This window comes from Akebia trifoliata, chromosome 15 (assembly GCF_017979445.1).
Source record: "Akebia trifoliata isolate Shusen 1 chromosome 15, ASM1797944v1, whole genome shotgun sequence".
Taxonomy (NCBI): Eukaryota; Viridiplantae; Streptophyta; class Magnoliopsida; order Ranunculales; family Lardizabalaceae; genus Akebia; species Akebia trifoliata.
The window spans coordinates 17,522,656-17,594,744 of record NC_141389.1 but is presented as its reverse complement, the minus strand read 5'-3'; the positions used below and the strand labels follow the sequence as shown (position 1 = coordinate 17,594,744).

The 72,089-nt window shown below is 34.6% G+C and overlaps 2 protein-coding genes across 29 annotated transcripts; one reads left to right on the top strand and one right to left on the bottom strand.

Moving 5' to 3' along the window:
• Positions 1 to 11,052: 11,052 nt before the first annotated feature.
• Positions 11,053 to 18,106, bottom strand: LOC147384458 (uncharacterized). 28 transcript variants are annotated; one of them, XR_015172521.1, is made up of 11 exons: positions 17,826 to 18,106; positions 16,008 to 16,250; positions 15,867 to 15,917; positions 15,456 to 15,646; positions 14,087 to 14,299; positions 13,661 to 13,963; positions 13,445 to 13,564; positions 12,574 to 12,719; positions 12,288 to 12,493; positions 12,036 to 12,160; positions 11,053 to 11,321 (listed from the first exon to the last, which is right to left on the bottom strand). XR_015172521.1 is itself a non-coding variant. In XM_086425293.1 (11 exons), exons 8-11 carry the CDS (start codon positions 12,682 to 12,684, stop codon positions 11,281 to 11,283), a joined length of 483 nt encoding a protein of 160 aa, XP_086281419.1. In that variant the 5' UTR covers positions 12,685 to 12,719; positions 13,445 to 13,564; positions 13,661 to 13,963; positions 14,087 to 14,271; positions 15,456 to 15,646; positions 15,867 to 15,917; positions 16,008 to 16,250; positions 17,826 to 18,106; the 3' UTR covers positions 11,053 to 11,280. The 28 variants fall into 28 exon arrangements, 14 of the variants coding, with proteins under 14 accessions (XP_086281419.1, XP_086281422.1, XP_086281426.1 ...); XR_015172523.1 differs by having other exon boundaries at positions 13,661 to 13,781; XR_015172533.1 differs by having other exon boundaries at positions 13,445 to 13,552; positions 13,661 to 13,781.
• A 12,361-nt stretch (positions 18,107 to 30,467) lies between these two features.
• LOC147384457 (prolycopene isomerase 1, chloroplastic-like) lies at positions 30,468 to 43,554 on the top strand. Its single transcript, XM_086425697.1, has 13 exons — positions 30,468 to 31,173; positions 32,429 to 32,635; positions 32,724 to 32,823; positions 33,381 to 33,463; positions 33,575 to 33,631; positions 33,716 to 33,868; positions 33,977 to 34,055; positions 34,151 to 34,299; positions 34,404 to 34,538; positions 34,978 to 35,091; positions 41,845 to 41,955; positions 42,083 to 42,191; positions 43,100 to 43,554. The coding sequence occupies exons 1-13, from the start codon at positions 30,736 to 30,738 to the stop codon at positions 43,171 to 43,173; spliced, it is 1,809 nt and encodes a 602-aa protein (XP_086281823.1). The 5' UTR covers positions 30,468 to 30,735; the 3' UTR covers positions 43,174 to 43,554.
• Positions 43,555 to 72,089: the final 28,535 nt, after the last annotated feature.

Genomic DNA, 72,089 nt, shown 5'->3' with positions numbered 1-72,089 from the left:
GACATTTTTACCAAACCGAGGCCCCTAAGACCTCTCAATGGTTTAGGAGGCCACCAAAAGGACTCGGCCTACCTTACGACTTCCCAACATTCACCGCTCCGCTTCCAAAATAAAAAACGTCAAATTTTCGATAAATTTCACCAACGGGCCTAAAAAGCCCGATTCGCCAACACGTGGCATTTTGATCAAATTAATGATTGTAAAAATCTAAAAAAAAATTAAAAATTAAAAAGGTGAGACTTGAGATGCCTACCCCTCCTCTACTATCACCGCTCCGCCTCCGTATCCGTAAAAACCATTTCTAAAACCCAAGTCCAACACTACAAAGCCCACAATCATTAACCATATCCAATTCATTATCCAACCCACAACCCTAACCCATAAACCACAACCCACATCAACCAATCACACTCTTTTATCATCAAAAGATGACACATGTCATCACCCTGGCGACTCTGCTGGGGACGCGGGATTTCGTCATTACGATGACCATGTCTACAATGGTTTGGAGTCGCCACCATTCATATTATAAGTAGGTGTGAATGGTCACCCGATGTGTATTTTTGAAAAAGTAACATTTTTGATGTTTTTAGCGACTCTCGATGGATAGGAACTAATCGAACATTTAGATTCGGGGTAAGCGACTCGGTTGGAGAAAAGGGAAGGTGTTAGGCACCCTTTTCTCCCCACTAGATAGTGGTAACCTCAACTCAACTCGATCATTTTGATTTTTTTAAAAAATATAAAAAAACGATGTGCCACGTGTTGTGCATTTGTACCCTAGATAGGGGTTCATTTTCGGCTTGATCATAGGGTCATTCCATTGATGGAAATGACCCTTATAGACCTTTAGCCTGGGGTCCATTCATCCTAAAAAATAAAATGAAGGGGAGAGGGTGATAGAAGAGGGAGGAGGAGAGGGTATAGAAGAGAGGGGGGGATTGCCTTAAACCCACCTTGTATCTTGTTTCTTCTTTTCTTCTTCTTGCTTGAGTCTTCTTGAGTCCTTAGTATTTTAAACAATACAACTCTTTTTTTGATTGAAGGAGTAGAGAAGAGATGATAAGGGAGATGAGTGTAGTATATGATTTTTTTTATGAGACTTGGGGAGGGTTAGTGTGAGGGAATTGATGAGATTTTTTCTTAGTGAGAGGGGTGATAGTTGTTAGTAGAGAGAGTGTTGGGGAGAAGTTTTGTAATGAGAAGTTGGGGGCCATTTTTGGAAAGAGGAGGAGGGTATTTATAGATGTTTCGGAGTTATTTTAGGGATATAATGGGGTGAAGTGAAGAAAAGGGTAGAATGGTTATGAGTTGAGAGAGAAGTGGGTGTAATTTAGAGGAGATTGGAGGGTATTTAGGTAAGGGGGGTTAAATGGTGAGTTTTGACCCAAATGGTTTAGATCCTACCCACCCATTTGGGTGGAGTGTTTGATGAGGAAGTTAAGATGGTGGTTGAGATTAACTGGTGTTTGGTTTAAGAGAATGAGGATTTAAAGAGGTGGTTGATGATATTTTGGGAGGATGAAGGAGATGATGCCATGTGTTAAAGTGGGTGGAAATGAAGGGTTGGGATAGGTTGATGGAGAGGTTGAGTGTTTGACTTGAGCGGATGGTGTAGGTTTAGGTTGTAGATGTAGGTTTTGTAGGGAATGATGAGTAGCTTAGGGGCGGTATAGGTTAGGGTGTGGGTAGATGTGTTTGATTTGAGAGAAAAGGTGATGGGTTGATGTGTGGGTAGATGGGATTTAAAGCAACTTAATGGGGTAGGTAGTTGGGTGAGGGAGGTGAGATGGGGTGATGACATGTGTCATCTTTTCCTGATAAAAGCGTGATTGGTTGATGTGGGTTGTGGTTTATGGGTTAGGGTTGTGGGTTGGCTAATGCCTTGGCTATGGTTAATGATTGTGGGCTTTGTCGTGTTGTACTTGGGTTTTAGAAATGATTTTCCGGATACGGCGGCGGCGCGGTGATAGTAGAGGAGGGGTAGGCATCTCAAGTCTCACATTTTTAATTTTTAATTTTTTTTAGATTTTTGCAATCATTAATTGATCAAAAATGCCACGTGTTGGCGAATCGAGCTTTTTAGGCCCGTTGGTGAAATTTATCGAAAATTTGACGTTTTTTATTTTGGAGCGGAGCGGTGAATGTTAGGAAGTCGTAAGGTAGGCCGAGTCCTTTTGGTGGCCTCCTAAACCATTGAGAGGTCTTAGGGGCCTCGGTTGGGTAAAAATGTCTCTTTTCAATGAGTTGGGCCCTTAAGGCCCGTTGGCCCATTATTTGGAAAATCGATATTTTGGCCCTTTCGAGAAGTGGCCCGTTCAAATTGAGATGTCTACACTTACCATGTAGCGGTTAGGTTGGCTCCTTTGGTCTTGGGATTTTGCTAGCTTGCTTTCTTGGTCTTCCAAATGGTAATGCAAAGTTGATTATTGATTTTGGTGAATATGATGATTTGATCCTTAACCTGCATAGTAAATGTGCGAGTAATCAGGGTTTTTCAACTAATGCATTAATTTAATGCAATTAAGCCTATTTAACATGATGGAACATATAAGATGATATTTTAAGGCTTAACATGATTATTTACTTAAATTAGTGAAATTGATACTTAAACTGGAATAAATGCTAGGGAAAAGTGCAGATAAATCATTGTTTTGAGACACTAATCATATCCCTAAATACTTTTTTGTAGTTCCTTATAAAATAAATTACTACTTTTGCAAGAAACTCGACTGCATTTAGTGAAAGTAGCAAATACTTAAACTATTAGGTTTCCCCCTAGTGGATGAGGTTGACTCATTAGGGTTTGTAGAGAATATGCTCACAAAATTAAAAGAAATTTTGAAGTAAAAATGATCAAAATTAAAACTTATATTGAAAAGCATAGGTCAATTATGATTTGTCAGTCATTTGGATGTAACACTAGTATAGAGTCCAAACTCTTATTTCTCTATGACAAAACTTAGACTTATATTAACTTTTAAGAAATGATTTTTTTTTTATCTTAAAAACTTTAGAAATTTGATTTCCTAAAGTGAGGTCTAACCTTCAATCTATCGAGAAATAGTTGGATTAACTTGGGGTCTAATTTTAAATTTAGCATCCTATCTAAGGTAAGGAGAAGTATAGATGTTTACTTTAATACCTCTAAGAGGCTTTATTTATTATATTCCAGTGTACACACGTTTTTATACTTAACGACTTTCACCTTACTAAAACTAAATTTTTAAACTTGAATCTTTTCATTCTTTTTTTTATTATCATTTTGAGGGATATTTTTACTTCTTACACTTTGCCTTTTTTATTTTTTTCTAACTCTTTTTTTACTCTTTCAAATAAAAGAAAGCAGTTATTTCAAAGTACCTGGTCTAATTCAATGGTTGTTGTTTAAGACATCTTTATCCTAGTTTTATTTTTCTTTTAATCAACCAACCAAATGAACAAGGAAGTCAAAGTTTATCAAATCCACTTTTTTCTAATAATCTAGGTGAAAATCTCACCCAATTACAATCTAGACTCTTAGTAACCTTATTATAAGTAACTCAAAACTTAAGATAAGTTTGCTTAATTTTTTCTTAAGGTTAAAAATATTTATTATGATTTTTAACCAATTGCTTAAAGATAGAAGCTAAGATCTTGAACAAAATACAATAAAACTGCCAAAATATTTTTCTTAAATTTTTTTCAAAACTTTATGATTTTTGAAATAAAAAAGAAAATAAAAGAAAATAGGTGAAAATTAGATTCTATACCACTAAACTTAAACATAGTATTGTCCTCAATATTTTTACAAGCAACATGCACATGCAAAAAAATTGAAATTCATAAAAGGAAATGAAGTGGGTTGGATAGCACTTGAAAAAGATCCTACTGTTATGTTTATATTAACATAATGTCTCCTAAAATGAAACAACACACTACTCACCATTGTCGCAGCGTTGACTGTATCTGTCGTATTAATCGTGATTATTAATCCTGAAATGAAATAACATACCACTCACCTTTCTGCTAAGTATTATACAACCCTAAACATATGAGAAAATTTATGATTTTTCTTTTAGAACCTATCACTTTGGTTTCGAACCGGTAACTATTCCTAATGAGATAAATGACCAAATTCTAGGCCTAACTAAAATGAATAACTATATTACTCATTTAGAATGAAGCTACAAAATTAAAAACAAAAACAAATATAATGAGTTGTCTCCTAGAAGCGCCGAGTTTAACATTTTCAACCTGACGAAAACTCAGTTAACCTTAATAGACAAGATCATCGAGGAGAAGAACTTCCTCTTGTGGTATACACTCTAGATAAGGTTTGAGGCACTGACCATTTAGGATTAAGGACTCCAACATCACCATGAGGGTAAAATATTTGGATAATATATGGACTAGTCCAACGAGACTTGAGTTTTCTTAGAAAAAGGTAGTCGATTATCATACAACAAAATACTTTATTTTAGGAATAAATTATTTCTAAGAATGTACCAATAGTGAAATAATTTATTGCATCCTTTGTATCGTTTGGTATGAGTATAAGAGTTTTTTTTTATCTCTTCTAACTTATCGAGTTGTAACTTACGATTCTCACCAATTTTATCAAAATCAAAGTTAAGATGTTTAATCGCACAATATGTACAATGTTCAAGTTCTACATAGAGATGGTAGGCCTTACCAAAGCTAACTAGTAGGGAGACATCTCTATAAGGTCTTCAATGCAATTCTGTAGACTCGGAGTTAATCGCTCAATCTCAAAAATCAATTTTTCTTTGAAGGATTGATTGTTTTTTCTAAAATAGTCTTGATTTTCTTGTTAGAAATCTCTACTCACTCGTGTGTAGATAGTAAGATGTGACAACCATATGAGTTACGAGGTATTTCCTTATCAAAGTTGCAATTATGTTATTGCAGAAATATGATCCATTATCACTTATTATAGTTCATGGAATGCAAAATCTTGAAAATATTATCTCTTTAGCAAAATTGATCATAACCTTGAGATCGTTCATTTTACACACTACAACTTCAACCCATTTTGACATGTAATATATGACAATGATAATATACTAATAACCCTGGGAGATAGGAAAAGGTCACATAAAATCTATGCCCTAAACATAAAAAATCTTGATGATAGGGATAGAATTCTAAAACATTTCATTTCTCTTGAAGATTTTTCCTAATCGTTGACATTGATTACAAGATTTTTTAAACTCGTGGGCATTATGAAAAATGCTAGGTCAAAAGAAATCATATTGTATGATTTTCGCAGCAGTTTTCTTACCTCTGAAGTGCCCTCTGTAGGCATGATTATTGCAAAACTCTAAGATATTGGCATTCTCACAGTTAAGAACACAACATCCAAGCTCGAGACTACTTAAATAAGTATGGCTCATCCAATAAATACCACTTGATTTTCAAAAGGAGACTGAATTTTTCTTGACTAGTCACTGAGACTGGCAATTGATCTGTAACTAGGTAGTTAACAATGTCATCATACCAAGAAACATTAGAATTTGATATTTGTATAAAATTGCTCATCGAAAAAGGATTCAGAAATAGGAGAAGATTCATTGGATGACTTACTAACTATCATAGATAAATGAACATTTACAACATTTTCTTCACCCTTATTGTCTCGGATTTCGACATCAAACTCTTGAAAAAGTAGAATCCAATGGATTAGTCTTGCTTTAGCTTCCTTCTTGATGAAAAGATACTTCAATGTAGTATGGTCTGTGTAGATTATGACTTTCGATCATATTAGGTAGGAGCAGAATTTTCAATGGCATAGACCATTATTAGCATTTCTTCTCTATTGTAGAGTTGTAAAGTTCATAATTGCTAAGAGTTTTATTAGTGTATTGGATAACATAAGGACGCTTATCGATTTGTTGACCTAAAATAGCTCCTATTGTTGACCCAAAATATCTCATATTGCATAATCCAATGTATCACATATAACCTCAAATGGAATGTTCCAATTTGGAGGTTGAATAATGAGTGCCGGGGTTAACTCAGATTTAAACTGATTAAAAACGGAGAGATATGACTCTGAGAAGTTGAAAAGAACATTGTTTTTTAGTAGCTAAGTTAAAGGTTTCAAGATTTTTCCAAAATCTTTAATGAATCTACAGTAAAAATTTACATGGCTTAAAAGTGACCTAATTTCTTTGATAATTCTAATTGGTGGTAACCTCTCAATTAAACCTATTTTTGCTCTATCTACCTCAATCCCTCTAGTAGAAACAATGTGTCCTAGTACAATCTCAGATGTTAATATAAAATAACATTTTTCTCAATTGAGGACTAGGTTGACTTTATTTACAATGTACGAGAACTAAAATCAAGTGGTGGTGACATTCTTCAAAATATGATTTGAAAACCTAAAATTATCCATGAACACTTCTAGATATCTTTTTAACATGTTGCAAAAATATATTCGTTATACATTATTGAAAATTAACGAGTACATTGCACAACCCAAAAGGCATGTGACGATATGTGAAAGTTCTAAAAGTATATGTAAAAGTTATTTTCTCTTGATTAGTGGGAGCAATGAGTATTTGGTTATACCCAAAGTTACCATCCAAGAAGCAATAGTAGGAACGCCCTGCTAGATGCTCTAATAGTTGGTCAATAAAAAATAGTGGGAAGTGATTTATGGGAGTCATCGAGTTGAATTTCCTATAATCGATACATTCTCCATCCGTTCTGGACTCAAGTGGGGATTAAGTCATTGTCTTGGTTCACTACCATACTGAAACAGATTTCTTAGGTACCACTTGAACGAAACTCACCCAACTTTTGAAAATTATTAAGGTCGATGTAAAATAAAAATAGAAATAGAAATTTTTAAAAAAAAATGAAAAGAATAACTTCAAATCAAAACTTGAAACTACTACACCTTTCCCCTACAACAATGCCAAAATTCTAATATGTATAGATTAAAACTTAAATTTATAAATAAACTTGTGGAAGGCAAGTGAGGGTCGAATAATAGGAAAGGGGGTAGAGTCAAGTAAAGATTATGAAATTAAATCAAACTAATATTAAAATTGTTTTTGTATTTCTTAAGTCATCAAAAGGAAATTAAATGTTGCTGGAAATTAAACTAATACAAATGAAATAAAGATAAGAAATAAAGAGAAATACCATTAAAGAGGGATCTCCCTAAAGTAACTTAATCCTACCTAATCTAGTTCTTATTTTCTTTTTAACTCAATCCTAAGGTTTGGTGTTAACTTCTTGGATTGAGAAATTTAGCCTGTAAACTCAAATTTAAAAGACCTAAGGTTTCTTCACTCACTCAAGTGTGAAGTTTCGACCACCAATTATTAAAACATGAATAAAACATCTTGATCTAATCTAAGCACGATTCATCATTTCTAGCATAAGAGGTGTAGGAGTTCACTTTAGCCTTAATCCATAGAAGTTGGACAAGCCTTGAAGTGACTCTTAATAATTAAATCAATAAAAAGAAATAAAAACTAAATTAAGACATAATTTAAACTTGCTCTAGGCTTCTCCACTCTTCAATAGAGTGGAGAGTTTGCCTAAGATCATAGCAAGGAAATAAGATAAAAGAAATAACAAAGCTCTTGTATTCATTGAAAAAATAATAAATGACACCATTCTCTCTACATATTTACAGAATTTTAATGAAAATTAATTAAAAATGAAAAACACAAGAGAAAATACCAAGGGCTTTATGTTAAAGGAAAAAGATGTGATGGAGCGAATCCCAAAAAATTAAGACGACATAAGTCACCTTCATCGCACCTCACCAAGAACTTACCGCATCATAATCAAGTTGGCTCCTTTGGTCTTAGGATTTTGTTGGTTTGCTTCCTTAGTCTTTCAGATGGTAATGTAAAGTCAATTATTGGTTTTAGTGCTCATCTTTAACGATTTAATCTTTAACTTGCATAGTGAATACAAGCGCAATTAGAATTTTTTGACAAATGCAATAATTTTATGAAATTAAATCTGTTTAATATGATGAAACATACAATGTGATATTTCGAGGCTTAACATTATTATTTCCTTAAACTAATAAAATAGGAATTTAAACTGTGATAAATGCCTGAAAAAAATGCAGGTAAATCACTATTTTGAGATACTAATCAATAAGGCCGAGAGCTATGGCTGAGGTTGATAACAGTAGAGTGTAGGGCTATGATCAAAGAAATAAGAAGAAGATGGTGGCGTGGGTGGTTGAAGGTGACGTGGGTGGTTGATGGAAATGGCATTGCAGTGAAGAAGACGAAGTGGGAGAAGGTGTCGTGATGAGAACGTAAGGAAGATGGGTGAGGAAAAAGTGTTGTGATGAGGGAATGAAAAAAATGGGTGACTTGGAGAAGGTTCCATGATGGGGGCGTAAAGAAAATGGGTGATATGGAGAAGAAGGTTAGTTTCTTCCTCTCTTCTTTTCTTTTTCTTTTTTTCTTTTGCTCTAGAATTCTTTTCATAGGATTTTTCTTCTCTCTAGCATTTTTTTTTTAACTTGGGGGGGGGGGGGGTCTTTTATAGAGTGAAGAGATGGAGTTCATCTCAAACTCCTCTCTTTTTTGTATTATATTCTCAAAATGGAGTATGACTCATTGTGGACGTCTACTTCCTAGAATTGTGGGCGTTTTCCCTTTGATCGAACCAAGCAAAGGAACTCTCGTCTTTGCACATTGCTATTAGTTGGTAGAAAATGTTGGTGATTCTCCCGTACATTTATATCATTTCCTATCTTGGTTTCATTAAATCTTTTTCCATTGATTGGGCAGCGTGATTGGTTGATTTAAATGGAGGTTTTTTATTTATATTTTTAAGGTTAAATCTTGTCCATTGATCCACTGATTGGTTAAATGATTTTATATTTTAATTCTTAGGGTTTGGTTCGGTTAGTCGATTATTGAAATAAATTGATTAAAATTTGTTCTTGATTGGTGATGGGTAAAAATCGATTGGTCGAAACTTCAACGGTTTTATTCGATTTATTTTGATGATCGGTTGGTATTATTTCGATGGGATTTAAATGTGTCAGGGTTTTTTATGTTTCAATATTTTGGATTCTAAGCTTTGAATTAGGATTAATTTTGAGATTTTAAATTTTTGATCTTGAATTAATGTTTCAACATTTTAATTTATTGTCAGATTGTAATTTCATGCGATCCAATTTGTGGTTCCATCTTCTTAGCGTTGTGAGGTTTCTAAATGCGATCATGAGCATATGTATTTGCTAAATCAAATGTAAAATGGTGACTATCCTAAGCGTGCCTAATTTCTAAGTCGGGTGTACCAAGAGAGAAAAGGGTTATAGAAAGTATCGGAGACGCTGAGGACTGTGAAGGAATTGGGAGAAATTAGGAAATGGTCTCTCAACACTTCACATATATTCTATGCTTATCATCGGGAATCCACAACTGTGTGATGGAGTTTGTCGGATCAGGTAGATGCAAAATGGGGTGTCTATAGGTAGTTTCGGTATAAAATTTAATTTTTTTTGCCAATGTGGCAATTTTGAAGGATAAATTGCCAATTTAGAAGAGTTGGAGCTCGAACTCAAGCTAGAAACACTAAAAACCCAACTTTTAGGGTTTTTTAAAGTTTTGGGCTCCTAATTTTCACAACTTAGGAGTTCAAGCCTTTTTTCTTTTAAATTATGATTTTGCCCTCAAAAGTTGCTACATCACCAAGATACCCTTTACTTTTGATCTGATGCTAAACCTACTACTATTGTCTTGTCATGCTTTGTAGGTGTAATTATTAAACTTTTTCAAAAGAAATATGTTTCTCTTACCTTACCACCATTTTCATTGAAGTTTTCATAAGAATAGTTGAATTTCAAACCAAAAAAACAACACAGGTTTCAAGATGCACCACAACCATTATCGCATCTCTAAGATTTGAACTTAAACTAGCATAACAAGATGTAAATTTGAAGAAAAAAAAGATTGAAAATGAGGAAGAATAAGATTTCAGATAAAGAAGAGGTTTTAGAATAAGATTGAAAAAACAAATACGAAGAAGAAGAAGATTTCAAACGGAGAAGAAGATGTAATTGAAAAATAGGAAAGTGCCTTTATAACAAAATGTATTACTTTTGTACCATATCGTAATTTATTTGTAACACAAAGCATTATCTAATAATGTCATATTTTATAAAGGTGTCTTGTAAGTTGCCATGCCATGCTGAGTCGTCACACATCTTTTCGAATGTAAAACATGTCCCTAATATGTCACATCAATTTGATTTTAATGACAAAATAGTGGAGTTGTTGTAACAAAAAAGAAGAAGATTTCAAATGGAGAAGAGATTTTAAAAGAAGATTGCAAACATAGATACAAAGAAGAAGAAGATTTCAAATGGAGAAGATGTAATTGAAAAATGAAAAAGCGTCTTTGTAACGAAGTGTATTACCTTTGTACTCTCACTACAAAATATGAGGTATTTAGAGGCGGTTTTAAACTGCCTCCAATTTCGACTAAACCGCCTCCAATATATTTAAGGGCGGTTTAGTAAAACCGCCTACTATAGTGGCGTCGCTGATTCCTTTTAGTGGCCGACTAAGGGCGGTTTTAAAACCGCCTCTAAATAATGATTTAAGGGCGTTTTTATATTTTAGAGGCTATTTTAAAACCGCCTCTAATAATAATAATTTAATGGCAATTTAAAAACCGCCTCTAAAGAATATGATTTAAGGGCGGTTCTTATGTTTTAGAGGCTATTTGAAAACCGCCTCTAATAAGAATAATTTAAGGGCAGTTTTAAAACCGCCTCTAAATATTGTTATTTAAGGGCAGTTTTTATATTTTAGAGGCAATTTGAAAACCGCCCCTAATAACAAATTAGTTTTTAAAAAAAAAACAACATTAGAGGCAGTTCAAAACCGCCTCTAATGTTGTAAAAAAAATTTAATAAAATATTCATTCCAAAATAAAACCTGCAATTGTATAAAGAAAAAGAACTATTATTGGCACCCCACATTTCACTTATCACATGTTTATAAAAAGATGTCACAACCTGGAAATGTGTTGTGTGGAGGTCTACGCTACATAAACTACAATGTACCAAACATACATCTACGAAATTCAAAGACAAAGTACGTATTCACGAATATTTTCACTATAAAATAAGAGACGACTCTATGAATTATAAACAAAATAAGTAACTCAAACATTGATCGATAGACAACACTACCTTTTTAATGGTGTGATTCTTATATAGAACTATACTAGTTCCCTTTGGAGCCAACCCATACTTATGTACATCAACCGATATCGATGTTACTCCTTCAATAGAAAAATTGAAGGGTGGAATTGGGTACCTAGAAAGGGGAAAATTGTGCAAAATAATAAATACCAACAAATAAAAGAATAATTGAATTATGTTGCTTCTTGAAGAGTAGGTGGTGAAAGGAGTTCAACCAACTTTTGGAAAAGCTTTATAATTAAAACGATAAACTAAACACACAACAATAATGGATCTTTGCATCTTAGAAAGATTACAGAAGACTACATTTATCCAAGTTTGAATGTTCACCTAGAAGTCTAAATTAATTAAAATAAGGTGGTTCTTAGTCAAGTAAAAATACTTTCCATTTTGATTCTAAGAGAATCACTTTTATAATCCAAAGCTAATATAGAGATCTTGAATCTAATTATGTGAAAAATTAAATTTTAGAATCCAAATCGGATTTTACTAAAAAAATAATGTCATTTCAATGTAATGTTTGGTGTCATACCCCAATTAAGCCCCATGACACTCTTATATTCATAGTTCTCTCCCTCTTCAATAGATCGGTCTTTGGAGTAGTTGGGTGGTTAACACTACCTAAGTCCTATATCTTCTATTAATCCAATTGTGTTGGTATCCACTAACTCAATTCACATCCTTGTTTGTCCCCCCGTTGCTTTTTTAGAACTTCTGATTTGCACGTTCTTATAGTTCAATGTGTGACACGTAAATTGAAAGAAAGTATATTAATTATGAATATTTAAATTCATAGTAAGCAAGATTCAACAAGGTCTCCAAATCTTACCCTCGTGAAGACCAGCTCTCCTGTATGCATATACCGCAATGTTATATGAAGCTCTATCCGGTTCACATCCCACATGCTGCATTAGAGAGAATATCTCTGCAGCTCCATGTGGAAAACCTGCACGACTGTTGGATTGAGAAAGTTAATATTACTAGCCTTAAACAAAACCAAGTTACTCCCCTATTACTAGAGACATGGTTTGAAACAATTATGCCATGATAAGAGACCATAACAAGATGAACGGACATTGACCTGTAAGCTTCCATGAGAGCATTATAAGCATACACATCAGGCTCATGCCCATCTTCTTGCAACTCCTCAAATATTTCTTTTGCTTTCTCACAAAGGCCTTCCCTTGCAAATGTATTGATTAGTGCAGTGTAGGTGCAGATATTAGGTGCACATTTTTGGCTTCTCATTTCATGAAACAACTTTAGAGCCATACAAAATTTATTGGCCTACAATATAAATAACACAATAAATTTTGTACTTCACAAGGGAGGAAACAAATTGGAAATAAAATAAAAATGGGACCCACCTTTCTGTATAAGTTGATCAACATTGTATATGTATTCGTAGATGGCTTGCAGCGATTTCTCTTCATCCCTTGAAAAATCTCCACTTCCTTTTCAATGTTTCTTCCCTTCATTAACCCATCAATATAACCATTGTATACAACCACACCTGAGTAAAATATCAAGGCTTGTTACTAGATAAATTCACAAGTAATCTTTGGTAACTAAGTAAAAGATGTAATATTCAATATTTACAAGCTAATGTGATTTGATCATAAAATGGGTAAGAATTCATTAAATACAAACGACAGCTCCCAACTTGTATGAGTCCATGTTGGGTTCAACATTTAAGAGATTGTAGAAGAAACATACTTGAAATTTGTCCACGTTTTCGCATCTTAGCAAAAATAGCCTCAGCCTTCTCTAGCAACCCAGATGCACAATAGGCACGCAAAAGAGGGGCATAAGTGTCGTCGGTAGATAATATATTTGGTTTTCTATGTTATCTTAGATTTTTCTTTCGTGATATCTTATACAAGATTTCAAATGTCATTTCAATGTAATGTTTCTGCTAGCAGGAAAAACAAGAAATTGTCTCGACCAGAACATTCCAAGAATTCCGAAACATACAATGTTTCGGGGTCAATGTTTCATTCCAATTTTGTCCAAAACCAGCATATTCCATTGAAACATTCTGAAATGAAACGAAACTTTGAACAATGTTCTTAAGTTTATTTTATTTCACCATTTTCCAGTATAACAAAAGTAAGACATTCTGTGAATAAAAACTATTTTGGTAGACACTACATGAGAGTGCCACAAATCAGTTGTGAATAAAGAAGATATCTTAGTTCAGGAGTAATTACATTACAAAACAAATTAACCGGGTCTAACCTTCTCAATGTTTTCCATCGTAACTCCCTTAACTTTCGAAACTTGAACCTTCACTTTTGCAAGCTTGCTGATTTCCTCAGGATGATCGACACAGTACTGCATATGCTCCTTCAGTTTTGGCTTAAAATGTAGATTAAACATATGTAATGCATCATTTAACAGAAAAAATGCATGTTCCATTGATGGTTAAGAGGCAATTCAGGGAAGGAGAATTACCCTTTGTTCAGGCTATTGGCAGCAGCAGTTGCAACTATGGCAGTAATGGACTCATTCATCCATCTATGAATATTTGCTTGGCATGAATCTAATAGTGTTGTTGATTGGCTCGTCCGAAAGGCAATACAAGATTAAAGTTAGATTAGAACTTGCAATGTTCATTGAAAAAATCAAATTGCTCAAAGTCGGGACAATGAAACACATATTCCAAGAGGAAAAATAGATGTGTTCCCTGCACTCAAAATAATGTGTGTTTTAACTTGCAATAATATCATCTACATTCTTCACGGATTAGGAGTCTCACTGCCAAAATCCATTAAGTTTGACTAAAAAATCAGAAGCTAACAACAGAGTAACACACATAGTGTGTGTGTGTGTGTGTATAAAATACAGATTGAGAGAGAGAGAGAGAAAAATGATACTAACTCAATATCTATATGCAAGAACTTCGGCCGAAACGTTTTGAAAAGGGCAAGAACCCAAACTAATCTGTTTTATAGCCTCAACGTACACCGCCTTGAGATCCTCTCTTGCACTCAATTCCAATGCTAATTGTATCTGATATTCCTTTTCCCCCTCAGGATCCCTTAAAGTGCTTGACCCTGAATCCACTATAGTCATAACAACAAACAAAAGAACCTGTTTAATAGAAAACAAGTGTCTTACTTGATTATCTCTCAAAAAATAAATAAAAATAATGGCAGAGTTGAGTGAAGTAATGGCCATATTTCAAAGTTCCCAGACGATGTTAGAACTTTGCAATATAGTAGCAGCCCATGTCCACTTCATAAAACCGAATTTTGAAGAATGCAAGTTGGCAGAGTTGTTACAGTTCATCTAAATTGGTGGAGGAGTTTTATGGGCTGATCTTTTGGAGGAGACATTGAAGCATGATTTAACTCCAAAATCTTGGACTGACTATTTATTTATAAGTGTGGGTGGGGCACTCTCAGTTGGTGGCATTAGTGGGCAAACATTCAAATATGGGCCTCAGATATGTAATGTTCTTGAAATGGATGTGATAACAAGTACTAGTTTGAGATCTATGGGGTGTAAATTGTACGATGCTTCCCCGATCCATCTGATTTACAGCTGTTAAATATAGTAAATTATATGGTCATTTTATGCTTGATTGTTCTTTGACCAAAAGCATTCAAACCGATGCAAAGTTTATGGTTTGGTGTGGTATTGTAGTTTTATTCAATTGATTGAGGGTATTATTTACGATATTATGATAATATACCTTTTGATATTAGTAGGTAAAGTTATAAAAGTTCGGCATTTGGATTTTTCAGGTATGTTTACAAATGATAACTATAGCTGTCCTCATTTAATAACTAACCAAACACACGTGCATTTGTTGGTTTTGTTTTATGTTTTTACACAATGACTTGTACACTCCATAGAAACAAGTGTTCAATCTAATATACATACCTATACACATTCCAATACCCCATAGGTTGGAGATGAAGTAGAAGGCTTATAAAATAATACTAGTCTAGATAACAAATAATTTAGCCACATCTTTGTAAACGATAACGACAAATGATATAGACAACGAATAAGCAAATCTAGGCAGTGAAACAATTTTTTTGCCCATAGACATTGCATTTGGAATCTTAACAAAAGGAATGAAGTCGAAGAAATAATCTGAAAAATTAGCTTTACTTTGAACGTTTGAGTGAATTAGATAGCCAAAGAAAATAAACGATGCAAAAGAGACAACAATGGGTAAAATATGATTTCGGAGATTCAGTCCAATAAAACTTTCCATGCTAATTAAAAAATGGATTACCTTTCCAACATCATTACGACCCAAATCAACTAGCATAATATGCTCAGCACATTGCTTTTCATCATTCAACAGCTGCTTCTCTAATATCTCATCTTCTTTGCTTGTCTTACCTCTTCTAACAGTCCCAACAAGCAATCGGCTAACAGCCTTATTCTGAGAACATAAAGAGGGTTGCACAACTCTAAACCCGACTGTTTTATACCAAAAGGAAGAACATTATTATGTTCAAGATTTAATATAAACTATGATGAATAAATTCCTTTCTATAGTATTATAATGCATATAATAAATAGTAAATCCATGAACAACTTGGTTATGTATAGTCTACCGAAGACCATTTCTTAGCTCGGTGAGAAAGTCAATTTAGAAGTCAAATTATCTCAGTCACCATAAATAGTTGTATCAGTTCACCTTCTTGACACGGGTTAGAATTTATGGACTTGAAGCCACTAAGATGCATCCCTAGGCCTCATTAAGAAAGAAAATATAATTAAAATCAATATTAACATGCTGAAATTATTAAACGCTGTAGAGAAAAGTAGACATACTTACAAATACCTCATATGCGGACTTAGGTTTACGACTATTAATGGTTTATAAACCTCAAACAGGTCTGCAAATGTTTGATGCTCAAAACGTTGGCTTAACACAACCTGGAATATTTCTTTGGCTAAGATATGTTCTTTAGCCTGCAGTACAACTTTCTTGTATTCCTCACTTGGCATTGATGACCTCTTTAACGAAGAACCAAAATGGCGAGTATATAAATTCACAGAACCAGAAGCTATCCTTGGGCTAACAATAGACAATCAATTCAAATATACTGTCAGTGAGTAGTCTTAGGAAACTAATGCAAAGAAGGGTAAATGATCTACTCGCACGGCTATATTTGTACTTTGGACACTAAAAGTTCTAATTAGTTCATTCCATCATCAAAGTAAATGAGACTTTAAAAACATAAAAAACCAAATTCAACACTTATATAAGGCATTAGAAACATCACATTTAGGTATAAGTCTAAATTTATTATGTTTTTTAATAAAACCAAAATTCAGATATCCTAAACTACAAAGCCATAAATTAGATGACTAAATCTCATAATTAAAAAAAAAAAAAAAAACTAACATTCCTATTGATTGCATTGGTTATATTTAGTTTAATCATCTTATTGCAACCCATTCAATAAAAGGACTACTACAAGTTCCTTAGATCAATCATTTCTAATCTCTACAAAAAAATGAGGAATGAACCATCTAGTATAGAACCTGTTAAATTTAATGTAAAGAAGATGAATAACACTCTTGTGTTAATTGCATGCAACAAATTAGCTCAAGTTCTATACAATAGATGTTAAGCTTGCAACAAGTAAATATTAGAGCAAATCTAGAAGCTAAAAAACAAGAATTTGTTATATTTCTGTACATGAACTGGTACAAGATGAGCAGGGCCACTCTTCTTGTTGTTTTGTTTCAAAGCAGTGATTTGTAACGAATCACTCCTTGTCTTCCTATCTAAAATAGCACCTACCATACTTTTCTGGGTTATTAAGTCCATGAAAAACCTTCATCTCCACTAGTCATTTTTATAACTATTTAAAAAAAAAGAAACCCAAAAGTTGGATTGATTTATCTAATAAGAAAACAACAATAGTTATTGCCACAAATTCTAAGCTACACTTCTATCTTCTTCACCTGAACAACCCCAATGTTGCAATGTAAACAACAGACCTACATATACATTTTTATTTTATAATGTTCCAGTCTCCACAAACACTACTTGACACACATAAATGGCAAGAAAAATAGAGTAAACTATGAATCACAAGCAGTAACTTCACGACCCCATTTTATTTCTTAATATGGATTGAATAGGGAAGGAACAAAAAGGGGGATATTCTCAAAATTTAAATACAGAAAAAATGGATAAAACAAATGAAATCATCACAGATGGTAAACACACCCCCACACACAAGCACACCAACAAAGGGTTATCAGGAGAGATAAATATTTTTTTTTTTCAAATAAAAACAATTTGGGGGGAAAATATCTAGGGCACGATGGCAAACTATCCAGCTTGAACAAAGGTAATTAATTCCCTTCACATAAAAAACAAAGCTTCCAAATAATCATCTATATAAGCTAGGCATGTCCAATGAACACTTCTGATATGAACTAAGATGATTAAACACTGGATTCCTTTTGAAAGAAATTTCAGCTCTCATTCCTCACCAAATCCATCAGTATTGAGCACAAAATATGGTAACTCAATCGATTACAGCTATATATATATATATATATATATAGAGAGAGAGAGAGAGAGAGAGAGAGAGAAAGAGAGAGAGAGAGAGAGAGAGAGAGAGAGAGAGCTCACCGGTAAAGTGGCAGCGGTGCCGATAAAGTCAGACTGAGATGCTCCAATTTTTAGGGCTTTCAGGTAAAGAGAGAGAGCTCCAATCCTTAGGGATTTTGGATAAAGAGAGAGAGAGAGAGAGAGAATCAGAGGATGAGATGAGAGGATCAAAGAGATAGATAGTGAGGGAATCGGGCCAAAGAGCAAATAAAATACTGCAAAAGATTTGACGGGAAGGAATTGCGCCAAAAATTTCAGAGTCGTCGTATTGATCTGGATTTAGCGGTAATTTTTCAATCGAAGGAAGATGTTATGATTCTAACAATAATATTAGAAAGATAGAACAATTGGTTACTTCGAGGGAACCAAATCCTCCACAAGTTCTGCTAACATTCAACTTACTTCTACATTCATCACAGGAGATTAAATACAACTTCAGAAATTAACCACCAGCCACTAACAAGTTACTGGACCACTACTACTAACAGCACATTATCCACTAACAACTTACTAACAGCAACATTATCTATGTCAGGAAATAACCACCAGCCACTAACAAGTTACTGGACCACTACTAACAACACATTATCCACTAACAACTTACTAACAGCAACATTATCTATGACAGGAAATAACCACCAGCCACTAACTACAGACTTAATTAAAGCATAACAGATAATAATACCCAACAAGTAATGGGCTGCCTAGATAAGGCCCTGTAGCCCAGGCCCGACACATGACAATGCCACCCCCTCAGAAGACCTTGTCCACAAGGTCTGGGAAGTCCTCACTCAGAACTTGATAGTCCACCCAGGTTGCTTCTTCTAGCCCCAACCCTTTCCACTTTACCAATAGTTCTGCTGCTGCTCGGTTTCCCTTTTTCACCATGCGTCGTTGTATGATTTCCTCAGGTTCAAGCTTAAAGGTTCCATCTGATGTTGTAGGCGGCAAGGATTCTGATTGCTGATTTCGAGCTCCTAACTTCTTCTTCAAGTTCGATACGTGGAACACCGGGTGGATTTGAGTCGTAGGAGGAAGCTTCAACTTATAGGCAACAGAGCCCAATTTTTCTAGCACTTCGAATGGTCCGTAGAACCGCGGAGAAAGCTTCGAGTTGCGACGTTGGACAACTGACTGTTGCTTGTATGGTTGGAGTCGAAGGTAAACATAATCGCCCACTTCAAAGCTTCTTTCTGTCCTCTTTAAATCAGCGAATCGCTTCATTCGTGCTTGTGCTTCTTGCAAATTGTGTTGAATGATACGGAGAATCTGATCTCTCGACTTTAAGGTATCTTCCACAGCTTGATTTTTTGTAGTTCCTGGAGAATAGGGCAATATTTTGGGGGTGGGTAACCATAGACTGATTCAAAGGGTGTTAGTTTGGTCGATGCATGAACATTGGTATTGTAACACCATTCAGCCAACGGAAGCCATTTGACCCACTCCCTTGGTTTGTCACCTGAAAAACACCGTAAGTATTGCTCCATAGCCTTGTTCACGATCTCGGTTTGTCCATCCGTCTGTGGGTGGTAAGCTGAGCTGAACTTCAAGTCAGTCCCCTGCAACTTGAATAGTTCATTCCAGAAATTGCTTGTAAAAGTTGGATCCCTGTCTGTTACAATAGAACTAGGCATGCCATGCAATTTAAAAATATTTGCAACAAATATTTGGGCTATTTTAGAGGCTGTATAGGGATGGGAAACTGGAACAAAATGGGCATATTTAGATAACCTGTCAACCACCACTAAAATCACTGAGTACCCTCCCGAAACAGGCAACCCTTCAACAAAATCAAGAGAAATGTCAGTCCAAATTTTAGTAGGAATTGGTAAGGGTTGAAGGAGTCCTGTTGGATGTATGTTTTCTGACTTATTTCTTTGACACACATCACATTCTCGGATTAAGTTTCGGATGTCACCCTTCATGCCTACCCAATAAAATTCAGAACGAATTCTGTGGATAGTTTTATGGTACCCTGCATGGCCACCCACTGGACTGCTATGTAAGGCCTGTAGAATCTGCAATTTCAGCTCCGGTGTGTTGCTAATATAGAGTCTATCTTTGTAGTAAAGCAACCCTTCCAATACTCTATATTTGTTAGGATCCAATATCCCTTGCTCCATTTTCTGCAACAGTTTCTGCAACTCAGAATCTTTTCCATAAGAAGCCTTGAGAATGTCCAACCAAGTAGTTGTTGGAACCGTGAGGGCTGCCAACTCTCCTTCTTTAGAATCTACCTTTCTAGATAGTGCATCAGCCACCCGGTTGTCTTTGCCTCGTTTGTACTCCACTGAGAAATCAAAACCTAACAACTTGGTGATCCATTTTTGTTGAAGAGGTGTTCCAACCTTCTGTTCCAGCAAATATTTTAGGCTTTGCTGATCTGTTTGCACCCTGAATTTCTGCCCCAATAAGTAAGATCTCCATTTCTTTACAGCAAGTACCAAGGCCATCAATTCTTTCTCATAAGTTGACATTTGTAAAGCCTTCCCACTAATTGCCTGGCTCATAAAAGCAAGTGGCCTTCCCTGTTGCAATAAAACAGCTCCAACACCATACCCACAAGCATCACATTGAATAGTAAAAGGATGAGTAAAATCTGGTAGTGCTAAGACCGGAGGGTTAGTAACAGCTTTTTTGAGTTTTTCAAAGGCTTCCTTGGCTGTTTCAGTCCAGGAGAAGGAATTCTTTTTTAAGAGAGAGGTTAAGGGTGCTGCAATGAGGCCATATCCTTTGATAAATTTCCTATAGTAGCCTGTGAGTCCTAAGAACCCTCTAAGAGACTTTAAACTGGTGGGAAAAGGCCAACTAAGCATAGCATCAATTTTAGCAGGGTCAGCCTTAACTCCTTTATGGGAAATTAAGTGGCCCAGGTAGCTAACCTCAGAACATCCAAAACTACATTTAGATTTTTTTGCAAATAATTGATGCTGTTTCAGAATGTCTAAAACAGTTTGTAAATGAACCAAATGTTCTGAAAAGGTTTTGCTATAGACAAGTATGTCATCAAAAAAGACCAAAATGAATTTACGTAGATGAGGCTTGAAAATGTCATTCATTAGGCCTTGGAAAGAAGCGGGTGCATTGGTAAGCCCGAATGGCATTACTAAAAACTCGTAATGACCCTCGTGAGTCCTAAAGGCAGTCTTTTGGATATCATTTGGGTGAACTCGGATTTGATGGTAGCCGGACCTAAGGTCTAATTTACTGAAAATGGTAGCACCATGTAGCTCATCTAATAATTCATCAACTATTGGTATGGGAAATTTCATTTTGATGGTTTCTTTGTTGAGAGCTCTATAATCAACACAAAGCCTCCAACTACCATCTTGCTTTCTTACCAATAGAACGGGTGAGGAAAATGGGCTTTGACTAGGTCGGATTATACCATTATTCAACATTTCATTGACCAACTTTTCTATTTCTGTTTTTTGAAAGTAAGGGTATCTATATGGACCTACACAGACTGGTTTTGTGTCTTTATGGAGTAAGATATGGTGGTCATGTCTTCTAGGTGGAGGTAAACCATTGGGTTCTTCAAAAAGCGATTGGTATTGGTCAATAAGGTTACTCAAGGCCGGGTCCATTTCAGCAGAAAAAAGGATATTTTCAACGGTTTCAGCAAGCTGTAAAACTAAGCCCTTATGGTCTTTTTTTAATGCCCTACCAAATTTTTCACCTTCTATCAATGATAAACCTGTGGGTGACATGCCTTGAAGTGTTCTACTCATGCCCATGTAGGAAAATTCCATTTGAAGTTTAGAGAAATCCCATAGAATTGGCCCTAAAGCCCTTAACCATTGGACTCCCAAAACAATATCACATCCCCCCAATGCAAGCAAATAAAATTCAGTAGGATAGAAATTACCCTGCATGTGGAGTTTCACCTCAGTACACTTTCCTTCACTGCTCATAGCTGCTCCATTTGCTACCTTCACTATCAATCCTTGGGTGGGATGTATTTTGAGCCGAGCCTTCTCAGCAATAGAGGGATCCATAAAATTATGGGTGCTTCCCGTATCAATAAGGACCACCACTACACACCCTTGCACCTTGCCCACTAACCTCATGGTTCTTGGATTAAGAGAGCCCGAGAGAGCATGGATGGAAATGCTTGGTTCTACCTCTACAATCTCTGGTTCACGCCGCAAACTGCAATCTCCCTTCTCCTTGCTATCCCTTACTGTTAAGGGCTCCTCGTCATCACTAGAATCCTCGCACTCCATAATGAATAACTTAGCTGCCTTGCATTTGTGCCCCGGTCCCCATTTCTCATCACAATTGTAGCAAAGACCCTTCTCTCGCCTTTCCTTCATTTGAATAGGAGATAAGCGCTGCACTGGAACCATAGCCCTCTTCTCGGGAGAAGAAGAAGCAAAGGTCAGCCTTGGGGTGGGAGCACCCCCCTTGACAACCTTCTTAAGGCCAAAACATTTTCTTCCTGCATCTTAGCCAACCCAAAAGCAATATTCAAAGTTTGTGGGTTCAACATACGTACCATGAATCTGATGTCTTCTCTAAGTCCACTAAGGAAACAGCTAAGTTTATATGGTTCAGCTAAACCCCTTAACTGATTAGATAAGACTTCAAATTCTGTTTTATAAGCTTCCACGGTAGTAGTTTGCTTCAAATTCGTAAGGGCCTCCATTGGATCTTCATAAGCTGTAGGACCAAACCGTGTTTGCAGCCCCCTAACAAATGCTTCCCAGCTTGTGATTCCACCTGAAGCTTCCAAATCTTGGAACCAAATTAAGGCCTTACCTTCCATGTGGAAGGAAGCCAATAATACTCGATGCTGTGGGTTAGTTTGGTGATAAGCAAAAAACTGATTTGCTCTATAGATCCACCCTTGAGGGTCCTCACCATGAAATTTAGGGAAATCCAAACGGATGGAACGTGTTTGAATTGTCCCATGCTCTTCAAATAATGGATTGACCATTCTTTGCTCATCTATGTTGTCCTCAGGTCTCTTCCCACTACTGCGTACCAAGGCTTCAACATTACCAGCCACTGCCTGAAGCTGCTGAGCCAATCCATCTACCAGCTGCTGCAATGACACCTGATTTTGCTGTTGGATCTCCTGTGTTTGTTTCAATCCAGCAATAGATTCAGCAAGTTGTGAATAACGTGTACCAGCTCCACCTTCGGCCATGTGGATCGTCTGGCTCTGATACCACTGTTATGATTCTAACAATAATATTAGAAAGATAGAACAATTGGTTACTTCGAGGGAACCAAATCCTCCACAAGTTCTGCTAACATTCAACTTACTTCTACATTCATCACAGGAGATTAAATACAACTTCAGAAATTAACCACCAGCCACTAACAAGTTACTGGACCACTACTACTAACAGCACATTATCCACTAACAACTTACTAACAGCAACATTATCTATGTCAGGAAATAACCACCAGCCACTAACAAGTTACTGGACCACTACTAACAACACATTATCCACTAACAACTTACTAACAGCAACATTATCTATGACAGGAAATAACCACCAGCCACTAACTACAGACTTAATTAAAGCATAACAGATAATAATACCCAACAAGTAATGGGCTGCCTAGATAAGGCCCTGTAGCCCAGGCCCGACACATGACAGAAGAGAGGGAGATCGAGAGTCTCTAGGGTTCCTGCGAGAAAATCATCCAAAAATCATATAGAGAAATTCGTGAACCAAAACAGACTTAGATTCTTCGACGGTTTCGCAAAACAGCCACCCCTAATCGTCTCTTTGGAGGCGTTTTGTCAAAAATCGCCTCCATTTTCTGATCGTTTGAGGCGTTTTTTACCGAATGCCGCTGATTTAGTTTCTTAGGAGGCGCCTGATCTAAAACCGCTTTTGATGCGACTATTTAAGTGGCCCTTCGCTAAATTGCCCTAAAAAAAAGCCTCTAAAAACCCTTTATTTTGTAGTGTCTAGTGTAATTTATTTGTAACACAACACATTATCTAATAATATCAGACTTTATAAAGGCATCATGTGTATATCGCCATGCCATTCTTTACGGGAAAATGTGATACTTAAGTATACATTCTTTATTACAACTATATGCAATACTAAATTTCGATGAAAATAAACAAAAGTGTTGGTGTAAAACAATTTCCGTTTCTGTTTAAGTAATAAAAAAGAGAAATTTTCTTATTAAAATGTAATATCTAATCACGAAAGCGTCGTGCATCTTTATGGTAGTGTTTTTTTTTTTTTTTTTTTAATAATAAAATTATTATCCTTATTTACTTTTTCTTAATACATTTTTTACTAAGAGGAAAATGAGGTAAATGGATGTAAAGTATGGAGGTTGGAGTTAATATTAGAAGTTTCGTTACGTCAAAATGAACCTTCATTACTTAATAATAGATCTTCGTTGCTATCAATCATGTAAAAATGGAGGGACAAGAAATATACCAATAGTTTAAAGGTGTAAAAATGGAGGAGTGAACAAAATACCTAAAGTCGAAATTTCATAAAAAGGAAAATGCGTGTAAAAATGAGTAGTTTTATGTAAAATTATCTGTTCTACCTGCTACGTATTAGGTTTTAAGTATAGGTAACAGCTCCCAAAACAAGCTCGACAAAGTTGAGAGATGTTTCAATCTTTTAGTAAGGTGTAAGGGTAAAATGCTAATTTAAAAGAGTTGGGACCAAATGTTTTAAAAATCGGACGACACCTGCAGTCTGACCAGGTTCAACCAGATTTTTTAATATTATCGCCCCAGTTTATGAAAAATTATAAATAAACTAAGAAAAAATGGATTTTATGTTGTAATGATCCAACTGATAAAACTGGCGCTGTTTATAGGAGGAGTGTAATATACTTTCTTTACTAACTTAGTAGCGTTTCAAATCTTATAAGAAGTCGTTGGGCCCAAATGGATTACCACATTGGCAATCTAATGCAACATATCCTTCTCGATTTTATGGGAAATGTAAAATCCCGAGTTTTAAATTCGTATCTTGAGAAAAAATAAATAATGGAATTTTGAGAAAATTCTGAAAATGGGACTTAGGGATAAAATTTTAGGATGTTTCTGATCATTTTTAATAAAATTTGACTTTACCATTGGATTCAAAATGATAGAAAAACATACTTTTGAAAGCGCCCTCGATCCGCGGGGTGTGCGGATCCGCTTTTGACCCTTGAGGTTTGGGAGTCGCCACCTAGTTATTACGGTCTAGGAACCGAACAATGACTCTAAACGGATAAAAACTAATCTAAAACCAAGAAAACTGAATTCGGGGATCATGTTACGGGATTGGAAGGTGTTAGGCACCAATCCCGCCCGGTCAAAGCCGGTCTCTACTAAATTCCCAAGTAGATTACATTGCTAAAACCTAGATAGAAATAGAAAATAAAAAAAAATAATACCTTTCCGATGCAAGGACTTTACTCCCTCAGATCTAACAAAAGAGCTCCTTGTACCGTGCTCCCTTGCTACGTTCTGTTTCCGGATTTGTCTTCGGATCTCCGAGGCAAGGTATCTCCTTACTTTTGAATCTGAACTCTTCAAGTTCGTTGAGGATTTGGGGGTGTTTTTAGAAGACTTTTGGGTGTTTTCTAGACTAAAATTGAAGGAGGGATGTTAGCTAAGGAGTTGGGGCTCCAAAACTAGGGTTTATGGGGGGCTAGGGGAGCTTCTAGACTTACTTCTCTTAGGGTTTTTAATTTGATACGAAAATAGGGTGTGAGCACCTCTATTTATAGATGTTTTTAGGGGTTGATTTGGATAGAGTTAGTGTTTAATTAGACATCTTTTAATTAGAGTTGTGTTTTAATTTGACTTGTTTTAGGTAGAATTGTGTTTTAATTAGAAGTGTTTTAGGTAGAATTGTGTTTTAATTCAAATTGTTTTAGGTAGAATTATTTTTAAATTAGAACTCTATTAGATAGAGTTATTAATCAATTATAATTCTATTATGACTTTTGGTCTTATTTGATTGACTTTTAATGTTTTGACTTTAGTCTTAATTGATTGACTTTAAGTATCTTGACTTTAGTCTTGCTTAATTGACTTTAATTTTGACTTCAGTCTCACTTGATTGACTTTAATACATTGACCTTAGTCTTACTTGATTTACTTTGATTTTTGGAGAACCCCCTTCCATTATTTCTTTAATTCTTTGGACCCCCAAATGGAGGGGTCCTTAAAGAAATATCCCACGAACCCTCAACGATTTTGCCTAAGAGTTCGATTAATCGATTTTTTAGGTTCAAATTTTTAAATTAATTTCATTAATGTTTAAAGTTAATTATTTAATGTTTTATTTATTAATTTCGAATTTTTTAATTATGAAAATTGTGAAATTACCGTTTTGCCCCCGGAGATGACTTTTCATGTTTTAAGTCAGTTTTTGATGTTCTAGGATGTTTTAGAATCAGTTTTTCGTAAGGAATTCAATGAGAATGTTGGTTTGTGTCATTTATGAAATTTTTTGTGTGAAACGATCATGAACTTTATGAGGGGCATTTTCGTAATTTTGTCAAATTCTGTGAAAATTGGCAAAATGATTTATTTGGTTTCGATTTGTTATTTTATGTGTTTGAGAGAGTTTTCCTAAGCGTAATGTAGGCTCTAGAGTTGTTTTGATGTTAGGGGTATTTTGGTAATTTGGTAATTTTTAGTGATTTTTATCGTGAAGCTTCTTTTTGGTTTGCAAGATGATGATTTCTATGTTTCTGGGGTCGTATTTTCCTAGCGTAGCGTGATTTCTAAGGTTTTGTCAGTTCGAGATACCTCATCTGGATTTCTGAAACAAATCTGGTAACAAAATAAAGCAATGGAATACACATCCATCATTGGGAATCCTTGCGATCGGGTTGACGAGTTGATTAATCAGGCGAGTGCAAAAATGGGGGTTGTCTACAACTTTAACTTGTAAGCACGCTCAAATGCGAGTCCGAACAGAAAAATTGTAAAATCCTTGATTACCGAGTTGGACCAGGTTAAAATAAAGACTTTTTGATAGAGTAAGAATTGTTAAGATTCGATCATACCATTGAATTTGTAACGAAAAATTATTAAACATGGACTATTTATTTGTCAATTTTAGGGCTCAAAAAGTCAAATTATCTATAAAAACGAAAATGACGTCAATTTTAGGATCCCATTGGGTCTAAAATGTATATTTTTAGAAATTGATCATACCATTAGATCTGAAATGAAAAATTAGACGAAATAGATTATTCATTCATCACTTTTGGAGTCCAGATGGTCAAGTTATCATCGATTAAAATAATAGGTAAAATACCAATTTTGTCCCAAAATTTATATAAATAATTTTTTTTATATTTTTTCTAATCATTGTCTTCCCCAACTTGTCAAAAGCCGTGATATTTAAATGAAATATTTTGATTTTTTAACCGATCTTCAATTCAAAATTCACTACGAACGGTCCGCTTTCGACGACCGACGTAAAAGGAAAAAAGGTCCACAGCCTCGACATTTACGAAATCCACCCAAGATCTTTTCGTATCACTTTCTTTTTCACATCGTATCGTAAAAAATCAATCGTATTTATATACGGGGATTTCGAATCTTCGACTTCGAATTTTATTCGTTTCTGGATCAAACCGTCCTTCGCCGTAGAAGGGAAAGAAGACGATGGTGTTGAGATCTTCGAAATCACCGGGCTAGATTCAAAAATCAGTCATCTCGAAGTTTGAACCATTTCGATTTTCATGCACGCATTTCAATTTCGTCACCTAGAGATTGTGAGGAGCTCTCAATTTCTATTAGTAATCGTAGATTATGAAAATTGCATTTATGATTTTATTAAAAATTTGTAGTGTTTCCAAAAATATAGAATTCTTTTTGTTATTTTAAATTCACGCCAGAACTTGCATGTTTGATATATTTAACTGTATTTTATAACAAAATATACGTGAGTAGGATATCTCACTAGGTTATTTCGATTAGTTGGGTCCTATGCATCGTTCGAACCCCATTTTGATATGAGTTTTGATATTTTTTCAATGTTATTGATAAAAATAAATTTCATAGTTAGAAAATGATTTAATATTCAATGAATTCATATTGAGTTGATGAATATCAGAAAGTGAATATTTTGTTTGAGAGGTTGAAAATTGTAAAAATCGAAAAAACAAAAAAAGAGTATGAAACGGTAAAATGTCAGAGTCACACCCGAGGAGTGATGTCTACATTTTACATTGTTGTGTTGTATGTAGGTTGGTGAACGGATATTCAGGGATAATGTTACTGGTTACATGTTTATTTACTTTCTGTTAGCGCGAGGTACTATTTACTTTTTCGTTCCGTTATTTATTTTAGGTCGGGTGGTCACAGTTGTATGATAAGAAACTGGATATCCATTCTCAACCTTGTATTGTTAATTTTTTCTTTTGTTTTCAAATGAAAATAATATATATATATATATATATATATATATATAATATATATATATATATCTATATCTATGTATATATATGTATATATGTATATATCCATGTTTATAAGTTGAAAAATCGTGAACTGTTCATTTTTTGTAAATAATTTTTGATGGGGTTAGAAGTTTCGGTGAGGAGATCATCATCACCAAAAATCAGCCAATTCCAAAATTTCTAACTCATGTTTTGAAAAATGTTTTGCCAAAATGTTTGCTAAAATGTTTTATGCTGAACATTTCTCATATATATGTAACTATTTTGTGAGTTGTTAAAGAGTCTGTGAATGCCTGAAGGATAGTGCGTCATATCATCCGGAGTGATGTACTATCCTAGGATGTACGGTAGGGACCAATAAGCTCATACGTAGTGTGGGACGCGTATGAGAGTGGAGTCACAATTGGAATCCAAGTTTATTCTTCTCTATCTTTATTAGTGAACTTGTAATGTAAAGGTGGTCGTATACGAATGGTTTATATATTTGAGAATTACATGCACGCCTGATTGGCATAAACGAAGATGATTAGTCAATGATCACTAACAATCTATAGTAATCGAACGTTCTGACACATTGAAAAGAAACCCATTGCTTACGGTCACGTCAAACGGCCAGCCTTAGTCGGATAAATGGTCCTGTAAGTGTGGTAAACAACGACCAGGTACAAAATCAGGAACTAATACTTTATTATTAAACATCATGTCCTAACCAGGAGTGATTTAGTCGTGAATCCCAATTTTCTAATTCCACTACTCCACCATTGTGTATTATGTATATGTTGTCTTATTTTGATATATAAAATAAAATGCATGTTTAATGTTTCCAATTGACCAACTAGATTTGTGTAAAAGAAAATGTTATAGTGAGTACTGTTGATTGATGTAATGTGAGTTTTAAAATGTTTAGTTGCTCATCTTTAACTATATGTGCCAATTAATCATAGTTTCTTCTGTCAAACTTTGTATATGTTAAAATGATTCAGTATAATTATTCGTTCATGTTATGGGAGGTTATTGACAGAAATTATTTGATTCCTTATTGGGTAACCATTGTTACTCACCCTTTCCTTCTCCATTTTTTTTAGTTTCAGATTCAGAGCTTTGCGAGGCAGGTATAGAGCACAAGTGAGGATCATCTGGTGGGTCAGATAGACAATCAGAGTCCGTTACTTGGTGAGTATTGGGGATATACTCGATTTATCCAGGAATATTATATATTTGTACTGAGCGTTAGGACTTTTGTTAGAGTGAGGAATTTTTGTATAATCTCGTATATAAATTTCTTCTTCTTCACTTTGATCTATCGTACGTATATATAAATCTCGTATATATGCTTTCGCTTGTATTATATTTTGTATGTATATATGCAAGATTACGTATGTCGTCTATTAGGTGTAGGTTGAACACCTTGGAATGCTAACATAAACAGAGGAGACCATGCCAAAATTTCGGAACACCACCTAGTGTCTCGAGATCTGACATGGGGTTTTGTGTTAGCATTTGGGGCGCCACAAGAAAACTCAGATTCACAAAATAAAAATTCAATTTTTTTTGTTTTTGTTTTGTTTTTGTTTTGTTTGAGCTTGATTAGTGGTGTTGAAAATGTATGGCTACCAAACTCCCAAAACTGGATATTAAAATTCAACGGTTAATAATGTTTTCTTGAAATATTTTTTTTAGAGTCCTATTAGTCTTCCCTTTACAACAATTTCTTAAGATTTTTACAAAAGCTTCTTAGATTTTTTTTATTTTTATTTTTTTTTAACATTAAGCTAAATCATGAATTTTATTAGGACTTTTAAATAAAGTACATGAATTTTTTTAGGAATTTCTAAAATAAAGTTATGAATATTTTCAAGGGCATTTTAGATAAGAGAAAACTAAACATAAAAATTCCAAAGCTTAGTGGATGTTTGTTAAAAATTTTAATCAAATTAGCACTTTATTAATCTATCATATTTTAATTTTTTGAGTTATCCCTTATTGTATTATTTTTAAAATTATATATATAAATAAATAAATAAAATAGGTCTGCCCAAATTAGACTCCGGTCAGACCTCGGTCCGACTAATCAAGCAATATTTTGGTTGGTTCGTCGGTTCGGTTTTTAAAACATTGTTGGGACCTGAAGCAAGTAAACCGAAACACTACAAAATTCCCAATTTGTTAGGTTTGGGGCCTGAAGCGAGTAAACCGAAACACTATAAAAACCCCAATTAATTAGTTAGGTGATTCATGCAAATTGTTTGCAATGTAATTTGCATTGTTGGGACCTGAAGCGAGTAAACCGAAACACTATAAAAACCCCAATTTGTTAGGTGATGCATGCAAATTGTCTGCAATGTCTTTTGCATTGTGTGACCAAGCAGTGCATAAATTTATTTTTGTCTCATCTGCTGAAGGGATCATGGAGTGGAATCATCACCCACTCCACTCATCTCCAGATTTAAAAATTAATCAAAACTCTCCTTTTCTTCAACCAGAAACGAAAAAAATGCTCCTCTCCTAATCACCACAATCCATGGCCTACCTAGGGTTCAGTTCTCCATCCCTTCTTTGCCCCCAAAACCAAGAATTCAGTAGTTTCAGACCGATTAATCTGAACTTTGGGTTTGTTTGTAAACCCAGTACCTTAGATTTCGAGAAGAGGAATGAGAAATTAAGGTTTTTGAAGGAGAGTAGGGATAGAACATTCAGTTTGAAGTCGAAAGCAGTATTGAGTGAGGAGAAAGTGGTGGGGAGAGGTGGAAATGGAGATGAGGATAAGAAGTACTACGATGCAATTGTTATTGGATCGGGAATTGGAGGTTTAGTTGCAGCCACACAGTTGGCAGTCAAGGGAGCTAAGGTTTTGGTGTTGGAGAAATATGTGATTCCTGGTGGGAGTTCAGGGTTTTACCAGAGAGATGGTTACACTTTTGATGTTGGATCATCAGTGATGTTCGGTTTCAGCGATAAGGTCAGCTTTGATTCTCAGTTATTTCTGGTTTAGAAAACAAAAACACATCAAGAGAATCTATCCACAAAAAAAAAAAAAAAAAAAAAACACAATCAAGAGAAAGGTCAGGTTTGCCATATTAAGTATGAGGTAAACATTGTTTTCAAACTTGGTTCAATGTCTCATAAGTGGATTTATTGATGCTCTATCACACAATATTATTTCATTTATAATATAGAAACATTTAAATTCAGTCATACAGGCTTAGACCCATAGCTTAGTTTGTTGGACACATTGCAAAACAACTTTGAGGTCGTAGGTTCGAAGTCCAGCTTACCTAACAAGAAAAAAAAAACATTTAGATTCTTAAAATAAACTAGTTGGTGGTACGTGCGTTCTCACTTGATTTACAAATTCTAGTATTCCTAGAAAGGCATAATTATCTTTATAATTAATTAATTATTAAAAAGGGTGTATAAGAAATTTTATGTAGGTAGTCTAGTATTGTAAAATGACTCACAAGTTGTACCCCACGTGATTGCAAAGTGCACCCTGCTTAAAAAAACAAAAATACCAAATGGACCAGTATTTTAAATGGGGTGTGTTTTTAAAAGGTCAGGAGGCAATGAGTGTCAGTCTTATAACATATTAACATGTGCCATGAAATGTAATGCAAGGTTATTTTCATAATTAATTAGCATGGATTTAGTGTCAACAACTCACCCTTCTCTCATTATAATAGTAAATATTTAATGTAATGTGGTTGCATTTTTTGGATATATTTTTTTAAATAACTAATATGCATCTGTTGTCAACAATACTCTACCCTGCCTTCTCTCATCATAATTGTAAGATTTACTTATATGAAAAAAAAAAGGGACTAAAACCAGTTGCCTCAACTGAGTTTTCAAAATATGAGCTGACTAAGTCCTTGAATCTCGGATGAGATGCTGAGACAGGTCATCTCGGTCTCCCTATGTCGTGCAGTGGATAAACTGGATATCTTGCTTGATCTAAAAGACAACTGATTGTGATATCCATTGTGAATGACCCATCTTAGTGACTCGTTCATATATATAAAATAAACACAACAATGGACCCCACTCTTTTGTCTCAAGATTTATACCCCAATCCTAAATTCTGCAAGTTCTCAATGGTATATTTTTAGTGTAACCTGTGATATTCAGTTATATTTCGATCATCTGCTCTTTTTATATGGTCAATCTTTACAAGCATTAATCTGATGTATTCGTTGGCTTTTTATTATGATGTGCAGGGTAATCTAAATTTGATAACTCAAGCGTTGGCAGCAGTTGGGTGTGAGATGCAGGTGATACCTGATCCAACCACTGTTCATTTCCATCTACCCCATGATCTCTCTGTCCAAGTGCACAGAGATTATAGAGACTTCATTGAAGAACTTAACAGTAAATTTCCCCATGAGAAGGAAGGGATCGAGAAATTTTACAGTGAGTGTTGGAAGGTCTGTCTTAATTGACTAGTAAATGCAACTTCCATGTTCCTTTCTTATTTGCAATCCTTAATTCACCATAACTGATTATTTTTTGTAGATCTTTAATGCCTTGAACTCATTGGAATTGAAGTCACTTGAGGAACCATTGTACCTCTTTGGACAATTCTTTCAGAAGCCTCTCGAATGCTTGACTCTTGGTAATTGCACTCCTGCTTATGTTTAGAGAGATCCTATTGCCACACCAACCTTTTCTAATGCCACCCGAAGTCGTATGTATTCACCAAAGAATTAGCACACATCTTAGGGTGGCGTTAGCAAAATTTGGTGTGGCAATATTAGCTCTCTATGTTTAAGATTGTGAAGTTGACGTTAACTCTTTGATCCATAATCTGACTGTCTTCCAAATCGGATGCCATCATTGCCACCACTCGGGCAATCTTTTATGCGATTGGACAGTCGTATCCATCAAATATCACCTTCTTTTGACAATTAGAAGAATGTGGTAGTTGGTGCAGAAGAAAGTAACACAAATAGTTATGTGGTTAATGCCACGTGTGCCGGTTTGCTGCTGCTAGACTCTCTTTATGAGTGCCATAAACTTCCTCTATTTATACTTGATGCTTATTAGTATTAATCATGGAGGTTTTATTCCTTTTTCTTTTCCTTACCTTCAAGTCACCAAATATTTAATGAAAACCTGGAAATTTTCTTTGTTTCTGAAATTTTCTTACTTATTAATGGATTGCTTTGGAAGCCTATTATTTGCCTCAAAATGCGGGAGACATAGCTCGGAAATTCATACAGGATCCCCAGTTGTTATCTTTCATAGATGCTGAGGTGGGTAACATTATTTTCTGGATTGTATGATTGGTTGTTTGTTAGATTTCTAAAATTTGCACATGCCATCAAACTCACAAAGTGAATACTATCTATGTGGTGTCTCTGCAGTGTTTCATAGTGAGCACGGTCAACGCGTTGCAGACACCAATGATCAATGCAAGCATGGTAATCTTTTTAATACATTTGGGCCATTTTAATATTCACTATTCATTGTTGTGTTACCTTGTTTATTGCTTTTCTTTTCTCCAGGTTTTATGTGATAGGCATTTTGGTGGGATCAACTACCCTGTTGGAGGCGTTGGTGGAATTGCAAAATCCTTAGCCAAAGGCCTACTAGACAAGGGGAGTAACTTACTGTACAAAGCAAATGTGACTAGTATTATACTTCAGGATGGAAAGGCTGTAAGTGTTACCCTCTATCATTAATGTTAAGATTTCATATGCTTGGTAGCCATAAATCTGGAAGCTAAGTTTTTATTTTATGCTATTTTAGTCCTTTTTCTTTTGCAGGTAGGTGTAAGGCTTTCGGATGGAAGGGAATTTTTTTCCAAAACCATAATATCAAATGCAACTAGATGGGATACATTTGGTCAGTTCTGTTGCTGAGCATTCTATTTTCATTATATTGACTTCAATTCCTTTTGCTGGAGTTCTAATTAAAACTGAATTTTCATTCTATTGTAGGGAAGCTTTTAAAAGGAAATGATCTTCCAAAAGAGGAGGAAAATTTCCAAAGAGTTTATGTTAAAGCGCCATCTTTTCTTTCCATTCATATGGGAGTCAAAGCAGAGTTCTTGCCACCAGACACAGATTGCCATCATTTTATTCTTGAGGTAGTTGGATATCTTAAGTAGATTTAATTTACAAGGTTTAATTGAAAGAGTTTGAACTGCTGTATTCACCGTCTTGTATCTCGTATTTTCCTTTATTCATGCAGAATGAGTGGACTAGGTTAGAGGAGCCTTATGGAAGCATTTTTTTGAGCATTCCTACTATTCTTGACTCATCATTGGCTCCAAAAGGACATCATATCTTTCACATATTTACAACATCTTGTATTGAGGATTGGAAGGTGAATTTTTCTATTCCAATATTATATATTACTAGAAGGTGGCATGTGCAAAGTGCAAACACACATGTATTAGAAGGGCTTATTTGCAATTTAAAATATTAATTAAAGGGTTTTTGGAGATTACATAGTAAAAAAAGATATTTTTGTAATTTTGAAAATTAACCAAGGTGATTATAGGATCGTGGGATTGAAATTTTCTTAGTTTTGACCAAAATAACCTTTATTATATTAAGTTTGAATGCAAAAGGTGGGGGCATTTGGGAGATCCAAATTTTCATGTCAAAGCACTTCTATTCCGCCTTCTCTCATTATAAGAGTGAAGATGAAACTAATCTTACATAGTTATTGATTATCTTTTTGTATTTTGTGCTAATCTTGGTTTGTATGTGATAATATGGAGCAACTCCAAATAACAATGAAGTGGCCTTTATTTGAACAGGGACTCCCTCAAAAAGAATACGAGGCAAAAAAGGAGATTGTGGCAGATGAAATCATAACCAGACTTGAAAAGAAACTATTTCCAGGGCTTAAATCATCGATTGTTTTTAAAGAGGTAGATGTCGTACTGTTACTGATTTCATAGCACCTTTTTTTAGCAAGCAGTTGGATTAGGGTGTAAGGATGGGTTGAAACCCATTGGTATTAATGTACACAAACTTCACTGACATAGCAACCTGGCATACTTGATTTTATGGTAACTTAGGATGATCTAGTTGTGAATGAAGTTAAAGGTCTCCTTGCTTACTCTTACAACCTTAGTGGTAGTACACTAAGTGCTTTTAGACTTTGTATGGACCTTTGAAGAATATATACACATGATTGGTGAAAATGGAGATCCATTTATATCGAGCATAACCTTCCATGATGTGATCGTGCTCGAAGGATTACTCTTATACATTTCTTTAATAACCTATACAGTTTTAACTTTTTGTAGCCCCATTTTATACACGTTTACTCATTTAGCAAGTTCTTTGATTTCAATATTGTTTAAAATATCAAAGCACGTGTAATTGCAATTGCAAATAACTTGCGTAGGATTTGAAAGGAGTGGAATAATAGAATTTTCGAAGGAAGAGAGTTGCCTTCAAGAGACGATTGCCTCTGTTTTGTATTTTTTTCTTCTTTTGGTGTAAAGTCTGCATTGAACTCAAGGACGGTTCCGATAGCTTCCCACTGTGTCCAATTCCTCCCAAAATTGACCTCTCTCCCAATCTTTGGACAGCCATACATCCCCGAGAAAACTCACTGCTCTGACTCCCCCACCAACTTGCTCAACACTGAGACTGAAAAAGCACCTACCAGACCAAGACCTCAATCGTGTTTTTGTTCCACAATACTATTACTCCCCCTGCAGTAACATTTGCTCCAAGATAACACCAGCCCTTATTTTTGGACCCCCACATATCTCTAATCACATCCGAGTCAACTTTGTCCAGCTTTGTTTCTTGAATAGCAACCAGATTTGGCTTAGTACTAGCAATCATAGCTCTAATTGTTGCCCTCTTAGCTCTATCATTGAGTCCTCTCTCATTCCATGAGAGTATGTTAATTGTCATTGGGAACCTGCAACCTCCTCCCACTCCCAAGCACAGAAGCAGAGCTCTCTTGAAACCTACTTACTGACATTTGCAAATCTTGAACTTAGCCATCTTGATCTTCAATTTTTTCACCTCCTCTTTGGAATTTTCCAACAACAATGGATCCTGTTTGAACTCCCCTTTTGGCCCCTCATCACGAATTAAATTCTCCACCTCCTCTCTAATGCACTTCTGTTCAACAGCCACTGGATCTCCATCAGTGATGATCTTACTGTAGACTCACCAATTTTCTGTTGAAGTTTCAGAGCAATCTGCTACAAATAACCTGCATCTTCTTCTTGTTCGTCGACCAGGACTCCTACTGACAACCCCATTTCCAAGATATGATCAGTGATCCAGTCCACCAGGAATTCCACCACTTGCTGCTTCATTCTTTCTGAGCCCCACACTTTCTCTGCACCATGGTTATCCACAATGCACAAAAGGGAGTCCTTTTGGAGTTTTGGTCTAGGGTCCTCTTCATTGGAGCCATTCCCACTTTGTTCTTCTTCCACGACCAAATCTCTCCCAAGACCAGCCTAGAAATCCTTCTAGGGTCAAATTGTAGAAGAACTACAACTTTCCTAGTGATGCCCACACGTAAGAATTCCGAGAAATCACAGTTTGAGATTTCCTCTGCCCCCAATTGTTGAACATAGCGGGCGATTCTCCTACAACCCAAGGCTTAACAAGAGTGATGGATCGATCATCTACAACGACGTTTCCTTCCAGAAGCCCTAGCTTTTGCTCCAAAGACGGGCCATTTACCAAAGCCTTTGAGGATGTGATTAACAAATCCTCAATGGGCTTTGTTAAAGAGTCCTACCCAAGCACCTCATCGGGCTTGGGTGAGATCATTAGGTTTAACAACTCATCTTCTAAAAATATATGGCCCATGGGCTTTAGTGGGGTCACAGGCTTGCTCTTAGACCAAAAGAAAGGTTCGCACAAACCTGCAATGAACAGGACACGTGCAATGAGTCTCCGCAAGCAGAAGACTCCCACTTCCACGTGTTCCTCCATGACTCCACATGCAATGGGTGAAATCATTAGGTTTAACAACGCATCTTCTAAAAATATATGGCCTATGGGCTTTAGCAGGGTCACGGGCTTGCTCTTAGACCAAAAGAAAGGTTCACACAAACCTGCAATGAACAAGACACGTGCAATGAGCCTCCGCAAGCAAAAGACTCCCACTTGCACTTGTTCCTCCATGGGTCCACACGACTCCAAAACCGAGGCTCTCTGATTTAACCTAAGGTAGTCCCTTGCGCACTGAATCCTTGCTCAATTGTACCTCAATAATCGATGACAACTGCCTTCCCTTTATTCTTGGGCCTCTCCTTGTCACAATCGCTATCCCCGTGATGGCCAGTCGTACCCTCACAATTTGAATTAAGCGGTCAAGATCTAGACTCATGTTGCTCCGGAACTGATAGTACTATGTTTCCTTGGCTAACCGCAGGTTTCGTTTTCTCCGACCGACCTCTTGCTTGTATGACGTTTTCCACCTTCCAAACGCTGGTCATGGCTTCCTAGCCTAAAGAAGGGATGGTGAGATCCACATCTCGGTTGCTACAACCAACCAAGTCGACAGAACTTGATGACAACTCTCCAGTTCACCAATCCTAACATCGAAGTTGCGAAGTCCTACCGCACAAGAAACTTCCACAACCTTAATCCATTGGGGGATATCGACAGCTTTCCAACCCACCTTAATTGGAGCTGCTCTGAGGTCTTTCATTGCCGAAGTCCCATCACTGACTTTGATTAGGCCACCCAAAAGAGTGCCAATGGACTTGAAAACCTCTACGCTACACTTGTGGAATGGTAAATCAACAATGTCAACCCACGTCCCTGGCCTTTCCCATTATTTAGCCTAGCTTTTGCAATTTTCAAACTAGGGTCGAAGAAGGACCTCAATCATGCTCCTGCACACTTTTTAGCCCAACGAAGATATCAAACTCATGCTTAGTAGCACAGACAAAGACTCGATTGTCTGATCCCCAAGGGATTGAAAAGTAAGAGTCAGTATCCTATAAGCCAGTTTATCACTTTAGACACATCCTCCCAAAATCCTCCTTTGTCCTTGGTCTCACAGAGTATGGCCCCACTGCCACATCCCAAAGTTTTAGATGTAGATAGGGTTCCTTTGTTCCTTGGACCCACAAAATCTGAAGCACCAAAATCGAAAGGATTTTTTGTTTCTTTGAAATCGGTGAAACTTACAGAGATCTCTCAGAGTGTCTACTAGATTTGTCCAACCATTACTAGCGTACTCCATGACCACCACAAATCTTCTATGCTCATTCTGATAGCCGCACACTAACTTGCAAGAGTCCGACACAACGTTCTTGCTCCAAACATCCTTCTTGACCGAATGTAAGCTTGCCTCCTCTAGAACCCCTATGAGCCATTTCCTTTCTTTCTTAACAAACAACAATTCTAACAGTCCTTTTTCTTTCCTTTCCACCACTCGCCAGGCCAGATTATTTTTGAGCCAGCACCTATGTTGCTCAAAAACCTTCTGGTCTACTTGCACCAAAGGCGGCCTTTCCATCGAGTTCGAGAGGGTCAAATTCACCTACTTTCATACACATTTTCCTTTGTTCTTCATTTTTTACACATTTTCTTTTTATCCCAATCAGACCCTAAACCCTAAAAAGCTTTAGAAAATCTATCTATACTTGTTCTTCTTGCTTTTAGACCCCTCAAGAATCATTTAGCTCCCTCTCGTTTGAATTTCTTTCAGTTCTAATATAAGTACTTAATGAATTAGTACTAGCAGTAGTTTGATTGGATTCATGAAGGCATACACACACTTTAACATTTTCCTCAATTTTTATTCCTTTAGAGGTTGAACTCTCAAGAGTTCCTTTTGTGTATACTCCTTGAGTTAGCATTACATCTAATTCTGCACTTTTCTTCTTGAGTGTTTTCATAAGGATAGATTATGTTGCATTCTTCACATCTATACCTCATTACCTTATCATATACTATGGACTTTGGAATGTCCAATCAGAGGAAATCTCAGATTGCATTTTCATATTTAGCAGATTTTGTTAGTTTCCAAATAAAGAGATGAGGATAATTAGTATCCAAATCTCCAAGATTTATGGCTTAATTGGTTTCTATTTTTACTCCCTAGAATCAAGGAGTTGAATTACCTAATTGTGTTGGTATCCTCTCATATTTATTCATGTATTCTTGCCTATCCAAATACAACAATGCGAGAAGAATTCTCTCATATTTTCTATATGGTATCAGAGCAACCTCTGAACCTCTAAGAATTCTGATGATGGTAAAATACAGAATGACCACTGATAAAAACAGCACCTCCAACGCCTCTTCCGGCCCTGAATAGATTTCTCACAGGAGTCATGGTAGGTCTGAAAGTCTCACGTTTCCAATAACTAGACACAAACTGAACAGACATAATTACCTTCAATGGGCTCAATTGGTGATGATGTTCATATCAGGGAAAGGAAAAGATGACTACCTCACAGGCACTATTGTACCCCCACGGAAGGAAGACCCAAAATTTCGAACCTGGAGATCTGAAAATAACATGGTAATGTCGTGGTTGATTAATACCATGGACAATGAAATTGGGCAGAATTTCATGTTCTATGGAACAACAAAAGAAGTCTGGGATGCAGTGAAGGAAACGTACTCCAACAACGTCAATACGACAAAACTACTAGAGATTAAAAGCAGCCTCCATGATTTGCGACAAGCCAAATATAGGAAAATAGTCGAGAAGGAAAGAGTCTCAAAATTCTTACTTGGTCTAAACAAAAACCTTACTGGAGCGAAACTTTGTCTGAAGAATTGTGTGCTCTTGAGAAGTCTCTGACTTGGGAAATGGTACCTTTTCTTGGAAGACAAAAGGTTGTTGGCTGCCGCTGGGACTTTACTATCAAACATAATCTCGATGGCTCTATTGCTATTACAAAGCCCGTCTTATAGCCAAGGGCTGTACTCAAAATCATGGTGTAGAATATCAGGAGACCTTTGTTCCTGTGGCAAAGATGAGCACTATTCGCATGCTCTTCTCTCTTGCTGCTCAGAGGTCGAGCCTCTATATCAGCTTGATGTGAAGAATGTTTTTCTTGATGGAGACTTACATGAAGTCTAGATGACTCTTCCTCCTGGATTTTGCTCTCCCACTCATCGTGGCATGGTTTGTCATTTGAGAAGTTTTTTGTATGGTGTCAAACAATCTCCTTGTGCTTGGTCTAATAGATTTGAGGCTGCCGTGTTACAATATGGCTACCATCAGGGTTTTATTGATCATTATATGTTTCTTCATCATGCCAATGGCAAGACAATTGCTTTCATATACATGGATGATATTGTTCTTAGTGGGGATGATGCCGAGGGATTTGCCTCTATTAAATCATATCTCAATAGGTAGTTGAAGTAAAAGATCTTGGTCATCTCAAGTACTTTCTCGACATTGAGGTCGCTCGGTCATGATCTAGCTTCTTCATTTTCCAACGCAAGTATGTTCTTGATCTTCTCCAGGCCATTAGCCAACCTGTTACTTGGCCCCCTGATACTCCCATTAAGCAGAATCATCGCCAGATTGATTCTGAGGGGAGTTATTTTCTAATATAGGGCAGTATTAGCGATTTTTTGGGAAATTAATATATTTGCCCATGATGCATCTTGAGATCGTGTATGCATTTAGTGTTATGAGTCAATTTATGCATTCTCCTCGTACAGTACACCTTGAGGCAACTATTTGGATCCTATGTTATTTGAAAGGGTGTCTAGGGCATGGTATTCTATTTGTTAATCAGGGTCACTTTGGAGTTGAAGCATGGATTGATGCCGGCTATGCTGGATCAATATCTGATAGGAGATCCACCTTAGGTTATTGTACAATGGTTGGACGTAATCTAGTCACTTGGCGAAAAAAAATAGGATGTGATTTCCTACTATAGTGTGTAGAAGCAAAATTTTCGAGCCATGTCATATGGGGCTTGTGAACTGCTATGGTTGAAAACACTCCTCTGATTTGTTGCTTCTTGTCTAATGGATGAATGTTCATTTATACTAATGGATGAATGTTCTATGCAATTTTTATTAGTAAATGGTATATGTAATTTACAAGTTCTTGCTAAAAGCAATTATAAGTTTTTTCAAAAAAGAAAATATTTTGGTTGAAATTTACTATTCATTGAAATATTTCCACCGAAATATTGCATTTTTATACTTAAATAATTTCAGCCGAAATTCACTATTCATCAAAACATTTCACGAAATGAATAGTGATTTCCACCGAAATATATACAAAAAGAAATTGTGGTTAAATTTTGTGTCGGAACTTGTGGAAATGGAACTATTTCGTGGAAATATGTCAAAATTTAATATTATGGTTGTGACAGAATATAAGGGAAGAATTAATGTAACTTAATATAACTTCAATGACAGAATTTCTTTATCTCCCATAAGCACGACAAATTTTAGAAGGAAAGAATTAATATTAACATTTAACACCCTATCCTTTCAATTATGCCTAATTTTGGTTAGTCTTTCTTTCTTTCTTCTTTTTGTTTTTTGTTTTTTTGGTTTTTTGTTTTTTTGATTGGGAGAATTTCCAATAGTTCCGTCATTTATAATTGTGATTAAATATGGAAATCTGTAGATCACTCAGTCACTTGCTTTATTTAATTAGTATTATGGTTTTTTTTTTCATTTCATGGTATTGCTGGTGTTGACAGATAGGGACCCCCAAGACACATAGGCGTTTTCTTGCTCGGGATAATGGTACCTATGGACCAATGCCACGTAGAATCCCCAAGGGTCTATTGGGGATGCCATTCAACACAACAGTAAGTTGAATCTAATTGCTAATGGTAATCATTGATTTTTATTATTTTTTGGCCATAATTGCCGTCGAGTCAACTTTCTACAAACCTAATAGTGGACTGGGGCCTATAATACTTAATATTATTGCAGGCTATAGATGGTCTATACTGTGTTGGGGATAGTTGCTTTCCAGGACAAGGTGTTATAGCTGTGGCCTTTTCAGGAATAATGTGTGCTCATCGTGTAGCTGCTGATATTGGTAAGTAAAATTTCATTGGTAAAAGAAAGGAGGTCAATAGACCTGCCCATAAAGGTCAAAACAAACAAAAGACACAAACCATACAATCACAAAGCAGCACAAAACAACATCCTACAACTTGTCTGAACAAACCCAGTCCCATCTAAAATGGGTCTGGTTCGGGCCAGAAGAGTATATTCGGATCCTATTAGCTAAAACCATATCCGAAACATTTGCTTTCATTAAATCTGGATCAAATCCGACCGAATTACTTGATTCGGGTTGGATAATTTCGGACAATTCAATTTTTTCTTGCTCTATTTCTTTTCTAATTGTTGTATTATTCTATTTTACTATTATAATTCTTTTATTTTTTAAGAATTCATGTTATATTGAAGTATTAGAAAAGAGATATTTTGAAAAACATAAAATATAATTTTCAAAGCAATATATCATTCGGATCTAAGCGGATATGGGGATGGGACCATATCTGACCCAGAACCCGGCTCAGGTCCGGAGATATCAACCCATATCCGACCCATTTTCCAGGTCTACTCCAAGGGTCCAAAACCACTAAATTAAGACTCGGATCATTCGGAATTCGGATAAAATCTGACCCATTTCATACCCCCTATAAACAGCAAGTCCTCAAAATGGATGCTTTTGAATTCCTTAAAACTTTGTACCAGAAGAACACAAAACCCGGTACTGTTGTAGTTATTTCACGTAATGAGCTCTCTTTCCCTGAAAACAGCAAAGCAAGCTCAAAATTTTTAAATCTAGGCCCTTGACTCTGAAATCAATCCCTTTCCAAAAAAAGAAAAAAGTTTGACTAGCTCATGATCTCATTACCAAAAAATTCTAAATGGGTGACCTGTGGATGGATTCTTTCTTTAAAAAAAATTTGAAATTTTTTTGTTGAATTTCAGGACTTGAGAAAAAATCCCCAATATTGGATGCTGCTCTTCTTGGAGTTCTGGGCTGGTTAAGGAGGATGGCATGAAAGATATAGTTACTGAAATTGGTCAATTGCATGAGTGGACGTTAGCCACTCATGTGGTAAGATTCTGGCCATTGATGAGATCATGTGACCAGAACAGCATAGTTTGCTCATGAGCAGCTATGACAAATGGCATGATATGGAGATATGGGTTCTGAAGCCTTTCATGGCACAGGTTGCTTTGTTTTTCCACAATTGTTTGTTAATGTATGCTTCATAATGACAAGTTTATAGTATTATGTTTTTTTTCTTATCGAAGTTGTAATGAAATTCCAGGAATCTGTGGACAGATTACTTAAGAGTTGAAAATTAGTACTTCTAGTGCAAAATCTGTGGACAATTGTTTTACCAAAATATGTTATTAAATTGTTGATGTGCAAATAATTTTTTGCAGTCTGAAGGATGATGTTTAGGTGGCCCTACTCATTGTAACAAAGTTCGGATTTGGCAATTATTCAGCAGGGGTTCGATTGTTTAATTCAGGAAAGATTTGGAGATTATAAAAATGATGTTTTTAAGCAATAAAATAGGTGCATTTTGTAATTAGGTTTCGAAGATAGAGAGAAGAGGTTTCACTGATCTACAGTGAGTTTTACCTAGTGTTTGGAAGAATTTAAAGAATTTTCTGGACGGGATGTGGTAGCTAAACCCACCTTTACCTCGCTGCACACATTAAACCTTAAATAGTGGTAAATGTGTAAGTACTGAAATACCCTTTTAATATTTTGTTGCTTTTACTAGGTACTCCCACTCAATACTCACCGATTAGATATATGATTATTCCATCATACCAATTGAAGGCTTTAAACTCTATCGAAAAATTCTTATTGAAAAACCCTCACAAGATTTAATAGAATGGTGTTTTCATCAGATATTGAACAAAATATTAGTTTTTGATCTATATGTAGCAGACATTATTCAATATAATCGGATATTTATCATTGTTTGGTATAAGTTAGGCATTTTAATAGATGGAGGTGAGTTAAGCATTTTAATAGATTGAGGTGAGTTTTTAATATACATTTTCATCATCTTTTGTTGTAGGAGTTGTTTTTAATCGTTTTGTAATCGAATCATGGTAAAAAAATCGATTTTATGGGTATCATTTAAATCGTTAATGTTTTTTTTTTTTCGTTCAAATTTCCCAATAAATTCGGTAATCCAATATTGACCTAATTGCATACATTTTGTATGTATGCACCAAATCAATCAACACACTTCAGTGCGTACATACCGAACTATTTTTCACTTAGGATCCCATGTATAGACTTGTATGTGTATACCGTATGAATGAATTATATTTCGGTATGTTTCCATTGAACTAAGTTTCTTTATTCGATGGAGGTATACCAAACAATTCCAATTTTTTTTATGTAGGTGAAAGCACTTCGATCTACGAGAGTGGTTCCACTTTATGATTTTTGGGGATGATCTCTTTTTGAGATTTACAGAGTGGCCACCTAATTTTACAATCTAAAAACTACAAAATAGATTCTAGACGGATAAAGTAAAAAAATTTATGAAGAGATTGTGGGTACGGGGATCAAGTTACGAAATTAGAAGGTGTTGGACACCAATCCTGCCTTGCAAAAACTGATCTCTACTGATACCTAAAATCTATATTGCAAAAATTCCTAATTTCTAGTGTTAAAGCGATTACCTTTGGATGCAAGTGATGGTCGATTGCTGGCGATGTGTCCCCTTAGAGATTGGTGGTGAGTGTTCGTCGTATGAATTTCCTTGGTTTATATCTGATTCTAAATATATTTCAAACTCTGAGAATTCTTGAATTTTTTTCTAATTAAATCTGAGTGTTTTTTAGGACTTCTTCGTGTTTTTCAAGTAGAAAATTAAGGCATGGGGTATATGTATTGAGTTGGGACTTCAAATTTAGGGTTTTAGGAGAGTTCCAAGGAGCTTTTGACTTATTTTTCCTAGGGTTTCTAAAGACATGAGATTTGGTTGTAAGGTTGCTTTTTTAAAGAAGTTTTTTACAAGGTTTGTGTAAGATTAAGTCTCTTTTAAATAGAGTCTCTTTCTAACTTATCTTTAGGTAGTTTTGGATAAGATTTCAAGTGGTTTTGGTTTAGATTTGACTTACGGAGAATATAATTTTTTAAATTTTGGAGACCTCTCATGGAGGGTTCTTTATTTAATTATTTGATATCTTTGAGACCCCATGTAAGATTATTTAATTAAATGTTAAGTGGGCCTACTTGATTAAATGGACCGTCACTTGTAATTGGGCCATAGGCTTAATTGCATTTATTTGTTTAATTTTTTTTTAATTTGACTTATTAAGATTCTATTTTACATTTACTACTATTTTTAATTATTGGTTTTAGAATTTGAATTTTATAATTGGAAAATTATTGTTTTGCCCTCAAAAAGATATTTTGCTTTGGAAGGTCATTTTTTTACAATTCGGGATTTTTCATAATCGATATTTCATGAGATATTTATTGAAAATATCGGTTTATATCATTTATGATTTTTTGACATGAAGTGGGTGTGGGCCCCACGAGGTGTATTTTGATAATTTTGTCAAATTTTTTGAAAATTGGTAAAATAGTTTATTTGATTTCAGGTAGTCATTTTATGTGTTCAAAAGGGTTTTTCTAAGCGTAATAAGGTCTCTACAGGTGTTTTGGCATTATGGGTATTTTGTTAATTTGATCAATATTTGATAATTTTTCTCTCAAAGCTTTTTTTAGTCATGGAATGATGATTTCAATATTTCGGGTGGTGTTTTCCTAGCGTAGTGTAATTTCTAAGGTTTCTTAAGATGGAATATCTCATCTCAGCTTTGGAAACACATCTAGTAATGTAAAAAACTTTTAGAACAATCATCCATCATCGAGAATCATATCAATCGGATTGATAAGTTAATTAATCAAGCGAGTGCAAAAATGGGGTGTCTACAAATACCCTTCTTTGGCACATGATACGTGCAAGTGAGACAAGACCTAATTTTGACTACAAATGTGAGGATTTGAATGTCAAAGTAAAGATAACACATTTTTTCCGTTAAATTTCTCAATAAGTTGGGTCGTCTTGATCTTGGAGTTTTCAATCTCCTCAGACTAAAGGATGTCAAGTCCTAGATTTTGAAAATACGTGCTTCGTACCATATCTAGTCCTAGAGGGGGGGTGAATACGATAATTATAATTTCTTTCGATTTGTCCAATTTTAACTTAGATTGATAATTTGACTATGTGTTATAAGTCATTCACCTAGCCTCGATTTGGCACTTATGTCTCTAAGATGCATTTAATGAAAATACACTTGAAATTTAATCATTCATTTAATCATGTCATTCAATGACACATTCATATACGATTTACCTATTCGGCATTTTATGGCATCGCATGACATTCAAAACATTCAAGTGTAAATTGCGGAATTATAAACACATGCACAAAACATATGTCATCTAATGGATCGACAATGTGTTTACATCCATTCTCATAGCAAGTCTCTAGTTTGCAATGCAATTGAAATTCTCTTAGAATCTAAACATTCATGGCATGACATACTTAGCATAGTATACATTCATAGTACACATTCATTTAAGTGTAAACTAATATAAGCATTTTCACAAACACAAGACAAGCATTTTATAGTGGTTCGGCAACGTGCCTACATCTACTCCCAAGGTTCCTACCTAGGAACTTGGTGTTCACTATCAAAGGGGTTTATGGTTCACCTCAAACCTTTTACATATAATTTTTTTATACATAGGCTAAATTCTAAAATCTTAAGATCGAGATAATGTATTTTTTCGAAATTGTGAGTTTTGTTCCTCGGAAACTCACAAACCTCTACTCTTGTCAAGAATCTTCGATTCTAATCAAGAGCTTGATTTTTGAGGGCTAAACCACGTAGCTACATACATATGTTTTTAAAATTAAAAACAAAATCAAAGACTCACTCAACTTTATAAGATTTGTCAATGGAGATCTTGAGTTCTTCGAGTCCTTGAGCTCACAAGTATGTTTCGACGGTTGGATATTTCAATCAAGCTTTCGAGTTCGTCGACTACTTGTAATTACTCCTACCATCATCTCCTTTTTGTTCCTTACTCCATGAATATACCAATGTATGTGCAAGTTGACGTTTGATGGACGGAAAGAGATCAAATGAGAAGTCTAGGAATATTGAAGGGTTCAGTTAAGTTAGACTCTCATGAAAGTAGAGAAGACTCTCAAAATGTGGAGAAAGGAGAGTCAATCATCTCTAGGATTGATCCAAAGGAAGGACAAAGGGTTAAAAGGATTTTCAATGAAGTTTGAGCCCTTCCATGGCTAGAGAGAGGGTTAAAAGTATGTATAAATGGAGGATTTACTTCTCTCAAGCTTCAACCAACCCAAATGAATGAGTTGGAGTTGTTATATATGATAAGAAAGTAAATTCGTGACTCAACGGTCATAAATATGACCATTTAAGCACTTGCTGTCGGTGGCACCGTCAGCCACAAGTGATGCACATCAGTAAATTACCAAATGCCCCCGCAGAGTATTTTGACCATAACTTTGTAACGATAGTTCCGTTTTGTATGCCGTTCAGGGAGCTGATAGATATTAATATTTAAAACATCTCAAACTTCCACAAAGGGGTAGGCCATGATAAAAATTGGTAAAATGATCAAAATACCCTTTTTATCATTTCTGGTAAAAACGAGCTTTCGAAAAATCCGACATTGAAACGGTTTGATGGTGTGCTAGAGTTTACCTATATAATGACACCTATAAAGTACCAAGGATAAAAAATGATTTTAGGGTGGTCAAATCTTTAATGTCCCCTCTATGTCCATATTTGATTTTCGAAAGGTCCGATGAACGAACGGGTCGGGGAAAGAGTTTTTCTAGTTACTACGGGTTGACCTATCGATCAACTAAGTGTTGGAGAATGGTATTAGTTAGTCTCATTATCTCTTAGGCTTTGTGCACACACATGGGAGCTTTTTGTCGATGCGTGTACGGTTGAACAACTTTAACGGAGTCTTTATATGTCTTCAATGGCAAATCGATCTGACACTCAACATATGTCTCGGGATTGATAAAATATGGAACTTACAGATTTTTGAAGCTCTTGTTGATGAAGGATGATAAAAACATACTAAACTTCGATAAAATTGAAGTGTATATGTGTCGTTGTGATGCTTAGAGCATTGATCAAATCCTTGAGTGTAAACTATCTTCGATTTGAAATGTTGGTTAGGTTCCATACATTTTCTCTTATTGAAAATGGGGAATAAATGTCGATAAAACTGATAGAGTGTGCACGTGTGCGGTGAATGTATGCCTTGATATGATGATGCAACTGAACTTCTTGAATTGGAATAAATGGAGTCACGGTATCTTTGAAATCTTGACTGGGGAGCCTCAGTTTCGTTGGGCTCGACGTTAATGTAGTTGATGGTGTCTTTGAACTATGAATTATTGAAGACATGATTTCTTTGAGCTTGAATTTGAAAGAGTCTTAGTTTGCTTCGATTTTTTTGAGCTTGAACTTGATGAAGTCTCGATTTTTTCAAACTCTGGATTAGTAAAGCCTCGATGTCTTTGGGCTTGATTCAGATAAAGTCTTGATTTCTTTGGATCTCAAGTTTGACAAAGCAATGGTTTCTTTGAACTTTTAACTATTGAGTCTATAATTTCTTTGAGCCAAAACTTGATGAAGTCACGATTTCTTTGGACTTTGAATTGGTGAAGCCTTGGTGTCTTTGGACTTGAACTTGAACTTGATGAAGTCACAATTTCTTCGGACTCTAGATTGATGAGGCCTCAGTATCTTTGGACTTGAATTTAGTGAAGTCTCGATTCCTTTGGAATCTAGATTGATAAGCTTCAGCATCTTTGGACTTAAATTTGATGAAGTCTCAGTTTTTTTTTTCTTTTTTTTTTTACTTTGGATTTGTGAAGTTTTTGTTTCTTTGAGCTGCAACTTAATGAAGTCACAGTTTTTTCAGACTTTGGATGGTAAAACCTTTGTGTACTTGGGCTGCAACTTGATAAAGTCTTGGTTTCTTTAGATGGCAAAGCCTCTATGTATTTGGGCTGCAACTTGTAAAGTCTCGATTTCTTTAGACTTTGGATGGTAAAGCCTCTATGTCTTTGGGTTGCAACTTGATGGAGTCCCATTGTGTTTGAACTCTGAATATGTTTGATGTGTTATAAATGCAAGATTCAATCAATGTGCAGGTTATTGAACTAAATGTACTTGGATTTAAATTGGTTAGGCCTACTTTTTTAGTTTGAAAGGATGGGCTTCTTTTGATAAACTTGATATGATATATCTAGACCCATCTTACTGTTTGATTATCATCAAGTCACGATTGGTCATCATGATACAACTCTGCTTAGTCAATAACTGACTAGATATCTTTAACTGGTATGGATTTTTTGCCAAACTTCCCTAGTTTAGGGTGATGATTAGGATTAGAAACTAGATTATGAAATTGGAGATAATTGATGAGACGCAACAAACTCGAATAACACACTGAATCAAGAAATGATATCTTCCTTTGAAAATTCAAGATTCTTAAGACTATCATGTGTGTGTAATATTAAAAGATTTTTTATCTTTTGAAAATATGAGATGGTCTCAGAATTTGACGAACATTGAAGAATCAGATTTTCCTTTTTGAAGATTGAACGTGATCTTCCTTTTCCCTTTTGGATCATTTAGTCTAATAAACATACTTTTAAAGATCCGAGATGACTTTGATGACTTCAGAATGTTTGCCAGCTTGGACTCCAATATTATCTGTCACTTAAGTTAGATTCTCTATTAAAGAGATAAACTTTGAGGGTTTATATTTTTCCCTTGTTGCTTAACCTTTTCGATTTTTCAATCTAACAAGATTGTCTTTTTTCCCCTAAATTGCCCTCTCACGTTTTCAATCTAACGGACTTCAATTTTCTTTTTTCAACGCCCTGCCTTTTGCTTAGGCTATCCATTTGGGTTTTCAACCTAATAGGCTTTTACAATTTTTTCTGATTATGCCCTCACTTTTGCGTAGGCTGCTTTTTTGGATTTTTAGTTTAACGGGCTTTTACTTTAGTGGGTCTTAGCAATCGTGTTCGGCAATGTTTTGATTTCTTCTACCTTGATAAAGTCTAATTATAATCAAGAGGACTATTTAGGGAGGCTTAAGATGGGATTTAAAAATAAATGGGATGAAGATTCAAATTTCCAAAATGCCCCTACTTTGACATTCTCCATTTACTTGGATGATTTTTGAAATGATCTTTTGAACATCCTAAAATTTGAAATGCCTCTAGTTTAGCATCTTCTTTATGAAATGGATGATCATTTGAAGACTTCGGATTTTCTTTCTTTTTAAATAATTTTTCATTTTTTTTAGACTTGATTTTTCCCTTTTTATCTTCTAGATTTTTTTAATGACCAGGCCTGAAGTAATTTTCGAGGTTGCCTATGTACCCCAACTTTATCTTTTTCTCTTTGGAATTAGGTTTGAACGTAGTTTCACTTAAACTACCATTCCTTTGGTTAGATTGGTATGGTTTAGAAAGAATAGGTTATCTTGTTTTGTATAGGTTGCAAAAGAACTACAAAGAATAATCTTTAAATTAGGCAAGACAAGAAAAGTGGATCAGCCAAATGAAAGCCCGATCTTGGCAAGATTGATTGATTTTGAAAAATTGATTAGTTTGATTACAAAATCTCTTTGATGATGGACAACCCACCCTGGTTGGGATTTAACTTTCATGGATGGTCAAAGATTGATAATTTACTTTTTTCTTCGATGATTAGATTTCAACTTGTAAATTTAGAACTCCAACTTTTCGATCGAGTGCTTGAGTTACCTCCTTTGGTAAGATTGAGTGTCACATAATACTCGGAGCCACTTTTCTTCTTCAAGATTAATTTATTTAGATTGAGATCAAATTCATTTTATCTTTTTCCTTATTATCAGAGATGGTATTTTAAGGAGAATGATCTTTGCCCTGTGAATAGCGATTTTGACATTTCCTTCATTGATGATGTCCATGATGAAGAGATTTTGAACTTGACACTATGAACATCATACCTTGCCACAAGAAATTCCACGACTTGAGGTGTTTGATGCAATTTGATAATACAAATATGAGTAGGGATTCTTTTTGCATTCATTTAGGTACCTCGTCATTTTTGTGCAGCCATGCATTATGATTTTTCACATTCCTTTCATCAATGGTTTTTCCTGTGGTGATTTTCTGGTTCCAAGGATTCTTTCGTCCTTCACGTAACTTTCTATTGATCGACCAGTTATTTAGATACAAAGAGATTTGATATTGGATAATATTGGTGCTTGCACTTGACATATGCTCATAGGATTATGCAAAAACATCTTTGAACTTCTATAGTAAATTCACTATTTCCTCATGTTCCTCTGGGGATAGGGCAGTTTTGATTTGCATTTCTTGAAGATTATCTTAACTCCCAAAACATGCTAATCCCATGTTTCAAATTGAAAGTTAAAATTATCTCATTGTTGCGCACAAGATAATCAAAAACTTCTTTTATTTCAAATGGAAGATGTATCTATGCGATTTTTGAGTTCAAAATATCGACACTACGTGGTTTGAAATTACCACCATTCATTTTTTGAAAAAAGAGTGTGAATGGCTATCCAAAAATGATTTTTGGTATTGTAGTGAATCTTGTACGGATAAATGTAAGGTCTACCTAGAATTTAGTGAAAGGATTCGATTTGAGAGTGGAAAAGGTATTACGAAACCCTCTTTCTCTACCTTAGGTGGTAACCTTGAGAACATGGTCATTTTTTAGAAAAATTAGAAAGAAAAGACAATTGATAAAATAAGATTTTGTATTTTTAAATGTAAAGGGATGTTGATTTTGTCTTATGTCATGAGGGTCACTTCATTGAGAGAAGGGGCCCTATTCATGTTTTACCTTAATATCACATATTTTGAAAAGTATAGGCTTTGGTGATTATGGGCCCACTCTCATAGAATAAAGAGGGCCCAATTACCTTTAGGTTCAAAATTGATTTGAAGTGTTGTGTGTAACATGTGAATATAATTTAAAGAAAGTGAATTCTTTTTTTAAAATGATTTGAACCCCTAACTTTCAACCGAGCCGAAGCCCAATCTTCCAAGAATAGGGAAGGTGATCATTACATCCCAAGCCTTTTTAAATCGAAATTAAAGAGAGAGAGAGGAGATATAGAAGAAGGAAATAGAGGGGAAAAAAAGGAATATTACTACACCATTTTGTTCACAACCCTACCTTGCCCTTGAGATCTTTTCTTTTCTTTTCTTAATATTCCCTTTTTGAATCTTCAAAAGATAACTCTTGATCCTTGAATTTATTCATAAAGATTAGGGATTGAAAAGTTGATGGTATAGAGATTTTAGATTAAAAGAGAGGATAGTTTTAGACTTAGAGATAAAAAGAAAGATATGAGAGAAAGGAGAACCTTTGAGAGGTTTGGGGAGGAGAGTTTAAATATGAGATTTTTATGAAGAGAAGATAAATTTTTATAGAATTTTAGGACACCTTTTAGGGTCAAAAGGGTCCAAGGTAGAAAGTGAGGGAAAATGCATGGGATTTGGGAACAAAGTGTTTGAAATTTAAGATTAGTTGAAGGCAAATATGGTAAAATGGGTAAATTGCTGTCTTTGGACCCATGTCCATACATATGATCCAAATGGGATGGTTAGATAACCTATATCCTAGGTTGAGTGGTGGTTAAATTAGAAGAGATGTGATTGTTGATTGAGATAATGGTTAATGTAAGGGGTTAGGTGGTTTAATTTTGGGAAGGTGGGTGTAGTGGTGACATGTGGCAAATAAGTGAGGAGGTGTAGCTTTTTGATGGGTTAAGTGAGTTGATTAAGGGAATGGGGTGTGGTGTGGCATGAAGGTGGCTTGCTATGAGATTTTTTAATGAGATGATTATGTTAGGTTATGACATGGTGTGGTGAGAGAAGTGGTGTGTGTAGCTTTTGAGAGTGATAATGAGGTTTAATGGGAATGATTTAGGAGGTTGAATGTGGTGGTGATATATGTCCATTTTGAAAGAATGGGCTTTTGATGTCTTATGGGTGTTTTACATCAAGTTGGACCCACAACTCAGACCATAGTTCAGTCTTTCTATTTGAGACTTAGACACTAGTTTGGATGATCAGAGTCTCATGAGCCTAATAATTAAAATTTTTGAATGATTTGAAGACTGAAGAATTTAAGAATTGGAGGAATTTGGAAGAATCGAAGAAGTATTGAAGAAAATCAAGCTTCAAAAGTTAAAAAGATTTTTTTTTCTGATAGTGATCTGTGATCTCTATATATATATATCGACCAGAGAAGATAACAATCTTTGATCACCGATAATAGCTCTGTTTTTGGTCACTTAATTATTTTGTGCTTCTTGATTTAGTTTTTCTGTTTCTTTGCAAGATTCCCCTCTTTATAATCTATAAATAGGGGGAGGGTTTCATTTTGTAAAAAAAACTTAAGATATATTTTTAGATCAAATGGTTCTAGTCTTAGAGTCTTAAAGACTTAGAAAAAGAAAATTTAGAGAGAGTCCGATCTTGAGATTTTTCTCAGATTTGGAGAGAGTTCTCTTCAATTATTATGAAAATCTTGTAAAAATTGGAGTATTTTGCTCAAAGAAGACATAAAAAAGAAGAAATCTATTCAAATATTTGAAAATTGATTTAAATTAGAAAAGGTGAGATCAAATTTGTAACAGAATCCATCGATTTATACTTTTCATCTTGTAATTCTTGTTTTTCTCCATCTAATTTTCATTGTGGATTTTAGTTTATTCGACCTTAAATTTGATTTTTCACCGTTGAAATGGATTTCTTGACCGTTAAGTTTAGTATTTCACCATTAATTTTGATTTTCAATCATGAAACTTGATTTCTTATTATTAGAAAATTACTTGATTGAATCTAAAACTTCGTTCCAGATTTGATTATGATGCAATTCTTAATTTATCATAAATCTTGGAGGTAAAAAAAATCATAAAATTCAAAATGGAGCTGATCACCTTACTACTTGCGAAATAGGATATCCAATATTTTCTCCTTATAGTGGGGATGATATCAATCAAGAACTCTTCTACTACCCCCCCCCCTTCTTTTCCAATTTAATTCACCTATCAACAACGGATCACCCATCAACTACGGAGTGGGAGAACAAAATAGTGCTTTCATTGAGATGAGTTTAGTTGTAATTGGTTCTACTTTGTATTTTTTGACTTTTCTTTATATTTCCTTGATTTACATTTAGATTTGATGATTTTGAACTTGTAATGATGCTATTTTAACTACTTTGTTTTTATGGAATTTTCTTCTTGCTTTTGTTCCTCGTTTCAATTTCTTTCTTCCAATTAACTCTAATTTTCTTCATCAGTTGTTTATTTGTTCTATGTGTTGATTTCTTTTCAATCTATCTCTTTCAATAAAATACTCTCATCAATCTTCATATTTCAATTCTGTTGCAAAATTTGAACTTCTAAGTTGCTAAAAGTGTTTTTCAACCGTTGTTAAGTGACTTTCAGAATTACTACATATAACGATTGCATGAACGCTATATAGCTATCACAGAATTATTTTATAGCAATCACAACAGTGTTTTCACCTTTAACTTCAATTGTTTTACTTTTTTCTTTTAACTCTTTCTTTTACTCATTTTAGTTTTTCTTAATATTTTCGTTTTTTTATTCTCTTGTTTCTGTTTCTTTTTTTGTGGCTTCGATTTAACGAATTGATTGTGTATTGAGTAACACCTTACATTTCTCTTTGAAAAAATTATTATCACTCAAATGATGTCACTAGTTTATCTCTTTTCCTATCTAGCAAGGCTTCCAGATTTAGTTTGATGCCACCTTGTGTGATAACATTTCATCTAGTATAAGGTTTTATGCTGCTCAATTTTTTTGTGCAATTTTTCATTTTTATCGATTTCTTCATAGTACATCTACGGTATTTGCTGTTTTGGGCATATTTTGTTTGGGAATCGAACATTTGAATGGTCTTAATTATGCTATTTTTACAATCGTGTTTCCTTTTTTTGTGTTGAAACTTTAAAAAAACTATAAATAAATAAATAAAAAGGTGTTGATTTGCTAATAACTTTGAAAAAGACAGATATTTTTAGATTTTTGGAAAACACAAAATTATTTTAGCATTTAATTTTCAAAAAAATGTGCATGTTCCACTAGGGGACTCCCTTATTTAGAATAAAATAATTTTGTTCATCAATTTCAAAATTTCAATACAAAAATTAAAAAAATTCATAAGTTTTAAAAAATTTCAAAAATCAAAAATTGTTTTAAGTGCACTTAAGATTTTCAAATACTGTAAACGATTTTGAAGAGCTGGAAGTGTCTTTTAAAAGATGTTAAAGAAAGTATCGGACGACCGAAAATGTTAATGATTCAACAAATGATGTCATCAAAAGATTTTCAAAAAGTGTTGGTGTCCACAAAAATGTTCATGATATCCCACTTTAAAATGTTTTAAATGATTTCAGCACCTAATATGTTGAAGCAATGCTGACGGTACAAAAAATAACAATAAAATGTTCAAAACACCCTCAATGTACTGACATAGCTAGATACATCTGCACTATACAAGATGCCATCACCCACAATGTACATGATGTTCCAAATTGGCCAACGCAACTAGATGTACTCAAAATATTTGTCAAAGAAGGATTAGAACCTTGAGGCAACTCAAAATATTTTTTGAGGAAGGATTAGAACCTTGAGGCACCCTCAAAATGTTTGCTTAGGAAGGAATAAAACCTTAAGGCACTTTTACTACTTGCCAAAGATGAATTTAAATCTCAAGGCCCTTCTCAATGATTAACAAAAAATGTACATATTTTTATGCTTGATTGGAGTTACTCAATGTGATTTCAAAATAAATGTGTGTGATTGTGTTTTTCTAAAATAGTTCTTCAAAAAATATTTAAATGTATGTTTCTTTGAAATAGTTTCTTAAACCTTTCTTAAGAATGTTTTGCAAGTTGATTTTTTTAATGCATTGAGTAGTGCAATGTTCAAGATTGGAGAAATATACAAGCTAATAATAATCAATCTTTGAAAAGACTAGATAAAATGTTGTTGTGTTGTAGGAATGTAAAATAAGAAAACAAAGGATGACAAGGCATATCAATCAAATTTAAAATAATCATCAAAATAAGAACAAATCAAATGGCATTGAATTGTAATGTTGAATATCCTTGAATTACAATGTTTGCAGGATACTACAAATATAAAAACTAAAGTCTAGATCAGTTAGCCTTCGGAAAAAATTGGTCAATGGCGCAGTTACTTCTTTTGCTACTCTTACAGTTTCTTTCACGTGCTATAAGTATCTCCTACTCCTATTGACAAATTGCTGGTGGTTGGTCTTCTCTTCTTGGATTTCTTGAAGTTTGTTGTGGACATTAGCGTTCTTGAGCATAATGGCCTCTTCTTAAATAGTATGAAGATCAACTTCTTCAGAGATGGCTTGGGATTGAGCATTTAGGTTATCAATAGATTTGTAGCTATGTATTTTTGAGTTTGAAGATCACCACTTTGTAGATTTGGAGTTGCCACCATTATTTTTTAGAAAATGATGTGAATAGTCACCTAAAAAACATTTTATCAATAATTGACGTTTTAGGCATTGTAGTGACTCTCGTTCATATTCAAATATTGATTTACCTAAGATCTAAGTAAGGGTTCGATTAGAGATTGGGGAAGGTGTTAGGTACCCCTTTCTTCCCATCAAAAGGTGATAACCTTAAAACTATGGCCATTTTTAAAGAAATAAAAGAAGAATAAGAAGTTCGAATAAACGACAATTTTTTGAATGCAAGAGACTTTTAATGTCGGCATAAACCATAAAGGTCACCTCATTGAGAGGGGGACCTTAAGTACATCTTTCCTTAAGAGTACAAAGTTTGAAAAGTGTCAGCTTTGTGGTTATAGGCCATTCTTGTGGAATAAGGAGAGCCCAATCACCTTTAGCCTTAAAACCAGTTTTGTGGTGGGTGTATAAAGTATTTGAGGGTCTTAAAATGTTTTTCTTTCAAAATGGTTACAACCCCTACACTTTCAATCGAGTTGGAGCTTGATCTACTGGAGGTAAGGGAGTGTATTAATCGCATCCTAAGGTGTTTTAAACTGAACTTAAAGAAATGAGAGGGAGAAATAGAAAAGGGATATGAAGATGGAAGAAAGGGGGATACCAAAAAATAAAGTCACAACTTCTTTTTTCTTCTAGACTCCTTCTTCTTAGGTTCTTAATGAAGTGCTTAAGTTATCCTTTATTTTTAGAGAAGAGAGTGAGTAAGGGAGTAGAGATGAAGTGTTTAAATTGAGAGGCGGTCTTGAAAGAGATGTGAGATTGAGAGAAATGATTTTAGGGGGGGGGGGAGTTCAAGCATGGGCTTTTTGAGAGGTAGAGTGGGATTTTATTAGTGTTGAGGGTTACTTTTAAGATTAAAGTGGTCAAAGTTAGAAGTTCAAGGCAAATGGTATGAGGTTTGAGATGGGGTGTTTGGCATTTTGATGTTAGGGAGGGGTAAAGATGGAAAAGGGGGAAAGTGAATTACTTTTGATTGAAACCCATGGATAACATACAATTGGATTGGTTAGGCAACCAATACCTGGGTTGAGTGTTGGTTAATGTTGAGGGGTGTGAGTATTTGGTTAAAAGAATGCTTTATGTAAGGGATTAGGTGGTTAGGTTTTGGGAGAGTAAACTTGGTGATGACAAGTAGCAAAGAGTATGGAAGAGTATGAGTTAGGTGAGTTGATTAAGGAGAAGGGGTGTGAAGATGGCTTGTGATGGAAGTTTAGATGAAATGATAGTGTTTCATAATGACAAGTAATGTGGGTTAAGGTATGGGTTGTGTAGCTTTTGAGGGTGATGATTGGGTTAGGTAGATTGATTTTGGGAGGTTGATTATGGTGATGATCAGTTTGATGAGCATGGGCTTTTGTTGTTATGTGGACCTTGACCTTGGATGAAATAGACATTGTTTGGGTTTCATAGGTAGAGCTTAAGGAAAGGTGAATGGTGGTCCATGGATAAATTGATTTAGTTTTAGGATGGATTAGATTGGGCTATTATAGGTTGGGCTTAGGATTAGTTTGTGGTTTAATTTTGATTAGAATTGACTTAAGTTAAGGGATGTGTTGGAATTGGTTTAGGTTAGGGCATGATTTAAAATAGGATTAAAAAGGGGTTTGGGGTGGTTTTGGGAATAGTGGATTTTAAATGGGCTCGGAAGTGGGCTTATGAATAAGTTTTAGGTTTGGGGTTAGGATGGTGTGGGATTGAGAATGTGGTTGGATTTAGATGATGAATTAGTGTTATGGTGGCTCTATTGATGGTTTTTTTTATTTTTATAAAACTATATTTTTATGAACTCTTTTCAAGTGAGGCCCGTTTAAATTAGGGTTTCTACAGCTACCCCTCTTTGTAGAGTTGTGTGTAAATAACTAAAAAAAATAGACTTCTGTACAGGCCTAATTTTTTTTGTTAAAACACCAAATGGATTGATGAATTTTTATAAAAAGTGGCTACCCAAGCATAGGATTTGACTAGACGGGCCTTTGAATTCCTCGATTTCGTGGCATGGAGCTCGTTTGAAATATTTGATTTTGATGAAAGTTGAATGAGTTTTGAAACTTAGGTGTTTTTAGTCGGTTCCACCAAATTGGATTTAAAGTGTAACTCGAAAAGTAATTTTCCAAAACAACATTCTCTTTTTTTTTTTTCTTTTTTGTTAAAAAAATGATATATATTCCATAGGGAAGACAAATTGAAATAATAAAAACTTTTTGAAAGGAACTAAGGGATTTGTGTTGATTATTAGTAAGTTTACACTAGAAAGACTTTCAAACTTATCATAACACTCTTTGATTATAGTGATTGGAAAAATAAAAGAAAACGTGATCTTCCCAAGTTTTGAGTCTGACAGGGATGATATCTACTATAAATAAGACGGTATCTTAAGCTAAGAGTCTGATAGTGATTGAACTGGATGTGAAAAGTGAAGGTGATATTTGCAATCTAAGTGTGTTCCGATAGGGAGGATTTAACATTTTTTATTTAAACAAAGAACCTATGAAATCAAAGGGAGATCAAATCCCTTTTGCCTTATTTTTAACGAGTTGAAAATTTCGTATAGTTTATGCTCATGTGATAAGGTACATCATGTAGTTTAAGCTTCTACTAAGGAGTAAAATGCAGTTTAGACTTTTACTAATGAATAACAAGAAGTTTTAGGCTTTTATTGAGGATCAATACACAGTTTGGGCTCTTGTTGAAGAGTAACATGTAGTTTAGACTCTTACTGAGGAGCATCATACAATTTAAACTCTTGTTGAGGAGTAACAAGCAATTTTAGGTTTTTATTGAGGAGCAAATGTAGTTTAAGGTCCTTACTAAGGAACATCATAAAGTTTATGCTCTTACTAAGGAGTAATACAACAAAAAGTTCTTATGTAAAATAGTTTTGATAATTATTGACCTCAAGTAATTCAATATTTTTTTCAAAGAACAAACTGAACTTTTTGTCACAGGCCAAAAATGCTAGTTTGCATGATGTATATTTGTATTTTTTTTTTGAAAATTATCTTAATAGTATGAACAAAATGACCAGATCAAGAATCCTGCATTGTTGAATATTGATTAGGATGTGCCTGACAAATAGAGAATAATTTTCTTCAATTCTCTCTAAGGTCTTTTAGAGTCATCCATACCATGAGATATCAATTACGAGAGTGATTGGCGGATGGAAATGGTATTTTTTTCTCTTATTTATTTTTTTTTTTTTGTATCTTTTGTTTTTTTTATTGCCATTCATGCTCCTGGTGTCAATTACGATTTTCACCAAGTTTGACTTCATAATTTTTGTGCATCGATGCCCTTTTAAGTTTTCATTGTTCCTATGGTATTTAATCTTATCATGATTTGATTCTTTTACTTATAGTGCCTTTGTAAGTTTTCACTGTGCCTTCTCAAATCACGCTACATTTCTTGTAAATTTCTCGTAAACAATTATTTTTTCTCGTCGACGAACATTTACGGTAGAATTATTCTTTTCAAATTATTTCTCGATTAGAGAGGACTTAATTTTAGGATGAAATGTGGATAAAACTATGGTTCATAAAGAAATGGTAAAGGTTCGAATGTGAAATTTGATATGATGGATAGGTTGAACTAGGGTTTGCCTTTTATTTTATTTTTTTTGAAAAGAAAACTTCATCTTCTTTTTTGAATGGGTCAGAAAGAACTTGTTGACACATGATTGATAGTATCAAGTAAGGCGATGGATCTTTTAGAAGACACTTCCCAAACACGGGGTCTGACAGGGTTTAACCTCTTTAGATTCCTTGATTTCGTGGCTAGAAGCTCATTGGAAATCTTGGATTCGATGAAATTGGATTATCGATAGATTTTGTAGAAATTGACTAACCAAGCACGGTGTCTGACAGGATTGGCCATTTGAATTCTTCGATTTCATGGCACAGAGCCCGTTTGAAATCTTGGATTTGATGAATTTTGAGATGATTGATGTTTTTACCAAACTTTGTTGAATTTGGCCCAAGTCACTTTTCTAAGAGATCTTCAATTTTTAATTTTTTTTTTGAAATGCTATTCTTTTTTCCTATCACTTTTTCAAAATTGCCCTAGTGTGGGGCTTACATGCGTCGGTTCTAGGCTATTGGAAGATGATGAAGGCCGAGTGAGTCGACTAGTAATAGATATGTTAGGATAGTGGAAGGAAGGCCTATCTTCATTTCGAGATTTGATTTTTTTAAGAACAACATGCTTTGACGTCGTTTAATGCTTCTCGTCTCAAGAGAAAAAATCTTTGGAGATTTGAATCATTGATGGTGATTGGTCTCTCGTGGTTAAATCATAATTTCTTTTTGCATCTTCTTGCTGAAGGGACCTTCTTGTCGTGTGTTGTTATCATATTTTTCATTACTTATTGATTTACTAGGGTATGCCCTTGAGCTTGTACAAATGTCTTTTCATTATCCTGTCTGGTCTAGTCTTGAAGAAAAGTCTTCAAGAAATGATAATTTGATACATCATCTTTCCATAACGTCTTTTCCAGTTTACAAGATTCACTTGAAAATTGGATATTGAAATAGTAGTGATGATCAAAGTCGAAGTTGGCGCTATTAAAATAAAGGCTTTTAGTAGATGAATGGAATTTTTGATTTTTTTGAACTGAGAAATATGGGGAGTGCCCCAAATTAGGGAAGGAATGTCCTTTTATTGTTTTTTCTGTACATAATTTATACTCTTGTGGGCTAGAAGTATTCAAAAGGTATTAGAAGAAAATAGGATGACAATCGTCATGGTTTTTGAGTCATCTTCGATCCTTAGATTGAATTGAGTCTAAATTTTCAATATTTGATAGAACACCCATGTTAATCATTGATTACAAATTCTTTATGTTCATGAAACTCATATTTGAAAGATATTTTTCGAAAATTTTCATTTGTTTTAAATTAATTTTTTTATTTTTTTATTTTTTTATTTTTTTATTTTTAAGGGGAACCTTTTAAAATAACATCCTTCCTAAGGACGAAGGTCAGATATTCCTAGGAAATGATACAATTTTTTTGGACCTTTTGACTATTTTTAGTAGACCATCATGTTGATTTCTCAAAATTTACAAAATAAAAGATTAAACCGATTCGAATCCCGTCCTCAACTAGGTCTGCCATATGAACTAAAGTTGAGAAACTCGCAGTTGTGTGAGCCACAATATAAGTGTAGAATGAATGCCCAAATGTTGAGATAAACGTGGTATTTGTCTCTTGCTCGGTCATGGGCAACTTTATTTGGGCGGCTGATTCTTGCCACCTCTGGGTGTATTCCTTTACTATCTCTTTAATCTTTTTTGTCATCATTTCCATGTCATTCCTATCCAGCATACTATCTATGTTGAACTTATAGTTCGTCCATAACATTTCAACTAGATCATGCCAGCCTTTAATGAGCAAGTGATCTAACCCTAAAAACCTCTTGAGAGTTGGTCCCATCTAGTTCTTATAAAACAACTGTACTAGCAATCTATTGTCCTCGTGGAACTGGCACATTACCCGTAGTATAACTTCAGATGGGATAGAGGACACCCAACACCATTGAACTTTTTGAATTCTGGACACATGAACTTAACTAGAAGTGGTGCACTGGGGTAAAAACAAAGATCCCCACACATTATTCCTTCCAACCTATTCATTCATTTTATCATTATGACATTTTCTTGAAATAACGCAATTTGTTAAGCAACCTCATCTTCTATGATGCTCTTGGCTTCGGCAATCTTGAAGTCACATTTGTTATATGGAATGACTAGAGCAAGTTGTCGATTTTGTGAAAAATGGAGTAGGGATCCTTGGTACCAAGGGTTTATAGGAGGCAGAGTAGTCATTGCCCTGGTTGTTGCTATTTAGGGAGATCTTGATTCGACCCATTAGCTTAGTATTGTGTAGTTTGTGCCTGGGAAAAGCTAGAGTTTGTCAATAAAATACTCAAGATCTTTTCCTATTTTTCTATTATTTCTACCAACGTATCTATTCTCCTAAAGGTTTTTTTCCCATCTCTGTCGTTGCTGGTTGTGGTTGTTCGAAAGTACTCATTGTGGTGAAAATTGGAGAAAATATAAGGCTTTTTGGGAGGTTTGTGCTTTTTTTTTTGGCCACCTTGAATACTTGAATGAGCTAATTATTTTGATAATAATAAATGAAGCCCTCTAGCATTTTCATCTGCCTTTCTTGTATTTTTTTCCTGGTTCTAGGACATCGTAGCTATGGCTTGCATCTTAAATTCCATCTCTGTTGGTTGTCTACCCTTAGATATCTATGCATCTGTGGGTTGGTGCCTCTTGTTTGGCCTACCTCTACCTGTCATCTAATAAAATCTGCAATTTAAACAATCTTTATAATTTTTCCAAATCCAAAAGGCATTTCATCAAAATTTAGGCAAAGTACTAATTATATATCAAACAAATATGCATTCAAACTTACTTTATTTAATACTACTCAGTCCATTAATTCCTCAAATAACGATTGTCTCATGCTTAATATCCTTAATGAATTTCCTATTATTCTTGATCTTATTTCTAATTTAGATTCCAACAGACCTCTAGACACAAAAGAGCTCTCGTCCCATTCAGAACTAATATTGAGCTCTGATACCACGCTGTCACATCCCGAAATCCCAACATTGATTCTAATGATTCATCAGTCAGAATCTCGAGGTGTGAGGTAACCAATCACACAACCTGATAGAATATTCACAAAAAATAATATTTATGGAAAAGAAAAATATACGTAACGGAACAACAATTGACTAACATCTATACAAGAGTCTAGAGTAAATGGAAGCAGTCGCCAAACACTAATATAATCAAAATCCTCAATCTCATAATACATTAGATTACAAAAATTCCTAAAGTATCATATTTCTTATATATAAACAAAAATTACTAGGATCCTATACTAATCATCAAAGACATGGTGGTGGCAAGACATCAATCTGGTCCTCTTCAAGGACCTCCTCAAAAAACGGTTCCTCAATAGTTGAAAAATCTATAGTGACAATGATAGGGTGAGTAACAGGGGAATGTTACTCAGAAGGATGAACGTCATTCTAACAACGAGTCATATATGCATGATTAATCACCTGAACAATTAAATAATGCAAGTTTTTCATAATGTAACATACGATAAATACCTAAGTATACTCAGTAAATAGTTATAATAATTTCGATCTATCATTTCTATAATTTAAAGTAATGTATGCATCTTTTAAATAAAACATCTATCAACATTACAAAATAAGGAAAATATATATAATAAGAACACAGCGGCGTAATCAATAAGAGAGCAGAGAAACACGCTGATATAATCACCTCAAACATAGTAATTAGTTATTCAAGACTTTCAATCGGATGTAGAATCCCATCATTATAATCTGATTTTGTGGTCGGTCTAGCATACCACAGTTGGATAACCATTTATCTAGCTTAGACTGATCGTTGACTAAGAATCTAATATTGAATTCAACTAACGGTGAAGTCGACCTTTTGATGACTACATACTATCAGTTATCACTAACTAGCCTAGGAGACCCCTCGTGTTGAAGCCTATCAAGAGGTAATGCTTATGAACTCCGCTTACCTCTACACTATACAGAGACTGCCTTTAAACACAATGTTTTTCAAGAAATAAGTAGGAGAAATTCTCAAATCTCATAAGCTGTAATATGCTCTGAGGTATCTTATATTACCAAAGAGCATATGGCATTTAGCGCTATCCTAAATTGGCTAGTCGATTCTAAACACACAGCAACACGTCACTCTTTATTCTATGAACATTTTCTGGTATACAAAATAGTTTGTTTTGTATAATATAGACTATTTTTTTTTATTAAAAATACAAATAAAGTTTGATAGTACTCTCTAGTAACAACCATCTGCCATTTACATCCCTCAATCATTTCATCCATCTATCTATCCATAACATCTTACATGGCTTGGTCACTATGTAGAACTGGAGGCACTGTCTCATCTATCAGTCAAAAACATACGTTCTCTCTATCCATCCATCGATCAATTGATCAATCTATCGTTTAATTTCCTACATATCTATCAAAGTATTTTCACATTTTAAAATCATTTGAGACCCATAAGGCATCAGTCAATTCCATTCGATGGTTATAGTTGAATTGAACGACTCAGAAAATATGATAAGACCTTAAGACGTAAAAGTTAGAAATCTATGAAAATTTGACTAATTATTGGAAAAAGTGATTTTTCAAAGTTGTTGAAAATGAAAATGGGTTTTTATAAATAAAAGCCCTCGACAACATGAGAAATACCATATAATTTTTATAACTTAATTCAAAGGACGCTTAAGATATCACTTTTTGAAAATTGGACAAAAACGTCAAAATTTACATTTTGCTCTTGAAACTAAAAATCACATTTTGATATGATAAGATTTGGATCTTAAAACTATTCCCAACGTTTCAAAATGGGGGGTAAAATCTTAATTTTATTACAAAACTTAAAGTAAATGGAAAGAAAAAATTAAAATGGACATTTATTGAAATAAAGGTGGGAAACATGTGTACACACTATAGGGAAGCAACACAAAAAAAAATTAGAACCATTCTCAACATTTTTTGTTCTGACGGCAGTGCCATCAGCAAGCATGAAGGCCAAAAATGTATTTTTTTTATCACGAATTTTTTTCCTCGAAAATCGTCGAAACTCGACCCAAACATTATACCACTCATAAAGTGATTAAAATATACATCAAATGAACTCAAATCAATCATAAAAATACTCATGCAAACATGATTCAAATCGTTCAAGTATGTATAAATTTAATGAAACAATCGATCTATCGAAGATCGCATAACTAGAAGGTAGAAATGAAGGAAACCTACATCGTTTTGTATTCGATGGTTGAACGGAGTTAAAGATCACCTCCGGCCGACCACGTAAACGTTCTCCCAACTAAAATCGTATTTTCTCGCATTCACTTGTAATCCTCGACAAAGCTACGACTTTCCTTCTTACAGCAAAGCTTGAATCGTTCTAATTCAATATAGATCTAAGTCACAAACCTCTAGGAAAAAAGGTTGAGTTTTGTTTGGAAAGGAGAATGAGAAAAATTAGATTTTTCTAATAGGGACTGATATTTATAACTTAAGTTGGGACGTACGGGTCATTTCGGGAGTTATTTTCCTGAATGCCAATTTGAACATTCTTATACTCTATTTCGAGTGATTTTTCGATATGAACCTAATGGTATGATTGGATTTCTCAAATTACGTCTCTAAATTGTCATTTACCTACTTGGTAATTACTTGATACAAAACTCGAGGACTTTATAATTTTTTCGATCAACTTCTTATTTAGGCATGTTTACAAGCTGAAGTATGTTTCTCGACCCTTCTTAATCTATTGATGAAGTTAAATTTTCCTCAAATCTTGAAAATTAAGAATCCATACTTTTAAATCAATGTAAATTTTAAAATTCTTTTCTTGAGATATATATTAAGAGTTTTTAGGTTATTACAGCATCCCACTACCATCCTACCCTAAAACTATTACACTCCGAGCCTTTTCGATAAAAATAAAAAATAAAGTTGTTTACAAGACTAAGTCCTACTACAAGATAATCTAAAAATTAAAGAAAATAAATGATAAACTATTGCTTCTTGTTGGGGATTTGACTAGGATGGCCAAAAAAAACTCTGATCGTCATCTCCACATCTGATCCACCTCCTGAAAGGAGCAAACAAATCCAAAATCAAAATTAAACAAATTGCATGATTTCAATTAGATTCAAAAAATAATAACGAGGTGCCATAAAAATTTTAGAACCATTCTCCCTAAGATCATCGAGCCGTCACCTAAGACCACAACACCACGATGAATTTTTGAGAAAATTCCTTCGATTTTCGTGCATGCCTGGATTTATTAATTTTGAATAAAAATAAAATTTTTAAAATTTTTGCATGATTCGAAACTCAGATTCAGAAACTCCTAATCAAATTTTGTCAAATTTGGTCAAAATCGTTATCCATGACAACGATGCCAATTTATTTGTCGTAGATTACCACAATAAAAATAGATAACAAAATATTAAACCTTGGAAAGCAAGGATCGATCCACAAAGACAACATTGATCTAAAATTTCTGACTTAAAACAATTAAGTTTATGATTAACCAATAAAAACTGATTTAGTAAGAACTTATACTAAATTAAGAATTGTAAAAGAAATAGTAAATAAGATCACAATATAAAGATTAGATCGATTGGATCCACCAAGAACAGAACTTCCTATCAGTTTATTTATATATTTTTTTTATCTCAATCCAACTAACAAAGCTAATGTTTTTGGATCAACGAATCAATCCTATTAAGCACAAATAATAAACAAAAAATTATGATTAAACCTAATAAGATGAAATCAAAAGGCTATCTATGATATTCTCATGAAGCTTGATTTATCTAAGTCTAAATCATCAAAATTAGGAAACCATAAATTAGATCAGATGATCTTTACTTAATAAATTATTATCAAGTCTAAACAATGAAACACAGATCCAAACAAATTGATTAAGATAGTTTTGATCAAGGCTTCATCGACCTCTCTAATGAAGGTTTAGCCACAGATCATCATAGAGAAAATAACATAAGATAAAAAAAAGAAAACAAAAAGGTAAGAGACAAGAGAAAGGGGAGAAAACTTCTTTTATTGATCTTGATCTGAACTTTGACAGTACTTCCTTTGATTACAAAACTAAGACAAAAAACAAAACTAAAATCCTAAAATAGTCAAACATCGAAGAGATGAGAGAGGTACAGGATAAAATATAAGATAACTTTTTAGCTTGGTCTGGTTTCTATTTATAGAGGCCAAATTATGATTTCTTTGATTTAGAACACTCCTTATATAACAAAAATTCCAAATCTTTTTTTATTAGGTCATAAATAGTGTCATCATAATGTTCACGGATCTCAAGGCATTTGTAGCCGACTTTACCCTACCGTGACTCCTAACGGGCCCATGGGCCTGGGTTTTGATTAAATCTTTGTTTTGAGCTCTTGATTGTGGCGATTTATTCTTTTATTCCACAAATTGTTCTTTAAATGAGCATACTTTAGACCTGTCATAAATAAATAACCAAAATTAAGCAGACATCAAAACAAATTCAAAAATAACTAAAATATGGATTATGAATGCATCATTTTTAATTATGGGATTTACACGTCTTTTATCCTTGAAGTCTCTATAATTATGTGGCGCCCCGCCAAACGTTAACACAAATCCCCATGTCAAATCTCGAGGTACTAGGTGACACCTCAAAATTTCGACATAGTCTCCTCTGTTTATGTAAGTATTCTAAGGCGTATAACCTGCACCTAATAAACGACATACAATCCTGCTTATATACACATAAAATAGAATACTAGCGGAAGTCTATATACGTCTAATAACGTACGAAATATCAGAGTGTAGAAAAATAACTAGAATACAGGATTATACAATTATTTCTCACTCTAACAAAAGTCCTAACACTCAAAACAGAATCCATAAGACTACCTGGGGGAACTGACACCACTAGGGGGTATAGCCCTACTACTTACCAGGTGACGGACTCTGGTTGTCTATCTGACCAACCAGATGATCCTCATTCGTACTCTATACTTGCCTTGCCAAGTTTCGGATCTGAAACTAAAAAAATAGAGAAAGAAAGGGTGAGTAACAATGGTTAACCCGTAAAGAAACAAACAATTTCTGCTAATAACCCCTCTTAACATGAACGAATAAATATACTGAATCATTTCAAAATATACAAATTTTTTACAGAAAAAACTACGATTAACCGGTACATATAGTCAGGGATGAGCAACTAAACATTTTAAAACTGACATTACATCAATCAACAGTACTTACTATAGCATTTTCTTTATACACAAATCTAATTGACCAAATAGAAATATTAAACATGCATTTCATTTTATATATCAAAATAAGGCAACAGAAACATAATACACAATGGTGGAGTATTGGAATTAGAAAGTTAGGATTCACGACTGGATTGCTTCCAATTGGGATTCACGACTGAATTGCTTCCAGTCGGGACATGATGTTACAATTTTTCTCTGACTTTTAGTTCCTGATTTTGTGGCCGGTCGCTGCACTTACCACGCTTGGCTAACCATTTATCCGGCTCAGGCTGGTCGTTTGACGTGACCGTAAGCAATGGGTCTTTTTTCGATGTGTCAGAACGTTTGACTACTATAGATTGTTAGTGATCACTGACTAATCATCTTCGTCTATACTTATCAGGCGTACATGTGATTCCCAAATATACAAACCATTCGTATACGACCACCTTTACATTACAAGTTCACTGGTAAAGATAGAGAGGAATATCTCAGATTCCAGTTGTGACTCCACTCTCATACACGTCCCATACCACATATGAGCTTGGTGGTTCATACCGTACATCCCAGGATAGTATACCACTCCGGATATTATGACGCACTATCCCTTCAGGCATTCACAGACTCTTTAACAGCTCACAAAATAGCTACATATATATATATATATATATATATATATATATATATATATATATATATATATATATATTACTTTCATTTGAAAACAAAAGAGAAATTAATTATACAAGGTTGATAATGGATATCCAGTTTCCTACCATGCAAATGTGGCCACCCGACCTAAAATAAATAACAAAACAGAAACGTAAACAGCGCTTCGCGCTAACAGAAAGTAAATAAACATGCAACCAGTAATATTATCCATGGATATATGTACACCAACCTACACACAACACAACAACGTAAAATGCAGACATCATCCCTCGGGTGTGACTTTAACATTTTACCGTTTCATACCCTTTTTCCTCTTTTTCGATTTTTTTACAATTTTCAATAAAATATCCATTTTCTGATATTCACCAACTCAATATGAGTTCATTGAATATTAAATCATATTTTCCAACTATATAATTTATTTTTATCAATAATATTGAAAAAAAATACAAATTTTATATCAAAACGGGGTCCGAGCAATGCACAAGACCCAATTTATGAAAATAACCCGTTAAAATACCCTACCCACATATAATTTATTAAAAATACAATTAAACATATCAAACATGCAATTTCTTGCATGAATTTTGAAATAACAAAATAATTCTATATTTTGGAAATACATCGAATTTTTTTCGATAAAATCATAAATACAATTTTCACAATCTATGATTACTAATAGAAATTGAAAGTTCCTTACCATCACTAGGCAATAGAATTGAAGCACGTGCACGGAAATCGAGACAACTGGTGTAGAAATCGAGATAACTCATACTTCGAGATGGCTGATTTTTGAAACTGACCTGATGGTTTCAAAGATCTCGATGTCGTCGTCCCTTCTCCCTTCTGCGACAGAGAACGGTTTGACCCCGAAACGGATGAAATCCAAGGTCGAAGTTTCGAAATTCCCGTATATAAGTACGGCTGATTTTTGACGATATTGGATGAAAACGAAAGTGAAATGGAAAGAGATTGGGTGGGTTTTGTAGATGTTGAGGCTACGAACGTTTCTCCTTTCTGTGTCGGTAGTCGACGGCAAACCGTTTGCGAGAGATCTGAGGTGGAAGATCGAAGAAAAAATGAATTTTTCGTTTATATATGTCGCGACTGTTTGGACGAGTTGGGGAAGATGAGAGAAAAAAATTAAAAAAATTAATTTATATAAAATTTGGGACGAAATCGGTATTTCGCCTATTATTTTGATCGATGATAACTTGACCGTCCGGACTCCAAAACTGACAAATGAATACTCTATTTCATCTAATTTTTTGTTCTGGATCTAATGGTATGATCAGTTTCTATAAATTCTATCTCTAACAAAAATTTACATTTTTAGCCTGAGGTGACCCCTAAACTTGACGTCGTTTTCGTTTTTGATGATAATTCGACTTCTTGATCTCCAAAAATGACAAATAAATAGTCTATATTCAATAATTTTTTGTTACGAATCCAATGGTATAATCAAATCTTACTAATTCTTACTCTAACAAAAAGTCACTATTTTAGCCTGGTCCGACCCAATAATCGAGGATTTTGCAATTTTTATATTCAAACTCGCATTTAAGTGTGCTTACAGGCGAAAGTATGTTTTTTGATCATTTTGAATCCAATGGTGAGGTCAGATTCCATTAAAAATGATCAGAAATATCCTAAAATGTTACCCCTAAGTCCCACTTTCAAGATTTTCTTAAAATTCTACTATTTATTTTTTCTCGAGATACGAATTCAAAACTTGGGGTTTTACAAATTAGGACCTCAAAATAGACTTTCTAGGCCCTAATTAGTAATGTATAAGTCTTTCGTTACGACCAATCTCATTATGCTACTCCAATACTTATCTCATAAACATTTTAAGCATTGACAAATATATTAACAAAGGTAGCTAAGGTATAAGGAACCAAGGCTAGAGGATACAACAAATACCTTATGGTTTTTTCGAACGCTTCTTGAAAGTCCCTATCCCATTCTATAGATCCATTCTTCTTTAAGAGCTTGAAGATAGGTTCGCGGATTGATGTAAGTTGTGTGATAAACCTACTAATATATTGAATCTTTCCTAAGAAACCTTGTATCTATGCTTCTATTTTAGGTGCTTTCATCTTAATAATTGCTCTTACTTTAGTTGGAACTATTTTGACACTTCTCTGACTTATGATGAAGTCTAGTAATTTCCCTGAAGTTGTCCCCAATACACACTTAGAAGAATTTAGTCTCAAATAGAACTTCCTCAATGGTCAAAGATCTTGTGTAAGTTGACAAGGTGTTCTTCTTCGAAATTAGACTTAATAGTCATATCATCCACGTAGACTTTTATCTCTTTAGGAATCATATCATGAAAGAAGATGGTCATGACTCGTTGATCGGTTGCTTTGGCATTTTTCAAGTTGAATGGAATAACCATATTGTGAAAAGTATCTCAAGATATGATAAATGTTGTCTTTTCTTGGTCTTCTTATGCCATCTTGATCTGATTGTAACTTGAGAAGTCGTCCATAAATGAAAATATGTCACATCATGTTGTGTTATCAACAAGCGTGTCGATGTGTGAAAGTGAGAAATCATCTTTTGGATTAGTTTTGTTCAAGTCTCGTAATCTATACACATCCTTACTTTGTCGTCTTTTTTCGACATTGGAACTATGTTCACAAGTCATTCTAGATAAGTCAATACTAATAAATATCCTCTTAAATATGCTTTGTAACCTCATATTTGACCTTGAGAATCCATTCCAACTATAATCTTCTGAGTTTCTATTTGATAGGC

Bases quoted from the DNA above. Each gene is read 5' to 3' on its own strand.
- LOC147384457 (XM_086425697.1), top strand. From the start codon at position 30,736: ATGGCCTACCTAGGGTTCAGTTCTCCATCCCTTCTTTGCCCCCAAAAC. The intron at 33,632-33,715 runs GTAATCTTTTTA...TCTTTTCTCCAG, and splicing joins CAATGATCAATGCAAGCATG to GTTTTATGTGATAGGCATTT. The intron at 35,092-41,844 runs GTAGATGTCGTA...TGGTGTTGACAG, and splicing joins CATCGATTGTTTTTAAAGAG to ATAGGGACCCCCAAGACACA.
- LOC147384458 (XM_086425289.1), bottom strand. From the start codon at position 12,684: ATGAAGGGAAGAAACATTGAAAAGGAAGTGGAGATTTTTCAAGGGATG. The intron at 12,161-12,287 runs GTCAATGTCCGT...TCAATCCAACAG, and splicing joins GCTCTCATGGAAGCTTACAG to TCGTGCAGGTTTTCCACATG. The intron at 11,322-12,035 runs GTAAGATTTGGA...TCCCCTTTCTAG, and splicing joins GAGAGCTGGTCTTCACGAGG to GTACCCAATTCCACCCTTCA.